Below are 72,089 nucleotides of genomic sequence, written 5' to 3'. Positions count from 1 at the left end.
ACCCATTATCAGTTAAGAGTCAAGAACCAGCTTCCTGTTTTAAACTAAAGATGTTTTCAAAATGGAGATGGAGGTTTTAGCAGTTTGGTTCTCATACTACTACCTGTAGGAGAGAGAAAAAAAAAAAGGAAATAATCTAAATAGCAAATAATAGAGGAATTGTTAAGTATACAGTGTTACATCCATTTATTGGAGTGTTATCCCAGGGTTGCTCTCAGACACCCAGACTTGTGGGGGAAGTTCCTTAGACATACTCCTCAGGGGGAAACTGCCGGGGGAAGTTCCTTAGATATAATCCTCAGCACCACCTGTTTCACACTACACTCATGTGGGTGCCACGGTTGTTTGGTGTGAGATATGTGCCGTATGTGTAGAGGCAATGCTGCACAGACTCCATGCCAATTAGGAGAGAATGGGAGCCAGGAGACAACCCCTATAGGAACATTACAGGGAGCATCTCATGCCTGACAGAATCTTCACTTTGACTAGCATCATACATAGATTTAGATTTCTACGGGGTGCCCTAGATGAACTTGGACGACATTGCACTTTCTGGGAATATGCTATTTTAGCTCCTACATTAGATAGCCAAATACTCAACTTCTCTATCTTTCGTCATTATGGAATCTGACTTTGTCTGGAGTCTGTAACCTCATTATTCCATTTTGACATAGCACAATTTTGATGTCATTAAAAATTCTATTTATATAGACAATGTAATATAATATTAATACTTATTCCATAATGCTAAGCAGAAAATGGTAGAAGGCAAACATGAATGTATAATATTTAAAAAAAGGAAAAATTAATCGTAAAAAAATAAGAGATTGAAAAATACTTTCATATGCTAATAGTATAAAAAAGAGTGTTTTCTTCCTCTTATTTAGCATCTATAATGAACATAGAAAACATAAATAGAAATATTTTTTAATTAATTTACCTCAATTCTATTCCATTTTTTTTAAATTAAAGTTCATTGGAGTGACAATTGTTAGTAAAGTTACATAAGTTTCAGGTGTACAATTCTGTATTACATCATCTATATATCACATTGTGTGTTCACCATCCAGAGTCAGTTCTCCTTCCATCACCATATATTTGACCCCTTTACCCTCATCTACCACTCCTCTCCCCTTTACCCTCTGGTAACCACTAAACTATTGTCTGTGTCTATGAGTTTTTGTTTCTTCATTTGTTTGTCTTGTTCCTTTGTGGTTTTCAGTTTTATATCCCACATATCAGTGAAATCATATGGCTCTCTACTTTTTCTGTCTGACTTATTTCGCTTAGCATAATAATCTCAAGATCTATCCATGTTGTCCCAAGTGACATTATTTCATCTTTTCTTATGGCAGAATAGTATCCATCATGTCATATACCACATTATCTTTATCCAATCATCTATCGAAGGACACTTGGTTGTTTCCATGTCTTGGCCACCATAAATAAAGCTGCAATGAACATAGGATCACATATATCTTTATAAATAAATGTTTTCAGTTTTTTGGGTAGATACCCAGGAGAGGGATTGCTGGATCAAATGGTAATTCTATTCTCAATTTTTTGAGGAACCTCCATTCTGCCTTCCATAGCCGCTGCACCAATCTGCATTCCCATCAATCAACATTTTATGAGGGTTCCTTTTTCTCCACAGCCTATCCAACATTTGTTATTTGTCTTGTTGATGATAGCTATTCTAACTGATGTGAAGTGATATTTCATTGTGGTTTTTGTTTGCATTTCTCTGATGATCAGTGATTTTGAATACTTTTTCATATGTCTATTGGCCCTTTATATGTCCTCTTTGGAGAAATGTCTATTCAGGTCCCCTGCCCATTTTTTAATTGGATTGCTTGGGGTTTTGTTTGTTGTTTGTTTGTTTGTTTGTTTGTTGTTAAGTTGTAAGAGTTCCTTAAATATTTTGGATATTAGACCCTTGTCGGAAATGTTGTTTGCAAATATCTTCTCCCATTATGTTGATTGCCTCTTCATTTTGTTGAAGGTTTCTTATGCTGTGCAGAAGCTTTTTAGTTTGATATAGTCGCATTCATTTATTTTAGCTTTTACTTCCCTTGCCATTGAAGTAAAATTCATAAAATCCTCTTTGACACACAGACCAATGGAATAGAATTGAGAACCCAGAAATAAATCCACATGAATATAGACAGATAATTTTTGACAAAGAAGCCAAAAACATACAATGGAGAAAAGAAAGCCTCTTCAATAAATGGTGCTGGGAGAATTGTAAAGTCATGTGCAAAAGAATGAAACTAGACTATCTGTCACTGTGTACAAAAATTAATTCAAAATGGATCAAAGACCTAAACATAAGACCCAAAATAGTAAACTGCATAGAAGAAAACATAGGTACTAAACTTATGGACCTTGGGTTCAAAGAGAATTCTATTCCACTTTTAAATAAAAGATTTTTTTTTTTTTAATTTAAAGATCTATCCTGGTTGATCAGAGTAAATAATTAAGAATATATTAAATACTGATATATTTAAATCAGAGATTAAAGGTGAAAATAAGATTATAGCTAGTTCCCCTATTTTTTATTGTCTGCAGCCTCTTGAAAAATATCTGTTTGTTACGTACAGACTTAAGATCTTCATTTCTAATTCATTCATTCCAAGAGAAGAACTTAGAGACGGCCTGTGAACAACACCATCCAATAGGTTTGAGATTTAATCATGGGTCATTACTCATGGATCGTGGATCATTAGGTGTGTCAAGAATGAATTCTACATTCTATAGTCTCAGATAGATTAAGTGCCTGGGAGTGTAAAAGACAGCTGGGACCTATAAGAATATAAAGGATGGGTTTTTCCAATGGAAAAGGATATCCTCATGATTTATGACAAATACAAATATAAGGGATATATTTGGTACTTTTGACTTGATCAAATTTGAAATATTTATAATTGTAAAATTCAAACAATAAAGAATATGAATATATCAATAATGATACCATAAAATATTGTTATCTGGATATTAAAAAAATCTGAAAATTTAATAAGGATAGACAACGATATAAAAATTACACAGAAAATGAACAATTTACTGAACAAAAATCACATGAAGCTATAATAAAATAATAGGTCATTTACAATTATTTAAAGGTAAATTAAAAATCAGTAGCTAAAATTTACATTTTAAAATTAAAGTAAAATTTAAATATCAAATAAATGTAAATTAAAAATTTGAATTTAAAAATGTCTTTATTAATACCTGGCAATAACACTGCTAGATATATATACCCAATTTTTTACATGAGAATCTGAGAATTATTTTGTATTTCTGGGTTGTTAATCAGAGCAAATAAAATGTAATTATGTAACCATATAAAAATCTAATACATGTATCTATACTGATATAAAATAAGTTAATTATGTAAAATATGTTACTACTTCTTTAAAAATATTATACATAAATACATACCACATGCATACATTAAATATTTCTTAAAGAGAAATATACTTCTACTGGTAGTGCTGGGACAGAGATTCCAACATCCAGCTTACAGCAATGACCATAGCATGCTTGATTAACCAGCCATTGTTGTCTGGCTGGGTGTTGTCCCTGACTACATTTACTGGTCATGTTTCATTCAAGCCTACTATTATGACCCTTTTAGAGATACTTCAAATCAATCAATATTTTAATAAACCATTTTTATCCTAAATTATCTAGAGTTTGTCTGCAACTAAGTACTATAAGCAATACAGAAACTAACACGTTATGTAATTATAAAACTATTTTTTTCACAAATTAATTATTTACAATGTACTATCCAATCTAGATAAATCAAATAAGTGGAAATCAGTGTCTTTTTCTACTCAAGCTTCCTATTTAAAATAATAGACATATTACAAATATGTAAGGCAAACATTGGGATACATAGCAGAGAGCCAGACAGACATAAGCATGCCAAGATCAAAATAAATCCAGACGATCAAAGATGCAACAATAGTCAGAAGCCCCTGGAAAGGAGATAGATATTTCTATTACTAATCACGTGAAATTAGTTTGTCACTTATTGTATACAAGCATATATAGTTAGCTTTATTAAGTACTTAGTTGGAAAATAATTATCACTTCAAAAATAGTTGTTCATTGTTATGAAGTCATATGTGATAGAATTTCTCAAAATATATGCTACTTTAATATCACTGATTTAGAGTAAACTTCTTGGAACAGTGGATAAAAGGCCAAATTGCAATGGGTTGCGATGTAGTAGATAGATAGGTAGTTTTATTTTTCTGGAAAGATAGATGATATGGAAATAAGACACAGATTATTAATATGGAGGAAATTTGTTCAAAACTACTGTTTTATTTATTTAACAAATGTCCTTTAAAAATTGGGTGCCTATGTGTTAATAAAGAAACCTGAATAGAGACTTAGACCACTCACAAAAATTAACTCAATGTGAATCTTAAGTCTAAATATAATTGCTAAAATATAAAATTTCTAGAAGGAAACATCAGACAAAACTTGGGATTGGTGACAAGATTTTAGATGCAACATTGAAAGCAATACCCATGAAATTAAAAAAAATAATAATTGATATGTTGAAATTTATTAAATAAAAACATATGATATGCAAAAGTCATTAAAGAAGAGTAGACAAGTCATAAACTGGAAGAAAATGTTCACAAAACACGTATCTAATAAAGAGCTAATATCCAAAATATGTAAAGAACTCATGAAAGTTAATGATTAAAATATACAACCCAATATAATAATGGACAAAAGATCTAAACAGACACATCATTAAATGACATTTGATGTATAAACATGTGAAAAGATTTTCCACATTATTTGTCATTTAGAATTGCAAATTAAAATTATATACCCCTACACATCTGTTAAAGTGGTTAAAGCCCAAAAATGACAATACCAATTGCTGACATAGATGTAAAACAACAGGAGCTCTTACTGAATGCTGGTGGAAATACGAAATGATAGAGAGACATTGGAAAACAGTTTGGCAGTTTCTTACAAAGGTAAACGTGTCTTACTATGTAATTCAGCAATTGTACCATTAGTATTTACCAAACTAACTTGAAAAATTATGCTTACACAAAACCCATCATGAAAATATTTATAGTAGCTTTTTAATCACTAATAACTAGAAGCAAATAAGATGGCCTTTGATAGGCAAATGGATAAACTATGGTACATCCATTCAATGGAATATTATTTTGCATTGATAAGAAACACGTTATCAAATCATGCAAAGGCAAAGATGCATTTTAAATACATACTGAAAAGTGAGAGAAACCAGTTTGAAAGGATATGTACCATAAGATTCTATTTATATGACCTCTGGAAAAGGCAAAACTATAGAGAGGATAAACAGATCAGTGAATACTAGTGGTTTATAGAACTGTTGTTAATGAGATTTTAGAGGTGGAGAAACTATTCAGTATAATACTGTTATGGTGTATACATGACACTATGCATTTATCAAAAGCTATTGAATTTCAGAGTACAAGGAGTAGATATTGACATTTGCCAATTAAAAAAAATAATTAATCAAGAGATCACAGGATGGAATGCAGATATGCCAAAGCATTCAACTGTATTACAAATACACAAACAACTACAATGAAGTGAGCAAAAAAGGTGCTGTTCTAAGTAACTTCAGAAACTAGTGGCCTATGAAACGAAAGAGAAAAGTAACTTCATAAGCAGAGTATTCTGGTTGATAAAATTGTTTCTCAAGGATGTATAGGTTAACAATTCTGAAACTACTATATGTAGGAGGTCTGACAAATAAGTTCACAAACTTGTTGCAACCATGTTGCTGACCTTTTTTGATATCAGAAAGATTATTCATTATGAATTTGTACCAACTGGACAGTTAACCAAGTTTACTATTTGGAAGTGCTGAAATGGCTGCGTGAAAAAGTTAAAAGAAAATGACCTGAACTTTTCACCAACAATTCATGGCTTTTGCATCATGACAATGCACCAGCTCACATGGCACTGTCTGTGAGGGAGTTTTTACCCAATAAACAAATAACTGTATTGGAACACTCTCCCTACTCACCTGATCTGGCCCCCAATGACTTCTTTCTTTACCCGAAGATAAAGGAAATATTGAAAAACATTTTGATGACATTCAGGACATTAAGGGTAATACGATGACAGCAGTAATGGCCATTCCAGAAAAAGAGTACTAAATTGCTTTGAAGGGTGGACTAGACACTGGTGTCATTGCAAAGCTTCCCAAGGGGAGTACTTCAAAGGTGACCATAGTGATATTCATCAATAAAGTATGTAACACCTTTTCTAGGATGACTTCACAAGATTAATTGTCTGACCTCCGCATAATGAAATACAACAATTAAGTAAAAAAAAAAAATGGTTGACTGTAGAAGCTAGGTTTCTCGACTGTTGGAGAGGGAGGCTATAGATAAATATGGGTGGAAACAAGGTCAAAATTACCCATGCAGTAATGAATTTGAGTTGGGGGCATCGGTATGAAGTCATTTTAACTTAATATACATATAGATAGTTACATATAGAAACATGGATTATATATAGTTTAACATACAATTCACATATTTCCTTGATATGTCAGCTAAGAGTAGTACATAGAATCAAACACCTCAGTTGCAATGAGCATACCTAATGCCCAAATACTAGTTTTAAATATCACCTAGCCACAGGGCAGTGAATATGCAAGATAAGCTTGGAGTATATCACAGGAAAATGAAAGAAAGGGCTTAAAACAAAAAGAAAAAGAAAACACCCACACACAGCTATGGAAGTATGTCAAGTAACCCAAGAGCCAATAAAAAGCTCCCAGTGGCCAAGACTGGCACAATATGATCAATAAAATAAGTAAAGTAGTATAATAAAAATCCCAAAGTATAATAAACATCCATGAGTTGATGCATTTATAAATAGATCGATAAATAAATAAGTAAATAAATGTGTTATAAATAAGAACACAAATCTCCCATGCAAAAGTTTTCCAAATAATTTATGTGTATACTCAGTTCTCAAGAAGGTGGAATGTAACTCTCCACTCCTTATGTGTGGGCTATCCCCACATAACTATCATGGAGAAACCTGGAAACACTACTTCAGCCAGGCGATCAAGGTTAACATAAAAAGTTAGGTCATGTTGATAGCAATTACACTTAATATTATGCCATGAGATGACAGCTTACCTCTGTGGTCTTCCTCATAAGTCTAATAACCTCAGTCTAATCATGAGAAAAACATTAGCCAAGTCCCAATTGAAGGGCAGTTCACAAAATATTTGTGTATATGTGTGTATACACGCATATATATACAACAGCCTCTAAAAAGAAATGCATATTTCAATATCAAAATTTGTATGTATGTGTGCATAAGTGTATCTCAAACATAGGGATAAAAGATGGGATTTTATTTTTGCTAAAAAATAGGTAGCTAAATGTTTAAGTGAGTATGAAAAAGAAGATGAATGAATTTTAGAGTCAGGATGATTTTTCCACTAACGAATAATTGGTGATTTTTAAATAATTGTAATTTCTGAAATTTTGTTACCTCCTTTGTGAAAAGTAGTTATACACCTTTGGATGATAAACTTTCTAAAACACCTATAATTTATTCTCTGGTAGAATAAAGTGTACATGTTTTACATTAACAACTTTGTACATAAAGATTAGAGTGGATTTTCACAATCACTAAACACATATTTTCCAAATAGTTATAAGCATACCCCTGTTATATAATATTTACAGTGAAAAATATAGCAGAATAAAATTAATATTAATATTATTTTCCTCAATAAAATAAAAAAATGGCATATATTCTCTAGTCAAACTACCCTTGAATCCAATCATAAAATTGCTAAAACATATGAAAAACATATCACAAATATACTGTCAACCTTTTATGTAAAACACTCATGTACATACATGTACACACATACAGAAACAAAACAAAAACTTAAATTGCTCTAATCATCTCTCTATGTGTCAAGGAGCCAAATAGAAGTAGAAAATGGTGCTATTTGTATCTTTTTAATTTTTATTATATTTACTGGAGTGACATTGGTTAGTAAAATTGTACGGGTTTCAAGGGTACATTTCTATAATACATCATCTATATATTGCACTGTGTGTTCACCACCCAGAGTCAGTTCTCCTTCCATCGCCATATATTTGACCCTTTTTACCCTCTTACACCATTCCCCCTCCCTGCTTACTCTCTGGTAACCACCTAACTGTTGTCTGTGTCTATGATTTTTTTGTTTGTTTGTCTTATTTGTTTGTTGCTTTCAGCTTTATTCTACATTTGAGTGAAGTCATATGATTCTCGACTTTTTCTGTTTTTCTTAGGGTTAATAATGTTTTATATTTTTATAGGTGTGGGTTAAAAGTACTATCTTTATACTGGTCAAGCAGTGCCCTGCCTCAGACTTCATACTTATCGGGCCGATACTTTGGAGTGTCATTTTAAAAATTCTCTCAATACCATTTGGTGCCTAGGTCCCATGAGCCCAAGAGTACAATCTGGGTAAGGTGACCCAAATCCATATCTGCATCTGTGTGGAGCCTGGTCTCTAGTTTGTTTTTGTTTATTTTTTGTATTAGGTGTAATAAGCCAGAAACAAAAGAGCTCATGCAGTATGTTTCCATTTATGTATAATGCTGAAAAAGGGAAAACAAATCAACTGTGGCAGAACATAGATTAGTACTTGCCTATACTGGTGGGAGTGGGATTGACTGCAGTGTGGCACAAATAATTAGATTTTTCTTAGGTGTATGGACATGTTCTATACAATGATTAAGGTGGTGACTGCATGAATGTTGTATATACTTGCCAATACCCCTCAAAATGCACAGGGAAACTCATGTCTTATTTGCATAACATATATGACTATAAAATAGATGTAAAAATTTAAAAAAATACCATGATATAGGCTAGAAATCAAAATAGATTGTATAGGTCATATGGAGTCGGTCATGAAAGTTCACATATTAAAAATCTGTAGCTTTACTTTTGTCTGTTTCTTGACAAGGGACTACATACAGGGATGTTTCAAGTTTAACTTTGCAGTTGTGAATTCCTGTTGGGTGCACAGTGTTCATCATATGTAGACCCCATTCTGGGGCTTAATCTTACTCATCAAACGTGATCATCTTTTCATCACTTGACATTAGTGTAAAGCTACAGAGGAAACCGTTTTGGAAAGTGGATAAATTTCCCTGTTAATGCAATCATGCACCTGATACTCATGTATAATTTGATAAAGAAACGAGATTACTTTTTTTTTCCCCCCCTCATTAGGACTTTGCTGCTTTCTCACAATCTGGTCAGGGCTCCTGCTAGTAATGAAAAACCTTCAGCAACAAAATTTATAGTAGGAGTATTTACATTTCCAGAAAGCTAGCCTAAGAGCATTTAGATGAAATTAATTTCCATCAGTGTGCATGCTGGAGCATTTATCCCCTTCAAATGAAAGTGAAAATGTGTCGAGATCTATTGGAAATTTGCCTTTTAGGGTTAGAAAAGCCAACATAAAAAAGGTAATGAATAATATTAGAAATGAAAACTGCATAGCAAAGGATTTGCTAGAACTCCTGCAGAGAAAGAGAAAGAAGCTATTGTATTTATTAAAACTTTTATTATTTTATACAACATCTCATTCAAGTCCTATAAAATTATATAGAAATGTTATTTGATATTTTTGGGGTTTTTGACTTGTATTTATTTTATTATTGTATTTTTCACTTAACAAAAATAAAGTAAGTTTCAAAAAGCATTGTGATCAGCTATGGTCTCTTTAGGAGGAACTTTTATTGTACAATGATTTTTTTTTTTTTTTTTAATATATAGCAACTGATACTTGTATTATTTGTTTCTCCTTTCAAAGCCTTCAAAGCAATTTCTCTTATTTCCTTTTTTTTTTTTTTTTCAAAAGGATGATTCCCTCTTGGTGGCTGAAAGTGAGACAGCTAGAGGCTCTTTTCACAGCCAACAGTTACCTCCGCTCTGCTTGGTTGAACAGCAGAGATTGGAATTGCAAGCAGCTATCTACGTTTTCCCTTTTTATAGATTGCCTATAACTGCTGTTTTACCAGAATGGAATCATTGCTTTCCCTGTCCTCACACACATCTCCTCTGACCTAGACACTGCAACCATATGTCTGACAGCATAACAAAGAAAGTAATAGTGAGACTTAGTCCCAAATGTTAACCAAATGTTAAAATCAAAAGGATGCAACACACAAGTTTCAAAAAAAAGCGAAAAGATACTCCTGTCAATCAGGAAAACTAATTTTTTAAAAAATGTTCTGTCTTGCAAATTCAGTTCCTAGACAGAGCTGCCACTCATTACTTTGAGTGTTGTCTCTCCCTGGGTGGGGAAAGGGACGGGTGGGAGAGGGAAAGAAGTCAGGATGAATAACATGGAACAATTACTGAATAAAATATAACAAAAAACAACTGATTTCATTTATTTGGAAGATTTTTAATAGCATGGTATTTTGAAAATAATAAATATAGCTTCAAAGTCACTCTATAGGATGAAAAAAACTCTATTTTTTTTTATATACTGCACATCCAGAAAAGCCTAATTTGAAATTCCGTGTTTCCCCTAAACTAAGACCTAGCCAGACAATCAGCTCTAATGCATCTTTTTGAGCAAAAATTAATATAAAACCCGGTCTCATTTTACTATAATATAAAACCCGGTCTTAGATAATATAATATAATATAATATAATATAATATAATATAATATCATATAATATCAGGTCTTATATTAATTTTTGCTCCAAAAGACGCATTAGAGCTGATTATCCTGCTAGGTCTTCTTTTCAGAGAAACATGGTAGTTATATATGTAATTTGCAAGAATGTACATGCAATGCATGTAACATGGATATAATGTGACCTTGGAGAAAACTACTGGGAGCATATCTGGATGACGATACAGGAAGTTCTGGCCGTATAGTTTCTTCCAAGTGGGAAAATTCATTTTCATCTGAGACCTAAAAGATATAGGAACAAAAAAATAAAATAAAATAAAATAACTTTTTTCTTCACTGCATACCAAGAAGAATGCAAAGTGACAAAACAATGATTATAAAGTGCACAGAATGCCTAATTTATAGACATCAGTTGTGGTATCTAGCAAGCAGAGAGTAATTGAAAGAAACATGAAAATGTCACCAGGCAACAAATTAATGTAAGAAATACTGCAGCACATAACAGAGAAGATCAACTTATAAGTTGAGCTTAAACCCTTCTACTTAAATACGAAGGCAGAGGTTAAGGGTTCTGTTGCAAATAAACATCATTGTAGAAGAGAACTCAGAGGATATAGTAGAACCTCAATAGCAATGAAATAAGAAATTCCATAGTAAACAAGAATCATGAATGCGTTTGCTTTCTAAATACTCTGCATTTTTATTGGTTCTTTTGTGAATATAAACTGGAAGCTTATGCCAGGAAAGTATTATTAAATATATTCCATTCATCTGTCTGACAGTTTTTTTTTGTTTGTTTTGTTTGTTTGTTTGTTTGTTTTGAGCCAGATACAGTGCTATGTCTTCTGGATGAAATCTTGCAAAACACAGATGAAATTCTTTTTACCAAGGAGCTTACTTTTTTTGTGAAAGCTAAGTTAATAATAATACAAAACAAGTGACCACGACAGCCTTAACATTTTTCTCAGCGTGATTAAACTTTAGATATGTTTCTTCCTGTCTGAAGGCCAAGATCTCCCTTTCTTTAAAGCATTTATTTTAGAAAAGTTATCATTATAAATTCTTTGTCTATCCTTTTGAGATGTAAATCTCACTAAAAGCCTCTTGCCAGTTTTACAACCGGTACTGTCTTTCTCAAAGACCTGGGCAGTCTCTTTGAAATGTAATCATCCAGGAAAATAGCACCCCTATTTCCTAGTTTCTGAGAGGGTATGTGGGGACAGAGCCAGGAGTGCAGTTTCCAGGCTCTCGGCCTCACGTTGGAAAGGTGCTGGCTCAGGTAATAAATAGCCATCAACTGTGATCGGATGGCAATCAGCAGTGGCTAGTTAGCCAGCAGCTGTAACCAGTGAGCTATTGGCAGTTGCTGTGGCTACGCTAGCAGAAAATGGGGGGTTAGCAAGAAGATGATGGCTGAGCTAGCCAGCGCGTATTGCAGTTAGCAAGTGGGGTTGGTTGGTTGGCAGAGAAGCGGAAGGCTGCGAATCATGTGGATCCTGCTTCCTGTGTCTCCAACCCAGCCTCCAGTGAAACTATAGTGGTATGACTCCCCTATCTATGACTCTGTGGGTGTTCCTTTTTGGCCTCACGATGTCCTGCGTTCTTATGTGGGAAACGGGACCAGAGACCCCGCATGACACCTTGCATGACAGAGTAGGAGCCTAACTTCTGTGGACAGCTATTCTTCATGTTATAAAACTTCCTCCTATCATGAAGATACCAGAAAGTTTACTTTTTGTTTGTGATAGTTTGTTATAGCAGCCATAGCATAATAGAATATAATAATATACACACAGAGCAAGGTTTTTGTGTGGAATAAATGAGAGCATAATGATATGATAAGCATATAGGCAATAGCTTTCTTAATTATCTTTCTCTCTGTACACTTCCTACCTGTGTAATTATACTAATCAATGTTATATCAAAAATTTTAATATTTTTAATGAAAATGATGAATATTTGTAAGAGAATATAAGAACAACAAGAATGAAAATAAGAAAAGGAAATGCACATATTTTAGTTATTATTATTTTTTTGATAAAATGAAATATTTAGCTTCAGCTAGAAGAGATTTGGAAGAAGTATTTTGACCTCCTTGGAAAAGAATTTATTGACTAATTCATCAGTCAGTGGCTCTTAGGTACTCTTAACTCTGTAACTCTTAGTTGATGATAATGATTGCAAAGTAATTAAAATCAATCAGACCTTTGGGCTTTAGGGAAAAAAAAAATGAAACAAAGTAGATAGAAGCTTTGATATAATTATGCTAATTTCAATTAAACAAACTTTCACTGAATAACATTAGAATATGTATAGTGAAATAGTGGATCTCAATAAGTATATGATGAAGTTAAATAAAATCATAATTACATTTAATTTGGAAGTGGAGAGAAATTTGCACATTTTTTATAAAAAAAGGATGCATTACAGTCAAATTTTCTTCTTTGCATTTTGTTCTTTGCAAAACCAAAACTCAGAGTGTTCAGGAAAAGTATATTAAAGTTAAATAGAGTGCACAAAAGGGTTACTTACAATTTAAATGCAAGCAATATAAGGATTTATTCTCTATGGCCAGTGAAAAGAATGGATATTGCAATGTACAAAATCACAAACCTCATAGAAGAAATACATTCATGATACCTCAGAAAATTGGCCTTGGTGCACTCCTGAAAGTAAATTCAAGATCAATATTAAGATGTATATTCACATTTCAAAATAAACAACAAACTTCTACATTCCTCTAGTAAACAATTTAGCGTCAGGATGTTCCATAGTAATGTTTTTGGCCTGTTTTATAGCAATTTATATTATTCGGACAATTTGAAAGGTAATATATTTTATTTATACTTTAAAGTAAAGCTAGCATATAAAGAAAGTTATGTGCCACCTATGTTCTGTAGACTGAATTGGAACACTGAGTTCTACACACTAACTGATGTGCTGTATAATGTATTACTTCACAAATTTATCAAGCATTTCCACTAATTATCAATCAGTGTCAAATTCCAATATGAGAGTACTTTGTTAGGTATTAATTAATCTCTCTTTAAGATGTGAAAACAACAACAAAAAAATGGTGTTCAGCTCCATGCAAAGAAAGAAAAAGTGGTAAATTGTTATCTGTGGTTGGGTGGGCTGCAATCATGGTGACTCAATGAATGAATGATGTCTCCAATGTCCTGTATTCAACAGCCCTGGTAAACTGTACCCATTCAAAAACAAAGGGATACTTTGTATGTTTCAAATAATGTGAAGTGGTTTGATTGCTCTGTATAATATATATTATCTATTTCAATATTATTAGTAAATCATCTGCACCAAAGACCTGAATCTTTAGAATATAAAAAGATTCATTTAGTTGAAGCCCAATAATGTCAAAAAGAAATAGTCTGTTACATATCTCCAAAGAACAATTTCCACTTTTTAAAAGCCAAAAGTTAAATATATTTGTCTTTTTTCAGCAGATCTACAGGCAGGTCTAGAAAATCAAGTGTAAGCTATCGATCCGAATCTGCATACTATGGGAAGAAAACAAAACTTCATAGTTTTTACATTTTTACTTTCAGGTGTACCTAAATTGATAAGCTGAGTTAATTAGCGCGCACACATACATACAAGTACGCAAAAACCAAATGCCAGAATCTGTGATCAGTTAACTGAAACTGAATATAAATCAAGGGACATCAGTTAAAATGATAACCTATTTAAAATTCAATAATTATTATGAAAATTGTCTAAATAGATCAGCACCATTGTGGATAAGTTATATTATACAATTTAATTACTTTTAGCTTTCTATATACACATTCTGAAGCCAAGCATTCAAATAAGTTTTACGTTTTTAGTTGTTCGTAAATGTCATATATAAAAAGAAAAACAGATTTTTTTCCCCAAAGATTGGAACCAAATCAAATATTATGATAATAATAATTTTACCCAAATACAGAAAGATGTTTTTTCTTTTTGAAAATGAAATTTTTAAAGAAAAAGTACCTCAAAATAATTTTATTGGATATCGAAGTGAAAAACAAGAATTATACAATTTTTAAAAATTGTTCAATTTCTAATTCTACATTACTTATAAACCCCGGCTATCCCTATACAAACTTTGGCACTGCAAATAATATATTTTGGTCCAATTTAGGAATGTAAGTGAATGGATACTAAGATATCAAAAATTATAGTACTGTAGAATTCCAAATTATTCCTTTTCATGTCTTTGGTCTGCCATCTAATACAACATCCAGGTAATCTACATTATTGTTTAAAATAATCTTAAAAGAGAAATCAGGTGTATTTAACTTTACCATTGTCAAACTGAGGAAAATAAGTGACTGTGCAGAAATTAACCTTGCTTTTTGAGTCTGTGGAAGTTGAAGTAAAATTGTTGACTGCTGTAATTACGTTGGGTATTAGAAATGTGTTGCTCTATGCTGTTTACCTGAAACCAATAAGAAATAATATTGAATATCAACTGTGCTTGAAAAATAAAAACAATTTTTAAAAATCTGAGTATATAATTAAGCAAAAACAGAAATGTGTTGCTCAATTCAGAAGCTAAGCGTTGGATGGTCGGCTTCCCATCACTCAGTTTGTGCCATGTCAACTTCTCCCAAGAAAACACATCAGAACCCATCACATTAAAGTACTTTTTTACTTCTTCGCTCAAGGAAGAAAAGTTCCCTATGAGAATACCCAAGCCTCGAATCATTGAAATAAATCACTTCAAACCTCTTCCAGCTCATAGGCACTATGCAGAAACGATTCAGACTTTCATCAATGAGACCTGTTAATATTGAAGTACGTGCTGGCAGAAACACTATATATATTTTGTGAACTGCCCAGCTCCAGGGGATAACATTTACAATAGACTATGATGGGGATGGCATTCACTGAAGTTTAATGCAGTCGTCTCACATTTTCTATGTGAGACTTTTCAAGAAAGTATGATGATGGGACTCCCATTACTGATTAAGATGTACAAAATCACAGCCCATAGATATGTCACAACCCTATAATATGTTTTGCCACCACCCTCAGAAAAAAACATATGAACAAAAAATCAAGTTTACAAAATTTAGACAAAAAGAGATCTGTGGCTGATTTTATTCCTGGTAGGATATAAAAATGAGGAGGAACTCACCATATGTGAGATAAGGATAAACACGCCAAATGGTAATAAACTTTTAATGTCCCTGCATAGGCAGGAATGATTGATTTGAATCCCAATGAGTCCCAGTCAGAGAGCAAGTGTGCAACCATCTGTTAACATTCCCATGGGTTTTCCTCTTGAGCATGAGGGTGGGAGGCTAAAGCCTGGAAACATATGGAAAACAGTTTCCACACCCCAATGGCAGACAGAATTTTAATCAAGTGGAAGGCAGCTTCCTCCAAGGTGGGCAGCTACAGGGGGAAGGGAAGGGCAAGATATGGAAGGCACATGACTATTCCTCAAACTAAAGACAGACAGCTTTTTTTTTTTTTTTTTTGAGTACAAGGCAGCTGCCCATTGAATGCTGGAGGAAGGGGTAAGAGAGATGACAGAAATATCACCCTGAATAATTATAGAGGACATCCTCGAATTAAAAGGCAACAAGCAGATAAAAGATGGGGACAGAACAAAAGGGCTGAAAGAAATTCCTCCAAATCTTTACAGGTCGGTGATGAGTGGCGAGCAGCAACTCTCTGATGGAAGAGTGTGTGACACCAAAGCTGAGTGTTATGACTTAAATTGTGCCTCCCACTAAACTCATATATTGAAGTTCTAATCCCCTCCAAGCACCTCAGCACGTACATATATTTTGGACTAGAGTCACTGCAGATGTAATTAGTTAAGATGATGAGCTCATCCTGCAGTAGAATGATCCCCTATTGCAGTATGACTAGCATCCTTATAAAAAGGGGAAAATTACACACACACACACACACACACACACACACACACACACATGCATGCACAGAATACCATGTGAACATGAAGAAGATAATGGGTTGATATATCTACAAGATAAGGAATGTTAAAGATTGGCAGTAATCCACAGGAAGCTGGGAGAGAGATGGAACATATTCTTCTTCATAGTCCTCAGAAGGATCCAAATTTGCTGCCACCTTAATTTCAGATTTCTAGCCTCCAGAACTGTGAATCAATAATTTTCTTTTGTTTAAGTCACCCAGTTTGTGGTACTCTGTTATGGCAGCCCTAGTAAACTAATACACTGAGATGTATACTTTTGAGCAACACTAGGTCTTCATTCATTGCATTGCAACCGTCCTCCAAAATATGAGATAAATCTCCTAATGTGCAGGAATCCAGTGTTAAAGAGCAAACCTCAGCAATTCAAAATGCATATGGCCAGACAGTTAAGGAGAGAGAGAGAGAGAGAGAGAGAGAGAGAGAGAGAGAGAGAGAGACAAGGAGAGATCTTCCATTGTTCAGAAAGCAAATGGCTGGTCTCTACATCAGAAGGATATCTCTGGCATCTTGCTATTTCTCAGATCCCAATACATGTGTGAGGCATACTTCTGTTTTGTCCCCCCAAATATATGAAATTGCTGGTGAACTAAATATTAGCTGAAATGAAGTACATTTTTCTCAATTTCAGAATAGCTTGACTCAGCTCTCCACACTAGTGGATGAACAGAATAAGAAAAATTATATTTCTGAGAATAGCTATTTTAGTTTAAAAATAAGCTGAACTTGATTTCTACTATTCTTTCCAACACAATGTCCAATGTGTAATTCTAAAAATATATGAAATACTTGTGGATGTCTGATTATGGATGACCAATACTCAAGAAAGGATACATTAAACAGAGAAGATCCAAAGAAAACACAGATGTCAGAATTACTTGATAGGAATTTTAAAATAACTAAACAAATAGGTTACTAAAAGAACTAGAAACATTGGACAGCAAACATGAAGAGATTGTGATTCTCAGTAGAGATTGAAAATATACAGATATTTTTAAAAACCTAATAAAAATATTACAAATGAAGAAAATACTTTAAAGATTTGACAGCAGAATTGACAGAAAAGTATTAACAAACTGCACAAAAATTCAACAGAAATTACCTAAACTGAAGCACAAAGAAAAAATTGAGAATGAAAGAAATGAAAGTAATAGAATGATGATCTGAAGGAAATTATCAATTGATCTAGTGCTGGTGTAATGGAGTGCCAGAAGAGAAGAAAGAGAATGTGACAAAAGAAATATTTCAAGAAAAATTTATCAAGATTTTTTCCAAAATGAATATATATTATTAACCAAGAGACCCAAAATTATAGCAAACACAAGCAGGAAAAATACAAAGAAATGTAACGAGACCATTAAAACACTGGATAAAAAGGTCGACAAAAACAATAATATTTTCATAATTGAAAGCAAATTAAGACAATTTTAGGCCCTTAAACCTGAGAAGCAAATAATATTTAAAGAATTTATGCAGGTAAAAGTAAATGGTACCAGATGGAAATTGAAATCTTCATAAGTGATTGAAGAGCATGACAAAGAATAATTATGTAAAATTATGTGATATATGCATGTGTGCTTGTGTGATACATTAATTCATGACAATATGTACATATACACAATATTATACTAATATCTTTATATATACACATATACAGATGTGTATACATACACATATATTTATATTAGTGTAATATTATGCACGTCTATATAATACATGTAAGTGCATACGCATACACATATGTGTATGTATAATGTATTCATGTGTATAGGTATGTATGATTACTGATTGCTTAAAGCAAAAATAATAGCAATGCATTACAGGTTGTATCACAAGTTAAAGTAAATTATATAATAATAAAAAAAACGAGAGTTCATGGAAGTAATATAATATTTCCTATTATAAGGTTTCTACTTTGTTGTGAAATAACATACTATCATTTGAGTGTAAATTGTGATAAGTAACAGTCACATAGTTTAATCTCTAGAGGAATTACTAAAAGTAACACACAGCAAAAAAGGAAAAAAGTCATGCATAAAACGGAATCAGAAATTTTGAAGAGTTATCTCATTAGGTGCCAAAATGAATTTGACAAAATTCAACATATATTTAAGATAGAAACCCTCAGCGAATTTGGAATCAAATGGCATTTTCTTAATTTTATAAAGGACATCTATTTAAAAACCTCAGGTAGCATCATATTTAAGAGGGAAGTACTGAACAGTCTCCCGAAGATTGAACACAGTAAAAGGATGGTCACTATTATCCTTCCTATTCAACATTGCACTGGATTCCTAGCCTTGCATGAGAACAAAGAAATGAAATCACAAGCATATCATTTGAGAAGGAAGCAGTGAAACTAACATTATTATGTCGGGCAGTGTTTTATTGTTGCCTCACAGAGGGCAGGATCAACACCCGACCCAGAATTTTGTTAGGATGTGGAGACCGATGATGGCATGCCCACTGGCTTTGGTTTTTATTATGGTTACTGAGTGGGGATAGGGGAAGGAATTCCATGCTCTGGCAGGGGCTTACGTGGCTTCAACTCTCAAGATCACTGACAGAGGAATCCGGAATTTTCTTATTAGCTTGCCCAGATGTGGTAAAGGAGGGAAGTAGGGGTGGGAGGCTTGAAAGTTGTCAACAACCATGAAAAATTGAATAAGGCTTTTTTAGACAATTAACCACTCATAGACTAGTGTTACAATCTCTCTCTCCTTCCCATTAAATGATATTCTAGTATGAAATTTGTTTATTGTGTTTCTTCTTGTTTGCTTGTCTTTGTTCTATTTATTTATTTTTTCATTCATTCATTTATTTATTCATTTATTCATTTATTTTTGGAGCCAATGTCATTTGATGTACTTCATCCTCCTCAAAATACAACAGAATTGATTATATAACCTTCACCCACAGCAACCTGGGTTAATTTCAACACCTATTAGTTTCCTGAGGGATAGTATCCTCTGTAATTCTGAAGTGAACTTTCTAATATAAATTAAATAATTGAAACAATTTCAAGATTTTCTATTCCCATTCGTATATTTTTAAGGGAAAGCTCTGCAATACAGTAATTGAAAATGAAGGAATTTGATTTTCTAGAAGATTAAAAAGTTAAAATTTAATCTCTAGTGGGGTATTTTTTTATTGTTGTTGTTAGGCATTCAATTGCAATGACAAAACTTTTCAAGGTATATAAAACGTGTACTTTAATATTGACAGTTGCCATTATTTTAAAAGCTTTTCTTAGATACATAACATATCATTTAAGCCTTAGTCATAACACAACACAGATTGGGATTGGAAGGAAATAAAAACTGAATCATATAATAAAATAACCTAGTCTTGTTCAGGGAAGCCTTTACACTCTCTATGTCTCCAATTCATTTTCTTCTCCCCTGCCTTAAAGCTCCAGTAATATTAATAGAAATAATATTCTTTGTTGGGAAATTATGTGCAGATCCCATAGTATAAAAATGAACACATAATACAAAAGTAATATAATACTTATAATTAGTATTTAATAGTCTTGATATATAATCAGACAAATTTAAATATTATGCTTTTGGCTGTCTAAAATTCTAAAATAAAAAAGTTGGCATTACATTAAGAAAGTCAAACCATCTGGGGAAGCATTATTGTCTTTTCTCGTGGCTAAGCCTTAATATTAGTTTTCTTTTTGCCCAGTGACCAAAATAGACTGTAGTGTGGCAAACTCCACTCAGGCCAGTGGGTAAAATTGATTAGGCAAAAGAGTATTGCAAATTGCACACTGGAAACCCTCTTAAGAAGTTTCATGGTGATAAAAGCTTAAGGACCTTTGTGATTTTCCTTGGAGCTCAGCAACTTACTCAAAATTCTGAAAATTTAGATGAATAAAGCAAACATATTTTTACCTATAGTAAATTCTACATTCTCTCAGAAACTGTCCCTCGTTAATGATCTTTCTTGTTGTTTTTCGTTATGTTTGTGCGTCCTAACTTTCCTTTAATGTGAACTTAATCTTTCATCAGTCATAATATATGGGCTACTCCTCTTGAATTGTCTCAATTTACTTCCATAAGGAGTTATATGCTGCTGAATCTTCTGTGTCTCACACAGCAACAGCAACGACAACAAAATAAATAAATACAAATAATAACTAAATAAATAAAACAAAACAAACCAAAGCAAAATTCCCATGGTTATTTCTGCTTATGTATCATCAAAAGAATAGTTATCATTTGATTATTACCTTCACTAAGAAATATTATTATTGTTGATATTAAAATACATGCTATTTAATAAAGTGCTTTGTAATTTTGACTAGCTCTATGCCATATGAATTACAACAATTTAAAAACAGTGCTCTAGAAAGTAGCTGTCCCAGGATTACCTATGAAGCAACAAACGGCTAAGAATTTGAACATGGGAAAATTGCTAAACGGCTTACTTTAAATCAATGCCTTGTGGCAGTACAGTGAAATACCAAAATCTAAAGGCTTGGGAAAGGTAATTATGGATTCAGAATATTCATGGGTTTGTAATGTCTAATAAAACAGAAAATAGTGGAATAAAAAGAGCAGAAGCAGGAACAACACATATTTCACCCATTTCTTCTCTGGGAAATAATACCGAGTATCAATTCATGAAACACATATGAGGTGTGATTAAAAAAAAATATGGTGAATGTTTAAATTAAAAAAAAAAATCATTACAGCAAAAGACAAATTAATCCCCTTCAAAATACTCCCCCTCACTTCGAACACACTTATCGCATCATTTTTGCCTCTTTCTGAAGCAGTTCTGGAAGTCCTCTTTCGTGAATGTCTTTAGTTGCACTTTCCTGGCTGCTTCAATGTCCTGAATCATCTTGACTTTGGGGAAGAGCCAGAAGTCACATGGTGCCAGATCTAGTGAATAAGGTGGATGAGGACACACCATATGTTTTTTTATTGGACAGAAATTGCCTTACCATAAGCAATGTGTGACACGGAGCATTGTCATGATGGAGGATGAAATAAAGACACTCATGAAAGAGGACTTCCAGACTGCTTCAGAAAGTGGCAAAAATGATAGAATAAGTGTGTTCGAAGTGAGGGGGAGTACTTTGAGGGAATTACTGACATCACTTTTACTGTATTTTTAAAATTTATTTAAACATTCACCGTGTCTTTTGATCACACCTTGTATAATAACTGATCAAGAAATAAGTACGTTTATACACAGATTTTCCAATGGCATTTTGTTATCAAAAATTATATACAGTGCAATAGCCACTAATTTATAGAATTTTTATCTCAGAACACAAACAAACCTAGATGCCTCAAAGTCTTTCAGAAATCTTGGTTCAAATAAGTAGCTTAAAGATATTTGTGGATTTGAATATTTGAGAATAGATAACTAATGCACTGCCAAAGATGTCTATGGCTTGATTACAGAAAGTTGTGAATATGATACTTTATATGGCAAAGTGACTTGGCAGATGTAATTTAGGTTAAGAACCTTACAATAGGAAGAATATATATATATATATATATATATATGTATATATATATATATATATATATATATATATATACAGTCTAATCACATAAACTTTAAATTAAGGCTATTATCAAAAAGACGAAAAATGGCAACTGTTAGCAAGGTTGTAGAGAAAATGGAAAACTTGTACACTATTGGTGGAAATGTAAAATGGTATAGCCACTATGGAAAACAGTATGGAGTTTTCCCAAAAAATTAAAAATATAACAACCATATAATCCAGCAATTCAATTTCTGGGTATTTAGCCAAAGAAAATGAAAACTCTATTTTGAAGAAATATATGTACCCCTATGTTTATTTAAGCATTTTTTTACAGTAGCCATAACATGGAAACAACCTAAATATCCTTTGGCAGATGATTGGAAAAAGAAGATGTGGTACATATACTCAATGAAATATTAGCCATAAAAAGAAAGGAATCTTGCCTTTTGTGACAACATAGATGGACCTAGATATGCTAAGTGAAATAAGTCAGACAGAGACTGTCAAATACCAATGATTTCACTTATATATGGATCTAAAAATCAAAACAAACAAACAAAACAAAAGAGAGACAGATTCATAGACAGAGGAACCAAAGTGGTGTTTACCAGAGAGGGGAGGGATGGCGACAGGCAAAATAGGTGAAGGGAATTAAGAGATACAAATGTCCAGTTATAAAATAAATCACGAGGATGCAATGTACGGCATAAGGAATATAGTCAATAATGTTGCAATAACTTTGTATGGTGACAGATGATAACTAGACTTACTAAGGGGATCATTTTGTTATGTATGTAAATATCAAATCACTGTAATGTACACCTAAAACTAATAGCATTCTGTATGTCAACTAAAAATAAAAAGTGGCTGGAAAAAGAAAGGAATCTGTAAAATGAGACAGAAGAGGAGTCTGATGAAATGCAGTAAACAGAAAAGTCAAGGAGATACGCCACTCATGAAATGACTTCCAAGTCCATTGCTTTTGTCTGAAAAGGAGAGGGCCATGTGCAAAGAACTGGGTGGGTTCTCCAAGAGTTCAAGTCAGCCCCTGGTTGAGAATCAGAAAGAAAATTGGGATCTATGACTTTTACCTTCAAGGATCTGAGTTCTGTCAAAATCTGAATGGCCTTTTGAATCTTGAGGAAAGAAATGCAGCCTAGCCAACACCTTGATTTTGGTCCAGCAAGAATCAGAGCAGAGCAACAAGCTGAGTGAGGCCCACTGCGCTAAGACTCTTGATCCTTATAAACTATGAGATAATACAGGGGTTCCTTTTAATCCTTTAAGTTTGTGTCAAGTTGTTATGGCAGTACTAGAAAACTAACATAGGCATAGAGATATTTTAAGTATGTTACCTAAGGTGTTACACTAGACCTAAAGATAGCAAATGAAACATAATATGTATTTATCGTGCATTGAAAAAAGTTGAAAATAACTCACAAAAGTAAAAAACAAAATACAACAATGCCATAGAAGATTTATTTCAGTATAGTATTTTAGCTACATTCCCTCGAATGTACACTATTTTATGAATATGTATCAGATATTTGTTGTTTATATCACTATTTGAACAATGTGGTCACAACATGGAAAGGGGGTATAAACAGGATAAAGTAATTCACTGTAACCTCTGTGTGGGAGGAAGAAGCTTTCCTTCAAGGTTCTTTTGACTGGTCTAATAATTAAATCTACATGTGTAACCAAATTTAATTATTTTTATTCATTTTACAGCATCACATTTTAATTATTTCTATCATTTTCTTTTGTGTTACCTTTACCATACTTTTCTTATACTTCTTTTTAGAATCCATTGTATCTTTTGTATTGATGTTTTTTTTCTTTTCCATTCTATATCCTGTTACTGCTTTGAAAGTTAAATATGCTCTGAATTGTTATCCTCAAAAATTTAACCTCTATACTTAATTTTATTTAAAATTAATTAATATATCTTTAAATAACTTCTCTGCAAAATACACAGATATTAGAAATAGCTGTTATCTTCCATGTTTTACAGGTAAAGAAGCTTAGGCCGAAAGAGTTTGAGTAGTTTGCTTACAGCTTATAGATGGCAGTTAGAGTTTGAGGCCAAACTTGTTCCAATTCCAAAGCATATATATTTTTTCATCTGTGTGTGTGTGTGTGTGTGTGTGTGTGTGTGTGTGTGTGTGTGTGTGTGTTGTTTGTTTTACTTCCCAGGCATTAAACTTTAGTAGTACTTTTAAGACTGATGCTGAAAATGATAGCTGTCTGTCCCATATACTTCACACTTGGGTACAGAAAAAAATTAGATAATACAAAATAAAAACTGTGTGAAATTTAAGATGTACATTATCATATATTGTACTCAGATTATCAGTGTTGCATTTCTCATGATGATTATTGTACAACTTCTAAATTTAGTGGTTCTGTACCTAAATTTCGTTGGGAAGCTAACTTGTATATTTTACTCCCATGAGGATGTCAAAGGATAGAGGGCCTAACTGAAATTTAAAACACTCCCCCAGCGATTACAGAAGAATGTTTTCCAATATTTTATAGAAATCATTGGGGTACTCACTGAATAGTAGCCACCAAAAGCACAAGCTCAAGAGTGACTGTCATTGCTTTTATTCTTTGTTAGACAAAGCCACTCCTCATAAGGGACCAGGCTTATTTGTAATTCATTTGCTTGACCCAGATGGTGAAGTCTAAATGTAATTGCAATATCAGCCTAAATTACCCCATGCTGTTATGGGTGACTCACATGTACTGTACTATACACAGTTAACAAGAATAAAGCAATACTTAGTTCAAACATTTCCCAAAGAAGTGAGCACATGGGGCACAACTTGGATCTGGATTCACAGAGAATGCTTATTAAAACCACTGAACATTTTGCACGAGTAAGGATTTTGGTATTGGGCCTGTGGTATCCATGTTACTATGGCAATAACTGTTATCACTAGAGCTAATGCGTTTCTGACCTACAGTGTTTAGGAGAACCACCCACCTCAAATGGATGTAATTAAATTTATTAATTTTTGGAAAACATTGTCAATTTAAAAATGCAATTTTAGAGCCAAGTATTATTTTTTTTTTCCCTGAGAGTACCTTAAAAAATATGGATGTGACAAAATCCCATATACCCCACGGCTTCATTTATAACATCTTTGATATTAGTCCTTTTTTGGCCTACCTTTTAAGCAAGGATTTTAAAAAGAGATCTCTGCAATTTATGGTCCTTTACTTCTTTCACTTTGCATCAATACAAGTTTTGTCCCCTGCTTCTCTTTATTATAAGAAAAAAGAATAATCTTTTGAAGAATATAGAGGTTTAGTCCATTTTTAAATAGCAAGATAGAAAAATTAACACTTTTGTCATTAAACATCACAGTTTTGATGTAATATATAAGTGCAATTCTTTATCCCAGAAAAAGTAAATTATCTTTTTAAATTACTGGTGACACTGATAAGTCATAGATTAAAAACAGAATGTTTGGAACTTAAATGAAATGGCACTTTAACTGACTAATAGGAATAAATGTAGAGTAAATTAAACTGCTACGGAATCTAGCATTTGGTTAAGCTCTATGAGGTTTACTATACTTATATTTATACTTGTAACTTGACACAGTTAACTTTTGAATATATGTTTATGGATTAGATATATTAGCAATGATTTTAGAAGTTTTCCTTATTGTCTATTGCTAGGTATCAAAGATATCAGCACTAGTTTCCAAATTTTTGTCCCGAAACCCAGAATAAAGTCCTGGGTAGTCTATAGCAGTGAAAACATTAGGACATCCTAAAAGATTGACACACTGTGAATAAGAATATCTCGATTATTAGCATTAACTCTATGTATATATTCAACCAACATAATGTCTTTGGGAAGTGACTTTGGATCTGTTTCCACAACCGTATAATGAAGTTCACTTTAGAAGGTACTGAATTGTACCGTCTAGCTCTAAATTCAAGGGTTCCTGTTCATTATGTAAAGGAGAACAGTGGGAAAACCCAGAGCTTGAAAGACAGAGGATGGAAAAAAAAGAGTCTAAGTACAAAGTAACATTCATTCTTGACTATGTGACCTAGCCACTAGATCATTTGCAAGTGCTGCTGGCAATCTAGTTCCATTTGTTCAAGAGACTGACAGTGCTACTGCTGCAGATGTTCTAGATCTCATGAGATGCAAGAGTGGGGAGTGAAGACTTATTTCAGTGGCATAATAAGAACCAATCGGAAGGTTGGAGGTGTCAGCATCCTCAAAAAGAGTAAACTGGGTAATCTAACATTTTCTGCAACTGTGGTTTACCAAACTATAATTTTACATTAGGAAATGAATCATTAACAATTAATAACATTTTTTGGTTTGTTTTAACATGTTAGGTCCACTCACTTTAAATAAAAGAATGTAAATATATGATGGATTGTTATGCTTTATCATATAGTATATGTATATAAGTACATGAGTGTGTATATAAACCTGCCACAATATGGTTATGTAACAATCACAAAATCTCAGCAATATTTGAGATTTAATATCAAATAATGTGCTTGCATACGAGTTCATAGTTGGTTCAGTTTACAGATTGGCTTATCTATACCATTCTTGACCTATTCTTGCTCCTGGGCAAGGCTGGATGTTATCAGACCTAACTGGGCTCAGCTAAGAGTGGCTCTGCTCCACAAATCTCTCATCTCTGTTCTTAGAACCAGTGGGCTAGTCCAGCCACGTACTTCTCATGGTATTGGCAGAATTCATGGTTCTTAATAGGTAGTATAGGTCTTCAAAATTCATTTTTTCAAGGTTGGCTTTACTTTCTATAACTTTATATTTTTAAATACAAATTTAAGAATGGGCTTGTTTATGTCCAAAAAAAAAAATCCTCCTTGGGTTTATTTGAATTTTATTGAATCTATATAGCAATATTGAGATATATAGTGCATGAAAATAGTATATATTTCTTCTTCTGCATGTTTTCATTAATTTCTCTAAGTAATACTTAGTAGTTTTAAAGCATTTAATAATTATGTAATATTCCTAATATTTTGTTAATAGTATATAAAAATGATTACTTTGTAACCAATTCATGAGTGTATATATTCTTTTGATTTTTGTGTGAACACCTATATTATCTTCTAATAATCACCTTTTAATTTCTTTTTCTCCACTTATTTTATGTTTCATTTTTTACCTCTTGCTGTTTTACGTTGGCTAGGATCTCCACCCATAGTAATAGAAATAGTAAGTTCCATTCTCTTGTTTTAAATCTCTAGGGGGCAAATCCATTTAGTTAAAATTAAGTATAATGTTTGTGACGGATTTTTAGGAAATGTTTTATAACTGTACGTAATTATAAATATATATAGTAGAGTGTACAAACATTAGGTGTACATTATAATGAATATTTACAAAGTGAACAAATTTGCGTAGCAACCTAATACTTCAAGATATAGAATATTTCTAGATCCTCAAAAGACCTTCTTCAAGCTACCTTTCAATATTGACACCTCTCTAAATAGAACATATTTTTTGAGTTTTATCAAAAAGTGTTTATTTTGTCTGTTACTGACACACACACACACACACACACACACACACACACACACACACATACCGGGGATGCCAAAAAAATTTATACACACTTTAAGAAAGGGAAAAAAAAACTACTAAAATTGTAATACTCAATACATACGGTTGACAATTAAGTTCGCGAATTCATCCTAGAAAAAGTGCTACATACCTCATTGCTGAATGTAACTACGGTCACCTTTGAAGTACTTCCCTTGGGAAGCTATGCACCTTTGCCAGCACCCAGTCCACGCTTCAAAGGAATTTTGGAACTCTTTTTCTGCAATGGCCATCAGAGCTGTCGTCATATTACACTTGATGTCCTGAATGTCATCCAAATGTCTTCCTTTCAATATTTCCTTTATCATCAGGTAAAGAGAGAAGTCACTTGGGGCCAGATCAGGTGAGTAGGGAGAGTGTTCCAAGACAGTTATTTGTTTACTGGCTAAAAACTCCCGTACAGACAGTGCCATGTGAGCTGGTGCATTGTCATGATGCAAGAGGCATGGATTGTTCACAAAAAGTTCAGGTCATTTAATTTTTTCAAGCAGTCTTTTCAGCTCTTCTAAATAGTAAATTCGGTTAGTTATCCGTCCAGTTGGTACAAATTTATAATGAATGATCCCTCTGATATAAAAAAAAGCTAGCGACATCGTTGCAACGAGTTTATGAACTTAATTGTCAGGCCTCACATACCAATAACAAAATATAAACACATGTCACATTTGACTTCTGCAATTACAAGAGGTGCTCAAAGTGGTTACCATCAGCATCCAGACACTTCTAATTAAAGCGAACTACTGCTTGAGCAACGTTGACTAAAATGTCTACTTGTATACTTTTTTTTGGCACCCCCGCTATATATAATCATTCACTATATATCCATTTATTTTTGTTTATTTTTATCAATATTATGTCTAAGTCACCCATGCTATTGCATAATTCATATTTCATTCTCCTCTACTTTAGTATAGTTTTCTATAATATAAATATACCATACTTTACCAATTCCACTATTAATTGTAATAGTCATTTAGGTTGTTTTCAATTTGAGGATACAGGAACAAAATAAAATGCTGTTATAGGACTTCCAATTCTGGAAAGATGGAGATGACATACTTGTTCCTATGCCTCCGACTAAGCACAGCTAAAGTCCCTGGATTGTTAGGTAAAACAAGCATAAGAAGAGGGAGGGAGGACAACAGATTAATGATCTCAGAATCCAAGGAACAATACAGTGGTGAGTTCCGTGGGATTTCTTTTTGTCTCATACATCCCAAAGTTGGAGAGGAAGAAGCTGGCAAACCAGAAACACTGCAGGGGGAAAAAAAAAATCCTCAACAAATGTACATTTTGTCTATCTAGGATGAAGCAGGGACAGCATAACAGGACAGAAAACCTTTAGTAAAACTTGCTAGTCTTCAGTATAATGAATATAAAGCATTTAAGACAGAAATAAGCTATTTAACACTTAATGAACTCATTAGTGTTCATGTTTGTTTTTTATAGTATATAAGGATACCTACCGTTCATTGTGAAATACAAATTGTTATTTCCATTTACATGTCAATGATCATACATTGCATAAAAATAATAAATTTTAATGATACTAAAAATACTCTCTTTACTGGGTACAGACTGATGATATATCCCAGTGCCTGGGATCTATGAAAGGCTAAATATCAGGTAAAAGATGGGGAAAATGTTAATAATATTTGCACAATACATTTAAATGACACGAACAGCAAGTGGAAGCCTACTGGGAGAAAAGCTTAGGTGTAGTTGCAGTGTAATCTGCATGTTCTTTTTGTGGACTTAAGCACAATACGTTTCCCTCCTGGCATGCATGCAGAGTGATTAGAGCAGAGTTTTTAATTGGACATTAAATTTTAGAAAAAAAAGTTTTTATAGAAACTATTTTGATACTGATAATTTCAATAGCAAGAAGTAGATGTATTTGGGAGGTAGATTTTATGATCATAATTAATTTCACCATTTTTCCCAGAAGTATTAGTCATCCTTACTCCTTAATTATGACCAAGTGAAAAATGGTTACTTGAACAATTAATATAATCAAATACATTTCCATTTCTGAGTCCTTAAAACCTGACTTGGATTCCCTGAATTAATGTTTGACCAGGTAACTCAAACCAGTCATTTATCAGTGGATGCCCTAAAGTATGTAATATGCTTATGGTATAATTGAAAGAATTCTGAATCTAGAGTCAGAAAAATGGGATTCATTTTGTTACATAAGATTTCCAAATTAGGAAAAGTCTTTTAACTTCTTGGAGGTTCTGTTTCTTTAATATTGGCAAAGTCATTTCTGGAACTTACAGAATTTTCATGGTGACAAAATAAAATGAATTAGAAGTCTGTTTTATACAAGAAAATGCTAAATAAGAGTACCATATTAATTAGGATGAAGACAATGTACTTCCAGTCACACATGAGATGTGAATTTAATGTTTTTTCATGTTACTGACAGAGTCACTTTTTGTCCTAAGCAATAATGTACACCAGAGATGGAGTAGGAATTCCAATTAATTTAGAAAAAAATCAGCATAACTACCACATGTTTTGTTGGACAATATAAAACATATTGCATCTATTTTGCATTTTTATGAACTCCAAAGAGTTAAATATTAGAACATTAACATGTCTTAGCACTGTGTTAGGCAGAGTTGCATACAAAAAAATATATAATTTGGTCAATCAGAAGACCTTTTTATTTTTATTTTTCATATTAACCCCAAATCTTTTCAATCATGAGATGTTCTCTGACAGAAATGAATACTAACAATCTTTAAACTAAAATTTAATCACCTAACCACATACATATAATTTTTTCTTAGAGATGAAAAAGCATTCTGCATAGTATTTTATTTTAAATATGCTTTAATTATTAGGATTATTCTTTTTTATATTTTTCTCTAAAAGAAAATGAATTTACACTTACAGTATCTCATACACATACTCAAAAAATGAAAATTATGGAAATTCCAGTCAGTCAACTATAACAGATATGACTTGTCATAGCCCTGAAATCCCTCATAAAATTTATCCTGAGCTGGCAAGATGCCTATAATGTGTCAGTATGTGCATCTGATTTTAGAAGCCCATCCCCCCTGGCTTTGAGCCTTATGACAGATATACAGAATCATGTTTTTCATATATGGCTTTAAGAAAGAAAGCAGACACAGAGTCTTAAATCCATCTTCCTAACAGGTTCATTCTTAATTGAAAATGCCTCTACATGGGAATTCAGAATTTCCATTGTTAACCTGGGTCAACAGGAGCACTAATGCTTTGTACTAGAATTTCCTCTGTTACTTTTATCCAAAACAGCTAACTCTACATCATGGTCCAGCACCGTGTCCTGTAATTTAAAACAGAATAAAAGTTTTGTACACGAGAATGTAACACACAAGTATTTTAATGACTACCACATAATGCAATAACTGTTATATTCTTATCTAGGTTATTAAAGATCAGGCTACCATAGCTATCATTTGCCTTTCAAGTAATGCTGATTTTGGCATTAGTAAAGTTGTATATTTCATTTTTTTAAATATTGGTTGAAAGTTAGATTTTAATAAACATGCATTTATTTATTTTATTCATTATGGGAGGGATAAAATGTCAGAAGACAAGCAAAAATAAAGTTATATTGGTAATCATAAATATTGTTTGCCAGGTATTTTTATTATTTCTCCCTCTCACTTATAGTGTAAAATTGCCTTTATCAATTCCTTTTTATTTTGATGTAGTTGTAAGATTTGTTCTGGGTCATGGTTTGTGAGTAGAGTGGTTTATGTCATTTTCACGTTGGATACTGTAATTGTCAGTGTGAGACTCTCTAGAACTCTCTTTTCTTTTGCCATATGGTAGCTGCAGAGTAAGAAGATGTGTACATGAGTCCCCATCCAACCCAAATGGACATGTAGTGTAATCATTAAAGAAAACTCTGCTTTAAAACAAGACTTTGTGATTGTTCTTATTTCAACATAACCCAGCCTATCTCAGCTGAATACTACTAGAATTGTGGCACTGACATAACAAAAACAATATGTAGCATTGGCTGTCAGGTTGACAGTGAGCAGTAAAGGATATTTTTGTTGTTATTGTTAGAAAACAGAAGGATAGTCTTCTATGTCATGAATTTATAAAAAATTCCACCTGGGATAACATGGAAGGCATTTAATATGGTCCATGAATTTCTACCTCCAAGAGAAGAGAATAGAAAACAGAAAGCTAATTGTATATATCGAATGCTGTTCACTGAACCTTAAAAGGAATTGCAAACTTTAGATGAGTTCTCCAGAGTTTAATGAAGAAAAAGTCCCAATCTAAGAAATGTAAAGGTAATAAAAGGAGTCTAGAAATTATGGTACATTTCAAGTTGTGAGAAGAGTATTAAACTTGTAAAACCTTTGAGAAGCATCAAGTCAAGGATGTAATGTCACTTACATCGTTGAAAGCTCAGCATATATTAAGGAGGACTATATATGGACGAATATGATGAACTAGATAGCTTTAATGTTCTTTTTAGCTTGATTAAACTTTACACAGATGTCTTCCTCACTCTGGGTCCCTGACCTTCCTCTTTTTAGAGTATTTACTTTAAAAACTTCCCATTATAATTTTTTTTCTGCCCCTTTGAGATATATATCTTCTCCCAGCATCTTACCAGCTTTAGAACCTCTGATTGTCTTTCTCAAAGACCTGAGATCATCTCTTTGAAATGTAACATTCTCCTTAAGTAAATGCACTTTTTACTTGTCAAATATGCTTCAAAGCTGGGGGCAAAATAAATATAGGGCCCCTATCTCCCAGTATCTGTTGGAGAATAGAATCCTAACTCCAGTAAGCACCTATCGGTTAACACAGGTGGCCTAATTTCACTGACAGACTGCTAAGCTAACACCTTCCAATAGTTTTCCACTAACTCAACCCAGTGCTATATGACTCTTCTCACCTTTTGTTTCAACAGAGTTGAATTCAATCTCTCTTCCCTCATTGCAGTAATTTTAAATAAAGTCTTCTTTGCCTATTTAACAAGTCCAGTGTATTTTTCTTTTACAACTAGACAAAATGAAGAAAGAAATCTGAGAAATTCACGTTGAAAGATAAAATTTGAATAAAAACAGTTCTCAAATAACTTCAGAATTTACGCTGAAAAATAAACAGGCACTGAATCTATTTATACAGCTTGACTTTCAGTGTCAATCTTAAGAGAACCACTATGATACAGACACTATTTATAAGTAGCCATTCAGGTATTTGGAATGGCTGTCATTCAACCAAAATCATGAGTGGTGCAATTACACCAATAAATATCAATTGTATCTGCATAATGAAAAGCTTTCTTTTAGACATAATTTTGTATCTTGTTCAGTCTCATAAAAAATGTATATATTTAAACAACAGAAATGTAAACAAATTCCATTTTGCAATTTCTTTATTTACTCTAAAACAGGATTTTTCAAGATGAGTTCTAATGAATGCCAGGATTCTAGGAGATGTCCTTAGGTATTACAGATGATCCTGACGTGGAAACCATATCATATTTGAACTTCATGTCCTATGTGATATTAGTATTTACTGTGTTGGACAGTGACTGAGTAGACCTACTTGCAATTTTGTTAGTTTTTCATCCTCATGTGGCAGTGCACGGTAAGACCATATTTTTGTATTTGAGTCTATTTTGAATTTTTGACATGAATGAGGTAGGCCAGCAATAATTGGTGAATACTGAAAAGAGGGAAAAATGGTAGGGTGATAACATAGCTTCTTCCTTCTAAATAAACTTCCTTCTTACACCCTACAGTGTGACTACAGCGTGTAATATACTGTACCCTACAGTGTATACCACAGCAAACAAGCTCTGGTGTAATAGAAAAATGGAGGGAATGTTTATTATAGAAAAGAAACATTTATGCATTGCGTACAACTCAGTTTCTCCGATGTAACAGTGCTTTTTTGCAGATATGGCAAATCGTGGATTGGGTAGGTTAGAAGTTATATTGTAAGGTTTTTATATGTATTGTCATTTTTTTCATTTGTGTTTCACTTCTGTTATATCACATATGATATTAGAGTTTATGTTTAATATATCCAACCATTCATTGTGGAAATTTCTGAAGCAGAGTTCCAAGATGGAAGAGGAGAATTCTAATCCTAGAAACTGAACAATTCTGGTACGGTGAATGATAGGTAAATATGAAGAATTAAAACTTACTTGCTGGCATACAAAGTTATGAAGAATGAAATGCTAGAAAAAGCACAGTATGCGAAATTCAAAGCATTTTTACATACAATAAAAGGAATCATTGTGTGAATAATATGTCACATGCTAAAGAGATTTTGTATATTAAACTGAAAAAACAATAGCTTCTTTATCTGGCTTGATTAATCAACACATTTCACCAGTAAATATTATGCTGTAACATTAACATTTGTAAATCATGGTGAAATAAAAGAAAACTTCTGTTACAAAGAGATAACTAACATGAGCAAAGACTAAGATATATTTAAAGATTTGTCTTTGTATCTGAAAATAAATGTTCTGTTTTGGAAGACATATGTTGGCATTTATACTGATATTGCTCTATCAATGATTGTTTCCATGAGAGTTTTTACATCTATTATTAAAAAAAAAAAGGAATCTTGGTGCATTACAAATACACTGTTTTCTTCACGGAGAAGTGTTGGTGGATAAGTTCTGTAGATAAAATGAAACATCATTCTGGAAAATGCTACAAATATGATCATCTTTATTAAACCAAAATCCATTTGACTATTTTTAAAAATTGGTGCTAAAACCTAAAAGAAGACCCAATAAATTTCCTAGTACGTAAAGAAATCTAGTGGTTTAAAAGGAAAAACTCGGGAATGAGTGTATTTTATTTAAAAAAAAAAAAGTGATTGCAGGAGCACTTTCAAGAAAATAGAAAGCAATAATGGACAGATAGCATAAGTGAGAAATGAACCCTTTCATTCTAAGCTGGCAAGATTTGGAAGTTTTTCATTACAACAGCCTAATTAGCTCACATGGATCTAAGCATCATGCACTATGAGAAAGTGAGAATAGCAAATATAGGCAGATCATGTTCCTAGCAGAGTAGCCCGATGGACACATGCTTTCAAACACAGGGTAGCATATTATTTTAGATAGAGAAATAACAAACATGTTCTGAATAAAACCAAGGATTTCACAACTAGTGACACCTATAGTTGTCACGTTTATTCTTAGGCAAATGTAATAAAAAGATTAACAAGAAGATTAACATACTAATAAGAAAATTCTCATCATGACCTTTAGAATGACTTTGAAATGTCTCACATCATTGCTTTTTTTTAATGTTTTTCTTTGAAGTAAGGAAATTACACTGAATTACAACATGCATGTCATATTTCAAGCTACAGAAACTGTTTCAGATAAATATATGTTTGGAACCAAAAGGCAGAGTGCTATCACCTAATATAATTCCTGTTTTAGAAAAAAAAATTCCCAAGTTAAAAAGCACAGATCTCTTTATTGAAATTTATAGGAATGCATAAAGGGGATATTGAGCAATAGATCAGAACATAAAAAGTCAAAACAGAGAAAAAGGTGTGGATATATTCAAATCTGTTTGCAAGGTAAAATATGTTACTTTCAAAAATGAAGTATTACCTAGCTGCCGTTAGCTCCATAAACTCATCCTGCTTATCGGGGTTTTGTAAATTCGAAAATGGACCCACGCCATTAAAAAAAAAAAAAAAAAAAACGGTTTTATTTTTTTTCATCATTACTCCCCACCTACACAATATATTCTTGGAGCTCATGATTTTAATTAAAAAATTGAATTGTGTGTGTATCTAAGAGAACTCTGGGACATTAAAAATGAAGTATACCCTTCATAGATGGTGATAGAAATTTAGAAGTATTCCCAAGTGCTTTGATTACCTGAATACAGACACTGCTGAGAAGATGTTTCTAATGCAACGTATAGATAGATTGAGAATGTAATGGTCATTTGTTAATTTTTCTCATTGCCTGTATCCAAACATCCTTCTTGGTTTTTAGGAATGTTCCATTTGATGATGTCCATCTTAGAAAATTGAAGAAAGGGAGGCAAGGCAGGCTCTCTTTGCTATACCATCTGAGAGTGTTGTAAAATGGGACCATTACTTAGACTTGACCAAGTAAATACTCAAGTGGGATTTTGTGAAACAATTGAAAAAAAAGTGATTTCTTTATAAATGGTGGATATTTTTATATTAGATTCTCATTTATGGTATTATCATCACAATAACTGTTCCTAGTCAAGTATTTGTGCTTTTTATCCTCTTTGGTTTCTACTCAGTGGTAGGCCCTGGTCCAGTTAACCAGTCAGATTTTGTTGGTAACAACAAAAAATCCAAACAAAACAGAAGATATTAAAAATATCCCTAAGAAAAAGTAATGCTAGATCTGTGCACAATATAAAGAAATTCAGAAAGACATTAAAAAATAGCTTTGAATGTTCACACAAGCAAAATTTCTTAACTTCACCAAACAGCTTTTAAAAAAATCTCTAATAACTAGCCTATAAAAGTAAAGTAAAAGCATATACTTTACTATATATAACAGCTAGTTTCATCCAGTTGCATAAATACCCAGAGCTGACTGTGGAACGCTTACACAAAGACTGAAAACTCTTTAACTCCTTTCAGGATGCCAGCATATGCTGTCTGACAATTAAGTCCAGGAACTCATCCTAGAAGAACTGCTACATACCTCATTGCTGAATGTCACTATGGTCACCTTTGAAGTACTCCCCTTGGGAAGCTATGCACAGATGCTAGAGTCTAGTCCAAAGCAATTTTGGAACTCTTTCTGAAATGGCCATCAGAGCTATCATCATATTACACTTGATGTACTGAATGTCATCAAAATGTCTTCCTTTCAATATTTCCTTTATTTTCATGTAAAGAAAGTTATTGGGGGCCAGATCAGGTGAGTAGGGAGGGTGTTCCAATACAGTTATTTGCTTACTGGCTCAAAACTCCTTTACAGACAGTGCCGTGTGAGCTGGTGCATTGTCGTGATGCGAGAGCCATGAATTGTTAGTGAAAAGTTCAGGTCATCTAACTTTTTCACACAGCCTTTTCAGTATTTCCAAATAGTAAACATGGTTAACTGTTTTTTCAATTAGTACAAATTCAAAATGAGTAATACCTCTGATATCAAATAAGGTTAGCAACATTGCAGCAACAAGTTCATGAACTTAATTGTCAGACTCCTACTTTGGTTTATTTTTAATTATTATATCAGGCACTCTATCTGAAATTACATGTATTAGTTAGGATAATGCTAGCTGCTGTAACAAACAAACCCAAAAATCCAATATGGCTCAAACATGATAGAACTTTATATTTTATGGTATTATCATCACAATAACTGATGATAGAACATATGTGCTAAAATATGTTCCTGATGAGGGTGGGGCTATCTTCCAAACAGTGATTCAGGGACCAGACTCTTTCCTTCTTGGGGCTCTCTCTTTTTCAACACCCAAGAGAAGGAAAAATAAATCATTACTTGTGGAAAGCTTTTATGCTCAGGCCTGGAAACGGCTCAGAGTCATATTGTACTAGCCAGAATTCATTCACATGTTCACATCTAACTGCGAACAAGCTGGAAAATACAGTTTAGTTGTGTTCCCGGGACAGGGGCTGGAGGGGGGTGGGAGGTGGAACACAGAAAATTGGTTTGATGAACAGTCTCCCATTATATATCACATGATATTCCATTACAATCAACTATTCACCATGTAGTCAGAATAGCATTTTATAAATGTAAATCCACACACAGCCCTCTCTAACTTTAAAATCTTTAGAGCCGTTCTTATCTTCCACATAAAGTCTAAACTTGATATAGTTTAACTTGATTATATAGAAAGCCTAAGAAGCCACATTCTTCTGAATTCTTTATCCTCATTTCCTATGCACACTAACTCCAGCCATACTAAACTAATGAAATCAGCTAATTAATCCACATCTTTGCAGTCTACATCCTCCAATCTGGATTGTTGCATATATTTTAATTACTATCTGAACTGACTCCACCTCACCTGTCTTCGATTTTCCCTTTTTATCTTAATTCAGAATCACTTAATATAGTGAACAAGTATAGATTACATTCCTTTCCTATGCACTCTCATATACTTTATGTTTACACTATATCACACAATCGCCTCTGCAATGAGACAAAAATGATCACTTTATGAGTATATCCAAACTCTCTTCTTCCTGCTCAGCAAAGAAGTTTCCAGGCTTATCTCGTCACTAACTCTCCCTTGCTTACCCTTGGGGATAGAATTTCACCAACCAAGAATGGGTTTAAGGCTTTTTTGAATAAAATCAGGAATATGTTGGGCAGGAAAAATGTCAATTAGGCAGTCTCCCAAGAATACCAGAGAGAAAGGAAGATAACCCCATTGACCAGGTACTAGGAATTGATAGAAGACATTGCACCTGATGGACGTATCAAATTTGGAGGGGTGAGGACGTAGGGTGGAATGATAGCAGTAAAGAATCTGATGCACGAGGAAAGAGAAATCCTGAAGAGAGTAGGACATTAGAAAAAAAGAGATTGTTGTTTCCCATGTTCTTGGAAGTTGCTTCAACAGTAGGAATGGGGGTAAATATCAGAATTCATGTTCATAGGATGCTCTTTTGAAAGGGAAACTATTATGCAACTGATCTCCACAGGTCACAGCATCATTTAAGTTGGATTTATTCATTTGACTTTCCCACTAAACTCCAGGGAAGTTGAATTCTTAGTGTAGTGCCTATTTGTAATTCATAAATAATCATGTAAATTTAAAATATCAGTCTTTTAAGGAGAGCTAACAGCAAAGACTGAAAGAAGAATACAAATATAAACACAATAGTCTTAAAGCTAGGTAGAGCTAGAAGTACACATACAAAGAAAAACACAATATAAAGGCCAATTCTATGCAAGCATTATGTGGGAAGCTTATATTCCCCTCTCCCCTGCTTCACAGAGGAGAGGGAAATTGTGCCTTCTTTCCAGAATGAAGTATTGGAAGAATAGTATAGTATTCTACTGGAATACTAATGTAAGAATAGAAGAGTATTGGATAAACACTTCCAATCCAGCCCTTTCTGCTTAGGTATTGCTCTTCCCCACAGAATTACTGACACATAATTGTTGAAGTTGGAACAATGCATTCAGCTTGCTTAGCTCAGATATGTCTCAATTTTCTGACTGGGAAAATCTGTCTGCAAATAACTGGTTTCTTTCTGTCCTTGTTCTCCATGCAGTAAGCACTGGAGAAGGAAATCTCTAAAGGGTATTCTAAAATACCCTTCCATTTCACCTGGGATCATTAAGAAAGATTAGGCAGTTTATTTTTCTTTGGATTCAAGCAAGATTCTCCAATCTAGCTTTAAATGTAGTTTAGCTGATCCCTCGCTGTATAGTTTTCATTTGGATTAGAAATGGTGAAGAATAATTTATGATTCCTTATCATCCTCAAACTCGCCCAAAATGTTATAAATACAAACCCAGTGTTTTAAATCATAATATACAAATGGGGTGGGACTTCCTTCTTTCATCTGATTCTAAAGCCTCCTCTAGTTTTGAATGATATGGAGTTAATTTTATAATGCATCTTCAGTTGCTTAACACCTTTCATCTAAGAAACTAAAAATTTGTATGGAGGAAAAGTAATCTTAATGCAAGGCTGAGAAAATTGGATATGGCCTACTGGACTGAGAGAACAATGTGGCTGAATTATAATTCTGGTTCTTGCAGGCAAACTTCCTCTCTCTCATGTTAATAAATCTCTAATGAAAACTATTATTTACAATGTTTGTTGTGCTACATTCTAATATGTTAATTCTAATCTCCAGCAACTTTGTTTTATCATAAGGCAAAGTTAAATTTATATGATAGTGAATAATAAACATATTTTAAAATAATTAACATGACAGATTTGGCTTATGAAAGAAGATACCTATTTTACCCTTTTGCCTTGGAGACAGCCACACCCCCAAATCTCCAGAAGTTAAAGCATTAAAATTATGTTTTCATCTCATCTCTCACATAGAATGAAAAAATTGTCCAGCTACTCCCCATTCTTTCCAATTTCTGATTTTTCCATCTAATAATTGGAAAAAACATCTAGGGTGTGAATTGAAATAAAAATTGAAAAAGAAACAAGAGCTTTCTCTTCACACACAGAAGCTCTGAATTTTATATATAATATAATCTTATGTGATTTGCCCTACATCCAAAGTCAATATTCAAAACTCAAGATTTATTTATACAGCTTACTAAATAGTTATGATGATTAGTTAACAAAGAAATGAGAGAGATAACAGAATTTATTGATATTAACTATTGACTTGTCTGAAAAGCATTATGAGAAGATTACTTTGGCATCAATCACATTATCAAAGTTTGATCTAAGACTATAATGATAAAATAATTTGATGCTATTAACTAATAAAAGCAGAATTTCATATAGTTTTATTTTATTTTAAATAACCTCTCCAACATGAGATATTTGAAAATATTCAAAAATTGTTTATATTTCTATATATATATATATGTTGGGACATATATATTTGTATAATATAATCTAGTAAAATATTACTTTTTTATTAAATATATGTCCATTGAAAGTCACATATTGCCTCACTCTAATTGTTCCCACTTGTTATTCAAATTTTATCAAAACACATGAAACAACTAAAATTTTGGCTAAATAACTAAACTATTGGCTATAGTTTAACTCATAATTTTTCAAAGAAATTATACACACACACAAACACACACACACACACACACACACTCACACACACACACACACACACACACACACACACACCAGGGTGCCAGAAAAATGCATACACATGACTTGTATTCATCTTTTGTTATTGGTATATATTGAGTATTACAATTTTAATGCAGATTTTTCCTTTCTTAAAATGTGTACGCATTTTTTTGGCGCTCTCTCTCTCTCTCCATATATATATAAGCCACATCACAAAAAGAATTAGCCAAACGGGTCATGATGTATTTAATGGTATTTGAAATGTATTTGGAGAGAACTTAATAATATATGTCAGCATCACTAAGTGCAGTCCCGTTTTTAAAAGGAAAGACTACAAAAGTTTTATATCAACATCAAAGGAGAAACAGCATCAGAATAGTGAAATAGTCAATAAAATCCAAAGGTTAATTTAAAAATAAAAATAAAATGAAAGTGCCCTTTATTATTTATCTGTGAGAACATTGCTGATGTACAAAGAAGCTGCTGAATACAAAGCTGAGCACACCCGAGATTGATGTTTGCTAGAAAATACATAATGCACAAAATAAGGTTTAAAGCTACTTGATAGTTGTAATATGATCTCACATATGTAAGTACTATGCCCAATATTTGAGAGGGGACTTAGAATTTTGGATTATGTCCAGGATTTAGAATCAAACAAACATGAGATTGAATGATGTCTGTGCCCTATCACTTAATTTTTATTAATTCAACAAATATTTCCCAAGTACCACTATATATCATAAACTTATAATAGATGTCAGTCAAATAATGGTAAGTAAATCCAACCAGATTTCTTGTTATTTATGCTCTCTAAATGTAATTTCCTCATAAGTATATTATATATTTAAAATAGAATTCTTTAATACTTTAGCATAAAATAATAACAAAAAATAGCTGGAGCTTTCTATGTGACTACTCTATTAACATATACAAAATTTTGCAGGCAAGAATGATGCTACAGAGAAGGATTTCATACACCCTGGATATCAAATGCTTACACGGGGTCAACCATATAACATAGATTATATGTGAACTGTGCCAGCTTCAGTTAACACTGTTAAAAATGAGCTGTTCAAATTGACTAGTAATCCCTTTACCCTCTCCCCCAATCCCACCCACTTCCATCTAGCAACCATCAGTTTTTCTTTTTATCTCTGAGAATATTTCTCTTTAGTTTGCTCATTTATTCTGTTCTTTAGATTCCACATATAAGTGAGATCATATGGTATTTGTCTTTTTCCATCTGACTTATTTCGCTTAGCATAATGAGTACAGCATAGGGAATAGAGTCAATGGCATTGAAACAGCTGTATACAAGGGCAGAGGTAGTAGATTGGGGAGAAGGGGATTATCACTTTGTGAGGGGTATAAATGTCTATTACATTGTGTTGTACACCTGAAACTAATAAAAAATAAATAATAAAAAAAGTGAATCGTAAAAGGAAAAAAAAAAAAAAAACTAACTCCTGAAGTCTCACAGTGAATTGACAAATAGCAGGAAAATAATAGCTTGATATATGTATGAATGTATTCATGTGTATATGCATGTATATGTGTATGTGTGCATACACACCTGTATGAACATGTACATAGACATATAACACTTTTACTCCATTTCTATTGTTTGGCATGAAACATTTGTTATGTATGGCAGGCCAGTACATAATATCCTCCTAAACCTCAGAGAAGTTAAGAAGTTTGATCAAGACTATATAATACATGCCTAGTAAATTGCCAGTAGTTGAAAATAAGAAAATAATTCTAATACAAAAAGTCCTAGACTATTTCTGCTATGCCACTCAAACACTAATGACAATTTTCATGTCAGTTGACCTTTCAACATTTGTTATCACATGGATACAACATTTTGGGATGGTTTTAAGTGGCTATAAGTAAAGTAAGCAACTGGAAATCAATAGGAAGATATAGGATCATATACATATGATCAGAAGATGTTGTAAAAAAATTTCTGTATGCATTTATTTAGTTAACTCTTTTCTTCTACTGCCAAACACTCCTTTCACCAAGGAATTACGCCACTAGTGGGCTGCCAACATTTTCCTAATCAGCATAGGTCTCTGAGATACTGGTTACGTTGTTTCTCTTTTCAAGATACACCTTCATATTTATGTTACACAGATATTAACAATGTGAGTTGCTTTTTTCTTTTCATTTTTTTCTTTCTTTCTTTCCTTTTTTTCTTTTTTTAGGATACTAGTAAAAGACATTTTATTTCATTACAACAAATAAGAATCTGGTATGTGCAAAGCACTGCAATACAACAGAGAACCATAGTCTAGAATTTATAGTGTGTGGGATGTTAGATATTACAATTAATTAAAAATAAAGTGTAATGACCATCACAAGAGTAGGAAATGTAATTAAATGAGGGCACTGAACAGAGAGATTTAACCTAGACTAAGTAAAGACTTCCCAGAATAAAGACAAAAGGTAATTAATTGTGAAAAAGAACAAGGGAAAGGAAGGAAATCTCCAGACAAAAAGATATGCATGTTCAAAGACCCTCAGCAAGGAGGAAGTTTGACACTACATAGGATCTGAGACTCTGAGCCAGAGCACTAAACAGGAGAAGTGTTTGTGTGCAGAAAAGGAAATAAGCTAGATTGTTCAGGGCGATGCTAAATATTTTCCTCTGAAAAGTAAAGTGATTTAAGGGTGGCAAGACTATTATTATACTTTTATTTTTGAAACATTACTCTGGGAAATAGTTTGCAGAAATTAGTGGTGATGTGATGAGATCATTTCAAAGATTTTTTCCTCAAATCTGGGGGAGAAATAAGTTTATGTGGTTTGAATTACAACAATGAACATGGAGAAGGCATTGTGTATTTGAAATGCAGGTAAAATTGACAGGACAGCTCATTGTTAACCTAGGGAGCGTGAACAAATGGGCAGCCTTGAGGGTGAGTCCCAAGTTTCTTCTTAAGATAACAGAATAAGTTACATGGCCATGGTCTGAATTTGAGAGTATGTTTAGTTTTAAGTATCCTGAGTTTGTATTTAGACATATTTGAGAAGTCTGAGATAGAGTTGCAAATTTAGTTCTAGGAAGCAAACAATAAAATGGAGATCAGTATGCAGATTTACATCTGGAATGTTCTTGGAATGATAATCTTTGAAGGGGAAGGAAGCAGGATTAAATAGAGGGAAAAACTGGCCTGTGGAAGTGCAATTTCAATAACACACAAAGCATTTGAAGATAGGATATAGATCTTCAGAGTTTTCCTGTGTTGGGAGGCAGTGGGAAGGCCTTTATATCATATCCACAGTATTCCATGACAATTCTGCCATTTTTCCTCACTTTGAGTTGGCATAATATCCTAGGATTATTTGGAAGTTCAACTTTCTTTGAATAGCTCTGGATTTTTGGGTTATGATCAAGCTCGAAACGTTGTTTTCAGCCTTCTTTACCTTCTGATCAGCCTCTTTATTAGCTACACAGGAAGCCTTCTGCCTTTCATATTTAGCTTTCAATTGCTGATTAATCACTCTCAGCCTTTATCTTTTCCAAAGCCTCAGCTATCAGTCAAACTTAGTAACAACCATCACATGCTTCTGTCTCCTAAGTATTAGTTCCCTGATATTTCTCAAACACTTGATCTATCACAGGAGATAGTGGCTTTTCCTTCATCAGAATATACAAGTTTATCATTAGGCAATGTTTCAGCAATTGCCCTGCTGTCTTGTGCCAGTCTTTCAGACCTTGCTGTGCTGGCAGTGAAAGTATCTTAGCTACCAGCCAGGTGAGGTGGGATCCAGCTCAGAATCTGATCTTAATATCTCTTTAATTGGACCATGCCTGGTACCAATTGCCACAGACTGTGCTCCACGGGAAGCAAGCTCTGAGATCAAGAACCACCTGCAGAAGGTAAAGAAATGAAGCAGGACTGGGCAGAGAGAGAAAAGTTGCCTTGTGATACATGAGTAATCTCAGCAGAAGTACTCAGCCAACCCCTCTGATGCCAGGAGAGGCTTTCACTGTTATCCCTGTAAAGACATACCTGAGAGATATTACAAGCTTCAGTTCCAGCCGGCTACCATAAAATGAGTCATATCTTTTTGTTGGTGATGATACAGGTTAGCTAGCATGTCCCTAGGTAGACAGGGAGGGCCCTGGTGGAATAAACAAAAGACAGCTATATCCTAAAACTTCAGGTTTTGAAATCACTCCTTTGCTCCAGGACATAATGTAACAAGGCCTTGAGATTAATCATAAAATTCGTTTTGGCCGACAAACAGAGCAGATCTGATAGATAAAGAGTAGGTTACTTTGCTAATTCCTTTAAGAACAAACCTGGTAGACGAATTTCATTAGAAGGCGCCAATTCCCTTCTTCAAACAAGTTCCCTTCTTCAAACAGCTCCCCTTACCCAAGCAGGCAAAAGTAAGAGTTTTGCCTCAGTCATGGGGCACCCCCATCCAGGACCCCTTCCTGCTTGGGAGCTGCAACCCTTTCTCCTGCCTCTAATAAACTATCCTCTTTTTAAAACTTTTTGCCTCTCCCTGGTCCGTGTTTCCATTCTTCGGCTTCACGAGACACGATCCCGGCCCACACTCAGAAACTGCCGGCAGATCCAACATCACCTACATCAGTGACGGGTCCTGCCTTCAATTTGAAAAAAAACAACACCAACAACAACAAAAAAAGCACACACACACACACACACAGTCGTGAAGTGCAATAAAACAAAGAGCAATAAAACGAGGTATATCTGTATGATGTGGGAACCTGGCCCCTATGCCCCATATAACATGTTTCATGGGAGCTACCCTATATAGATTGAATGGTCTTGGTAGTGATGACCCTCTTCAGCTGAATCCATTCTTAAAAGGACTGACAGCTGAGAGTGTTTTTCGGCAGGTTCCTGGGAACTAGATAAATAAGTCTCTCATTCCAGAAGGGGAAACTGGCAGGACATTAGCGTGTCCGTTGTAACAACTGCGCCAAGTTGGCTGAGACACTGTGGGGACAGAGCCCCAGAAAGCAGTTTCCAGGCTCTCGCCCTCACGTGGAAAGGTGCTGGCTCAGGTAGTAAATGGCCATCGACTGTGATCAAATGGCCATCAGCTGTGGCTAGTTGGCCGTCAGCTGTAACCAGTGAGCCATTGGCCACTAATATAACTGCCGTGGCTACGGTAGCAGCAAATGGGGGCTAGCAAGCAGATGGTGGCTGAGCCTGCAAGCGGTGCAGTGAGGGTTGCAAACAGTGTGGCTCCTGTTTCCTGTTTCTCCAACCCAGCCGCCAGCAAGAATATAGTGGTATGACTCCCCTATGTATGGCTCCGTGGGTGTTCCTTTTTGACCTCACCATATCCTGCGTTCTTGTGTGGGGAGCGGGACCGGAGACCCCGCATGACTCCCTGCATGACAGACACCTGCTTTATGGATTTGGAATCACCAGAGAGGAAGATGTGCTGGAGATCAATGTAAGTAAATTATCTGTGTACATGTGATCAGTGAAGCCAGGACCGTGCTAAAACTACCTAGAGAAGGAGTATATTCTTAGGAAGAAAGGGCCTCAGACTAGTACTCAGGGAAACCAATAAATCAAGGGCACATTTGCAAAGGAAAGCAAGAAGGAGATTACAAAAGAGTTTATAATTATTCTACCTGACTTCAGAGATTTTTCTTCTTAATAGTAGATCTCCATTTCCTTGTGCTGTTATTGTTCAACTCTTTTGAATTATGTGAGTGGGCACTTAATAATTTGGGACTCAGAACTTTAGAAACAGAAAAACAAAAGAAAGGAGTGTTATATTTACATCGGGATTGGGGGGGGCGTGAAATAAGGCTTCATTTGAAAAAACATGAATGAATTTAAAAGGGGAAGGATCATATAAACAGAGGATTAGCATAGTGCATTTGGTGACTTGGGACCAGAGTTAGTCCAGAAGATCTTTATCTGACGAGGTGAAAATGACAGAAAAAGAGGGTAATGATAATATAAAGTGGAGTCTATTTTTGTTTGTAAGAGTCGTCCTTAAAATTATAAGTAAATTCAAGCCTGACAAACTCATTTTGAATCTTCTTCTAGTATCTTTACAACAAGTGGATTCAGGTGTTAGGGAGTTCAGAATGAACTAGAATCACCATTGGTGCTACTTCAGAAGATTTCAATAAAAACACAAGTGAAGAATTTCAGTTTAAAGCTTGTAGATACATTCTTATTTCACAACCTAACGTAGCTAGTTTTAGAATTAAGGAAGGGATATGTTTACCAGATGAATGGGATAAAGGTTTGGTGTACAATGGAACGTTTTCTGTTTGTTTCTGCGATATCTATTATCTAATATCTGTATGTTGTATATAATATCTTGCATATAAAATTTCTTAACTTTTAATTTTAATGTATATTATCTTATGTGATGTACATAGCTTTTAGTTTGAGATAATTGTAGATTTGCATGCATTCGTATGGAATAATACAGATCTGATTTCTGAGAATACCTTTCACACAATATTCTTATACATATTTTTGTCATGTTAGGATCTTGCATAACTATAGAACAATATCAAGATTAGGAAACTGACATTGATATAATTCACTTACTTTTTTTGAGATATAACCAGTATCACCTGCACTCGTGTGTGTGCGCGCGCGCGCGCACGGACATACATTTAGTTCTATGCAATTTGATAACATGTTTTACACATTGACACTATATTTTTTACACGTAAGTGTAAATGGGATTTGTATATTGACCTTTGATGAAGCTCAAAAAAACAAAAATAAGCTCCATGTGAATTTGATATAATAATGATTTTAAAAGGTAATTTATAGATGCCATATCTAAAAATAAAGGAAATTGCCAATTTATAATATGCAGATATATTATTCCAGAATGAGTCCCTTCAACTAATATGAGAAATATAAACAAATTATAATCATTTTATAGAAAGAAAATATTTATAATAAATGTCTAATTTTAGTATCATTTTAGTTATTTTAGTAAATGCTACCAGGTAACAATACCATGATATTTTAGTTTTCCTAGACTTATGTCACTGTTTACATGAGGAGTACATATGAATCCATACTAGACGGCCACATTTATTTTGTTACAGTTTTCTCAAATAGGAAAAATGAAAATAATGTAAACTATATTTTCTTGACCCAATTCTCACTAAAAATTTTAAAGGACAGAAGTAAACACATCCACTTACATGTGTAAATTTCTATGTGTATGTATTTATGTACATGTATAAACATGCACATACATATATACATTTATATATCCATTCCCACAAACTTTAATAAGTTATTTCTTCTATTTCAAGAGAGAGTTACTATACATATCTAAGTACAAAGCATAATTTTCTCCTCAGAATGCAAAAAAGTTATGTGAGGGCATAGCTCTTCCCAAAAAGTAACATCCTAATGTGGCAACAATAGGAAACATGTTGAAGTTCATTATTTAGATTCTAATTAGCCATCCCTTCAGGAACTACAATATTTTGCATGTGTGCCACAATATATTCTTGTTTCCCTTCTTCATGTGTGATCAGTGCTTCTCTTCTTAATTCCTTGGACAAACACAATTTCAAAGATAAAATGTTTGTAGATTTTATTTCAACATAAAGCTTTGATTATTGAGAACTTACTTAGTTATACTAGGAGATTTATATTAAAATCCTTCACCATCTTACTGTTTTCTAAACACATAATTAAAAAACAAACACACTTTTGTGTTTATCTCACCTACCACCATGTAAAATCTAAGGCCAGAAGTAGAGAACAACAATATTGTTTCTAATGAATGTATTCAGGACTTAAAAATTAAATGAATTAAGAATGGGCATAGATCATTTGCAACAACATGGATAGATCTTGAGATTATTATGCTACGAAAAATAAATCAGACAGAAAAAAGTGAGAACCACATGACTTCACTCATATGTGGGATACAAAACAGAAAACAATAAACAAACAATACAAACAAAGAAACACAAACTCATAGACACAAACAATAGTGTAGTGGTTACTAGAGAGTAAGGGGGGATGGTAGAAGAAGGTAAAGGGGGTCATATATAAGGTGATGGAAGGAGAATTGACTCTGGGTGATGAGCACAAAATGTGATATATAGATGATGTATTATTGAAATGTATATGTGAAACTTATGTAATTTTTCTAACCATTGTCACCCTAATAAATTTAAAATTTAATTTAAAAAAAGAATGAGCCTAGATGAATAACACCAGTGTATAATCTCCATAATTAATAAGTAAGTAAATTTTAAAATTTTAAATGAAATCCTTAACTACATTTGATTTAAAATTTTATTTATTTGATACATTTAGAAAATATTTATAGTATTTTGTGTTTAATATTTTTAATGCTGTATTATATTGACACAATAAGTAGTTTATTGCATCTGAGATGACGAGGAAAAGGAACACATTCTGGAGGTAATTATTATACCTTTCTTTTGAAAAAGCATCCATATACATTATTGCCATTGGAAACCCAAAAGCATTTCATGTGTTGAGAATTTTCATACAGTATCAGGGTATCTAAATAAGCAGATTGTGCCTAACTTTAAATTATTCCCTACTTACATAAAGCTGCACATAGCTTAAAATGTCTAACAGGATATCTGTTAATTGAGTCCACAAAATTATTTAATACATAGATTAATGGTCTAATGATTGATGATACATATTTGGAGGGAATTTGAGCTACCATTCAAGCTTACATAATCTCCATAAATTTGAGCTCTGTTAGCTGTCAATGAACTAAAATCTTTTGCAGAACTATGACCTCATAGCAACTAAATATATTGAATGTAAGTGTTTTTTCTGCATTATTGATGCTATACTTGTTTATACATTGTTAGTATTTATGTGTTGCTCACATAGGAGATTATGTAGGATATAAATATAGATTTCCATTCAAAACAGATGGAGAAAAGCCATATGACTCACAAGGAAAAGCAGTTTAGACATCACTGAGTCATTTCAGAATTACAAATAAGACTTAAAAAACCCACAACAATATAAATCAGAATAAAGACATTATTCACTCCTACTTAAATTGTTATTTTTCATAACAGCTGATAAAATCTTTACTAAGTTTAATTATCTTATGGGAAAAGATTATTTCTTTTAAAAAAGCAGCAATAGGTCTGAGTCGCTTGTCCTATTGATTTTTGCAAAGGAATAGGTGTTTTTTCTACTATTTGGCTGAGGCTAAAAGTAGATATAAAAATGGTATGAAATTCCACTGTTCATTTAAGTGAAATCTAAATTTTGGGGTCTATTTTCACTTGAGTTAAAGGCCTGCTATTATGTAAATCATAATATTATTAGTTATTTTTAAGTTAATTTTCTTTTACTATTGCTGATTAATTGAGTTATAAGCTTTTAGGTGGAAAAGAAAAATAGCCTAAACTAAATGTGTTTATTTTAATTCTGGTGAATTCATAATAGTATTTTTGTTTTGATAGATAAATGGTTCAATAAATAGTATACCTTTGATTACAATTTAATTTTTATGAGACCTGAATTAATATATAATACTGTTAACTACAATTCTTTTTTTCAAAATTAACTGTACCTGCCAATTCTGTTATTTATTTTTTCCTGGGGGAAGGTGAAGCTACTGTTTACCCTAGCAGGTTAATAAAAATTGTTTAAATTTAATTGACCCTTAAATGGAAATATATTTCTTAAAATAAGCCAGAGAGGATGCACACAGACTGGGACTTTGACTGTTTAATGGCCGGGAACGTATCTTGCATAAGTTATATACCAAGTATGGTACATGACATAAAGTCATGTTTAATAAATATTTGTATAATTTTACTTTAAGTGCTCAAGAAATTTATTTAATAGATTTGTAAAATTAACTTTTGTATATAACATAATCTGGCCTGGATAAAAACTTTGCTACCAAAATGATAATGAATCCACAATCTCAGTGCTATATTTTCCACCTAACTCAAAAATTTGTGTTATGGCCAATACATCCATCAGCAACAGCAAACTGTTCTTTGTAATCTGTGAAAATGGATAAGATCTGAACTTTTCTTATGGGGCTTTAAATAAATAAAAAGAATTGTTGAAAATTGAAAGGAATTTTTGACCTTTTGCCCTAGACCTTGGTATAATTCCTATGCTCTCAATGAGATCATATGAATTGTCCTAAACTATTGATAGCAGAGAAACAAACATGGAAGCCAACAAACAAAAACATTATAGAGACCCTTCAGGAAAATCATATTTTCATTGGTGATAAACATATCCTGTAAACTCAGAAATGCATTTCATTTAATCTATGAGAGATAAGATCGAGAATCTCTCACCTAAATGTTGTTGAATGCTAGAAAACTAGATGAAAATTTAAATAGTATTTTTTTTTAAGTAAAATATTTGACAGTTCAAAAATAACATGATTTAATGGGGGTTAAGATTAGCAAAACAAAATCTCTGATAAACAGAGAAGGGCAATATTTAAGGATTAGCTATTATAAAACTGGTATCTGCTAGCTCTTACATTTATTACCTCATCCCTACAGTTAATGTCAGAACGATATAGATGCTCTTATTCTAGAATGAAAAGTAATAATTTGAGAGATGTTACTTGCTGCTGGTCATGTGGCTAGTGAGTGGTAGAGCCATAATTTTGATCCAAGTTCTTTCTTCAAACTCCAAATTATAATCCTGTACCATGAAGATAAAAGTAAAGAAAATGTAAACATATAGGTCAAAGAAGAGAGGTAGAGGAAGTGTGAATGGGCTCCTGGGATTTAAGTTGTATGAGTTACACACATACTTAACATTTCTTGTGTTCTTCTTGTATAGATCAAGATTTCCATCTGGTGCCATAGTCCTTACACCTAAAGGAATTCCTTTGACATTGCTTATACTGAAATACTCCTGGTGATAAATTATTTTAGCTTGTGTATGTCTGAAAACATCTTTATATTAACTTTTTAAAGCTTTTTGATGGTTTGTGCTCTTTTATTTAACTTAACATTTTATTTTGAGATAATTGTAGATTCACATTATTTGTAAGAAATAATACCAAGAGATCCCATGTCTCCTTGATCCAGATTCCCCCAATGATGACGTCTTACAGAACTATAATACATCATAACTAGGTTAGACTTCTGGGATTCATAGCATCAACAAATGATGGTCTTTGGCAAGCACTGTGGGGAGTCATCAGAGGCTGCAAGGGCTATGGGGATCCTCAGTAAAGCCTCAAGTTCTGACAACTAGGGACCAGGACAAGTTGTAGTAATGACCAGAGCTGATGGTGTGTCCACTTGGCTGCCGGGGCCAGCTGCGGGTGCCTGTGTAGTGTCAGAGGCTGGTTGCAAACACACACATAGTGGAGGGGGCAGAGACAAGCAGCAAGAGCTGGGGCCAACTGCTGGCACACTGGCAGCTGTGGGAGCCTTGGTACCAGCCTATAATACTGTGGCTGCTGGTTCTCACCACGGTGCACAGCAGGGGAGACTGGTGCTTGGTGTCATGCTGGAAGAGTGCAGGCATAGCTGAGCGACTAGCTGCAGCTGGTGGTCAGCCCTGGGATACTAGGCTGGCATCTTGCCCTCGCACAGCTTCAGAGGCCTGGGATGACTGCCTGTGTGGGCCCTGGTCTCCAGCAGAGAGGAAGAGGGAGCTAAGAGGAACTCAGGTAACTGGCAAGAGTAACCATAGATACCTGTGGGACAAAGTCTGATGGACTCTGCAGAATGCCTAGGGTGGCTGTGCTGGCTGCAGGTGTCTTCAGTGACAAAAGCGGCTTGAGTTGTCTGTAGAACAGATCTCTGGGAACTGTGACTATTACTGCTGTTTGGCTGATAGTGGTAGCCTCCGTTTTTTTGCCTCTTTCTTATCCATCTCTACAGTTCTCAGTTTTGCTGGTCTCTGGATGGGTGATAGTGAAGTGAGACAAGGGGAACTCTTTCTATCTGGGGAGTTCCCTCTTGACTTGGGTGATAGAATGACGGAGGCAAAAATAAAGCTATCTGCCCTTCCCTTTTTATGCAGTTATTCTCAAGTTTTTTTTTGTTCCACTGGGGTTTCTTAAGTGGACTCCGGAGCTCTCCCAGAGGTGTTTTTATCCTTAGCTGTCTAATTGTTGATTTTTGCAGGCATGGAGGCTAAAGTTTCCTATTTCACCATCTTGGTGATGTCAGTTCTCTAGTTTTGCACCTCCCTCCCATCCCCAATCCTTTATAAACCCTGACAATCACTAATCCGTTTTCAATTTCTGTATAATTTTCATTTCAAGTAAGTTATATAAATGGAATCATACAGTATGTAATATTTTGAGATGTTTTTTACACTCCACATAATTCCTTTGAGATTTATCCAACTTCTTGAGTACATTAATAGTTTGTTCCTTTCTGTTGCTGAGTAATATGATGTACCACAGTTTACTTAGCCATTCACTCATTTAATAATGTTTAGGGTGTTTACAGTTTGTGGCTATTATGAATAAAGCTTCTATGAACATTTGTGTACACACTTTTGTGTGAATGTAAATTTTCATTTCTCCGGAATATACACCCAAGACTGCAATTGTTTGGTTGTATAAAATGTGTCCTCGGGTGGCCGGTTGGCTCAGTTGGTTAGAGTGCAGTGCTCACAACACCAAGGTTGCTGGTTCGATTCCCACATGGGCCAGTGAGCTGCGCCCACGGCAACTAGATTGAAAACAATTTGACTTGGAGCTGACGGATCCTGGAAAAACACACTGTTCCCCAATATTCCCCAATTAAAGAAAGAAAGAAAAAGAGAAAAGAGAGAGAGAGAGAAAGAAAAGGGTAGTTAAAGGCAATAACGTTAAAAGAAAAAAGTGTCCTTAGCTTTATAAGAAATTGCCTGTTTTCCAGAACGCCAGTGCCATTTTACGTTCCCATCAGCAAGACACCAATGATCCAGTACCTCTATGTCCTTACCAGGATTTGGTATTATCACTAGTTTTTATTTTAGTCATTCTGATAGGTGTGTACTGATGTATCATTGTGCTATTATTTTGCATGTCTCTAATGGGTAATGATGTTAAACATCTTTTCATGTGCTTATTTGCAATCCTATATTCTCTCAGGTAAAATGTTTGTTCATGCCCTTTGCTCACGTTCTCTGTTATTTTATTATTCATTTTCTATTTGTTTCCTGTGTTTCCAATTCCTCTGTTTTTCTACCTGTTTTTCTCTGAATTACATGAGCAGTTTTTAGGATTCCATGATGGTTGAACTGCAGTATTTTTAAAACTCATTATATTGCTCTGCAGAAACCAGTGTGGGTTTGCCAAACCACTGTCTGCAGCAACCATCCCAGGAAGCCAAACCACAATCTCTAGCAGTCTGCCCCAAATAGTCAGGACTTCATCAGTAACTGACAGGATTTTGTTTTGTGTATTTTTTGGCCTGCTTCCGATGTAGGACCAAGTAGTGAAAGCCAAGTATGTTTTCCAAATCAATCCCTTTGGTTGCCTGTACTAGTTAGCTCACTTCCAGCTTCCCCAATTCAACAGCCTCCAATCAGGAAATATGTGAAGGCTTTTCTTTTTTCCATTTCCTCTGCTTGCCTTGGAGTCTCTACCAAATGTAAATGATGGTGTCTGACTCCCTTGCTGCCGCAAGCTCTGAACAAATAGCCTTTGCCTTTTTTCATTTGGGTGGTCTTCATTTATTTAAACACCTTCAGTCCTGAAGAACAATCTTGAAAAACTCAGAATTACAGTTGACTGGTCATTGCTTTCAGCAATTAAACAATAGTGTGACACCTCCTCTAAGGCTTCACATGAGAAATATCTTGTCTTGGTGTTAAAATTAAACTTCTGAAAACTAAAAATATATATATATATATACATATATTAGTCTTAGTATAGAATTATTTGGATTTACCCTATTTGTGTTTTTCTCACGTTCTTGAATTTGTAGGTTTATATATTTCACCAAATTTGGGAAGTTCAGGCATTATTTCAGCCACCCTATATTTGCTCCCCTTCTAGGATTCTAATGATATGAATGTTGGTATTTTGTATTGTCCTAGAGGTCCTCTATTTTCTTTTTCATTTTTTGTAATTCTCTAGTCTCTCTCATAATCCAGTTGAATCAATTCTGTTGGACACTTGTTCTGGTGTGATTCTGCTTGCCAACATCCCCCCCCCCCCCAACCTGGTATCTTAAGGTGAAGAAGGAAAGGATTATTAGGCCAGGAGGGGAAACAAAGCTCTTTCTCTGACCACTTAGAGTTGATTCCCCATTGACCCCTCTTGACAACACTGCTGGAGCCACCTAGTGTTATTTCCAGCATTCGTGTTTGAACCTGGGGTGCAATAAACCTACCTGGGCCACATTCTTTTGTTTAGTGCATGCATTTCCTGTAGAAGCCTACAGTAACTGCTTTCTGCTATTGGGTGGGAGCTTGTTAAACTCTCTTCTGTTATGCAGTTTCTTTAGTCCAGGGTCCATAAGCAATTGTTCCTCTTTTCACTTTTCACTGTCTTCCTTGCTGGCCTTTGTATTATTTTCAGGTTTTATAGTTGTACTTAGTGGAGAGGAGCAGGGAGAGATAGTTCATTCCATCTAGTCCATCATTTTCATTTTTGGGAAGCTACTTTTGCTGAATCATAGGCTAACTTTTTTTTTTTTTCCTTTCAGATCTTGAATGATTTTTCTCTACTGTCTTTATTTCATTTCTGTTGATGAATCTGCAGTTAAACCTTAACTTTGTGTGTGCATAAGGCGTCCTTTTTATCTTGCTGTTTTAAATGTATTATTTAAACAAATTTTTATGGCGTTATCGTGGTATAGTTTTCTTCATGGTTCTTGTGCTAAAGTTTGTTAATATATTTGAATTTATGAGTCATCATTTTCATCATATTTGGAAAATGTTCACCTATTTTTGGAATATTTTTCTATCTCTTCCCTTCTTCATACCAATGGTAAGCTCTATGAAATTGTTCTAAAACTGATGCTTTCCGTTTTACTTTTTTGTTAATATATTTCCCCTCTATGTTGAATTTTGGATAGTTTCTTTTACTATGTCTTTACATTCACTAAACTTTTCTTCTACATTGTCTAGTCTGCTGGTAATCCCATCCCATGTAATTTTCTCTCAAGCTATTTAGTTTTATTTTGTTGTTTTTCCTCTAGGCCAGGTTTCTTAACTTCAGCATTATTGATATTTGGGGCCAGTTAATTCTTTCTTGTGAGACATAGTCCCATACATTGTAAAGTATTTGGCAGCATCCCTGGTCTCTATTCACTAGATGCTAAGAGCATTTTCTAAGTTGTAATAACTAAAAATATCTCCAAACGTTGTTGAATACTACTGAGTAATGCGAGCAAAATCACTCCTGTTGAAAACCACTGCTCTAAACGTTAGCGTTGGAGTGTGTTTTTTTTTTATCTTCCATGTCCATGCTTAACATTCGAATCTCTCATCAATTCTGGATAAATTCTATTCTGACTTAGACAAAGCTTTATGCTCTTCCCAGGATTGTATGTCTAAGGACAGAGCTTCATCTGTCTTTTTTCCAGTGACTTACTGGAGTCTTGCCCTATAACACACAACTGATAATTCTGACCAAAAAAAATCCATAAACCCTCAAAATTGTGCCCATTTTAGCTGTAGAATACTTGAATCCCAATCACCATTGCCTATGTGCAGTTATATTGACATTCTATGCTTATGACTCATTTGCTTGTGCTGTAGTTTATAAATCACAACCAGGCATGAAGTAGTTGTGAATGTGGAATTTACCTTATGTACCTTTATTTTCTCAAGGATCATATCTCTATCTTTTTCCAGTATCTGAAATAATTTACTTTATATGTATTATTCCAGTTTTGTGTGTGTGTATATATATATATATATATATATATATATATATATATATATATATATAATTTTTACCCCAGGAGAGTACATCTACTATCAGATACTTTTATTATAATTGTAATTAGAAATCACTCCAATGGGACACATTTAAGCATATATGTGTGTGTGTGTATATATATATATATATATATATATATACACATTTGTGTGTATATATATATATATATATATATATATATATATATTTAGTTTAGCTATACCAAAACATGTCATCCAGAAAAGTTAAGTTTTAAAAAGTATCTTAATTATGTAAAGATCAAAATCAGATGTCAAAATATCCAATAGTTTTTAAACTTTATTTTTTTATTGACAATGTAGTTATTTCCTTTCATTTTTGTAATTTGATAAGTGTTTTAAAATCCTATGCAAAACCAAAAATTGAATTTGGGAAGTTGGTATTTGAAATCTCTGAATTTACTGTATTCTTGAAGGTTTTTTCTTCGTCACATAGAAAGTATTTTATATGTGATTTTTGTTGTTGTTCTCCATGTTTGGTCAACTTTAAAATATTGTTTGTTTTCATCTAAACTACCTGTTTACACCATTGTGGGCATGTATGAGATATTGATGCAGTGTTCTTTGTTGAGTAAAACTCCCAAAATATGGATATGTGTAAATTTCAAATGACCTTTAATTTGAGAGAGCTAATGGCCATTAATGTAATGGTCAAGTATCAGTTGTGATCTCACTTATATGTGAAATCTTTAAAAAAAATTTAAAAAGCTCAGAGATACAGAGAACAGATTGGTGGTTGCCAGAGGCAGAAGTGACTGATGAAGGAAATGGGTGAAAAGGGTCTAAAGGTAAAAATTTCCAGTTATAAAATATGTCATGAGGATATAATGTATGGCATGGTAACTATGGTTAATTATACTATATTGCATGTTTGAAAGTTGCTAAGAGAGTAGATCTTGAAAGTTCTCATGAGAAAAAAGTTTTGTAACTGTAGAGTGAAAGAAGTTAACTAGACTTAACTGCGATCATTTTGCAATATAATCAAACATTGAATTATTTTTTGTATGCCTGAAACTAATACAATGATATGTATCAATTTTACATCAATAAAAATTAATTTAAAAATATACTCAAGGGTATAGAAAATGTATTAAAACATATACTATAAAATTTTTAAAAATGGAATATATTCCATAGCTTAATTTACATTACTGTGTACTGTCTATTCTTTTCAATTACATTCTGTAGGTCTTCATCTTTTGTGTAGGAAAATTCACAGGGTAATTTTATTTAATCTAAGTAGAGAAATATGGTTATTAAAGTAGACGTTAAAACATAATAGTTTTCAAACTGATTTAAAACTATTTTGAGGAAGTAAATACTAAGAAAAATAGATTACAGAAAAAAATGACTTAATATACAATATAAAAATAACAGTAAATGTAAGGAGGAATGTCTTCATAACTACTAAATTAGTATGTTGATATTGGCTCTTGCAAACAAATACAGGAAAGAGATATTTAGTCTTCTTAAAATACAATTTTTGTGGTTTTTTTTCTTTAAAAACACTTTTTTATACTAAGAAGCATTTGTAGGAAAAATATGTTATAAGGGCTATGATTATCTTTATAATATTTGTAAGGTTCATAGCAAAGCATACCCACTGGTGCTTCCAGGCAAAAAGTATATACATTTGGAAGTTTAATATGTGAAAATGCTTACCTAAAGATTCTTCAAATACATACATGCATAATTATTTATTAGTTTATTTAACCATAGTGATTAGCATTCATTCTGTGCCAGGCACTGTACAAGGCATGGGGGGATACTTGGTAGTCAGACAGAATCCCTATCTTGGTTAAATATTAGGTTGGTGCAAAAGTAATTGCGGTTTAAAAGGTTAAAAACAATAGGAAAAACTGCAATTACTTTTACACCAATCTACTATATGGGCAAATGGCTGGGGAAAACAAAAGATAATAAGAGATAGTAAGAGGGATTTAAGTAGAGATATAAAAAGTTATAATAGAGTGTGATAACCTATTTTTTAGAGTCAGAGAAGATCTTCATTAGAAGTGATATTCAACCTAAGACCTGAAGAATGAGTAGTTATTGTATATTAGTGAGTAAAAAAGTGTCAAGCAAGAGAAAAAGGGATGCTTGAAAACATTGAGGGCAAGAAGAATGATGGGTATGAAGAGAATAAGTGTATGATTGTCAAATAGAGATGAGGAAAATATATCAACTGATTTAAAATAGCAAAAGCCATATGTTTTAGAACTTGTGAACCACATGACAACAAAATAAACATATTGAGAACGCCCTTCCGACACATTTGAATAGGTACATATTATAAAAATACTAAAAACTTAGAAAATGAGAAGAAAAGTTTATATTGCAGCAAACACTAAAGTAAGCTTGAATTTTATGTACCTGTTTATGTATTTGTTGATTTTATTATTTAAGAGTGTTTTTTTGTTTGTTTGGTTTTTGTGTGTGTGTGTGTGTGTGTATAGAGCAGTTTTAAGTTTACCAAAAAAAATTGACAGTGAGGTTCAGAGAATTTGTATAAGCCCTGTTCCCACACATGCACAGCCTCCCCCATTATCAACATCACTCACTAGAATGGCACATTTGTTACCAAAGATAAGCCTGTATTGACATATCAAAATCACCCAAAGTCCATAGTTTACCTTAAGGTTTACTTTTGGTTTTGTATATTCAATGAATTTAGACACATGTATAATAAAATGTAGCTATAATTATACTATCATACAGAGTATTTTCACTGCCCTAAATGTTAATAGTTGGAATCATACAACATGTAACCCTTTCAGATAGGTTTTTCTCACTTACCAATAGGCTTTTAGGGTCTCCATGTCTTGTCATGGCTTAATAACTCATTTCTTTTTAGTATTGAATAATAGCCTGTTTTCAGGATGTACTACAGTTTATTTATCAGTTCACTTCCCAAAGGACATCTGGTTAGATTGAATGTTTGGGCAATTATAAAGTTGTTGTAAACATTCATGTGCAATGCTTTGTGTGGACATAGTTTTCAATTTCTTTGGGTGAATGCCAAGTATAGTGATTGCGGAATCATATGGTAAGAGTATGTTTAGCCTTGCAAGAAGCTACCAAAATGTCTTACAAAGTGGCTGTACCATCTTGTATTTCCACCAGTAAGAGTTCCCGTTGTATCACATGCTCGCTAACATTTGGTATTGTCAGTGTTTTGGGTTTTAGCAATTCTAATAGTTGTATCTTATTCTTGTTTAAATTTTCATAACCTGATGATATATTATGTGGAGCATGTTTTCATATACATATTTGCCTTCTGTATATCTTCTTTGATGAGATGTCTGTTGAGATGTTTGACCCATTTTTTAATTGGGTTATTTCTTATTGTTGAGTCTTTGTTTAATTTGGTTACTTTATCAGATGTCTTTTGCAAATATTTTTCTCCCAGTCTGTGGCTAGTCTTCTCTTTACGTTGACAATTGTCATTTGTAGAAAAGGTTTTCTTTTTAATCAAGTCCAGTTTATTATTTATTTCATGGACTGTGTCTTTAGTGTTGTATGTAAAAAAAAGAAAAAAATCATCATATTCAATGTCATCTATGTTTTCTGGTACTCTCTAGGAGTTTATATTATACTTTTGCATTTTGCACATAACTCTACAGTTAATTTTGTGAAAGGTATAATGTCTATGTATAGTTTTTTGTTGTTTTCTTTTTGTTTTTGGCATGTGGATGTCCAGTTTTTCCAGGTGTTCCAACACCATTTCTTGAAAGCACAATTTTTGCTCCATTGTCTTGCCTTTGCTCCTTCATCAAAACTCAGTTGACTTTATAATGTGGGTGTATTTCTTGGAGCTCTTTCCCACCCATTGATATATTTGTCTGTTCTTTCACCAGTATTACATTGTCTTGATTACTGTAGTAGCAGTATGGTAAGACTTATGTCATGTAGTGGCAATCATTCACATTTGTTCTTCTTCACTATTGTGTTGGTTATGCTGGGACTTTTGCTGTGCCACATAAAATTTAGAATCAGTTTGTCAATATTCATAAAATAATTTTCTGGGATTTTGATTGGGATTGCATTGAATCTATAGATACATTTGGGGAAAAGTGACATTTGACAATATTGAGTCTTCCTATCCATGAATATTTATTTCGTTCTTTGTTTTAGCTCATCAAGAGTCCATAGTTTTCCTTATATAGACTTGTGTAGATTATGTTAGATTTACATCTAAGTATTTTATTTTTATTTTTTTAATTCTAATGTAAATGGTATTTTTTTTTTTCATTTCAAATTTTACTTGTATATCGCTGGTTATAGGAAAATAATAGACATATATTAACCTTGCATTTTGTAACCTTGTTATATCACTTTCGGTTCCTATTTTTTATATTATTATACTTATTTTGTATTTTCTGCATAGACAGCCATGTCATCTGGGACAAAAAGCACTTTTCTTTTTGCCTTCCCTGTCTATATACGTGTTTTTTTCCTTATTTTTGGCCTTATTGTATTAGCAAGAACTTCCAGTATGTTGTTGAATAGGAGTTGTGAGAGGGATCATCCTTTCCTATACCTGATTTTAGTGGGAAAGATTTGTGTTTCTCAACATCCAGTAGGATGTTACCTGTAGGTTTTTGTGGATAATCTATAAAGTTGAGAAAGTTTCCCTCTATTCCTAGTTTATTGAAAGTTATTCTCATGAATGGGGTTTGGATTTTTTCTGTTTTTTTCTACATTTGTTGATATGGTCATGTGCTTTTTCTTTTTTAGTCTTTTGATATGATGAATTACATTAATTAATTTTGGAATGTTGAACCAGCCTTCCATACTTGGGATAAATATAGCTTGGTCACATTGTATAATTCTTGTTTACATTTTTGATTAAATTAGCTAATATTTTATTGAACTGAATTTTCTTTTAATAGACAAATATAGTATTTTCTGGTTGGGTGATGTACATAATTAATAATAAGTATAAATCAAATAATAATTTTAATTTCCATTATACCATGGCTTAACAAAGATGATTAGTAATGGTAAATATATTCTCAATGAAGTTGAAATTGTTGATCCTTATGGAAAGACAGAATGGTTATTATTCAGAGATTTTACAACAATTCTCAAGACTATAGAGCTAAGTAAAATATATCAAGTTGTCAGAAATTTAAATCACATGTTTAAACTTCTCATATTAGCTACAATTCTGAAATAAATGTTGATTATATAAATGTGATTCTGAGAAAGAACTGGTTATAACATGCTAGTGTATATATAGTTTTTAATTTTATCCCTTTAGAATTATTTAGAGAATAACACCTCTAGTGGATTCAAAACCATTCAATTTGTGGGCTATGTAAGCTATAAGTAAACCATAAATAAATTAGTGTTAATTTTGAATTACTAATGAAAATAATAGAACATTGTGGATTAACTTTACTTTTAAATGATCTAGATTATATTAGTACTGACTCTGGTTTTTTGTTCAAATCTTTTGCTTAGGTTCCCAAGAATTAGAGCATTAGATTATCTTTAATGCCTTTCCCAACCTTCATTATTCTCCCTCTCTTTCTCTCCCTTCTTCTCTCCCTCTCTTGTTCTTCCCAGCCCCAACATGGAATGTAATTATTTAATATTTCCATATACTAATTTGCAATACCTGACCACAGTTCCTGGGAACCTTAGAAATCTGTGAATTACATATACATGTAGTACTTATCCCCATCTCCAAGGACAGCATATCTAACTCATAATAGTATTGTTCCAATCACACATCATCCTCTCACATCTGCTACAAAATTCACTCCTACCCTTAATATGAAATATTCAGTAGAGTTTTCTGAAAATTTCCAGCAAAATTTAGCAGCCAATAAAAATCTCTAAAAGTTATTATTAGAACATCTATAATTGTATCTGGCAATAGCATTGCAGGAAAACACAAACAAATACTATTCTGGGAAATTAAACCTTGAGTTGGCTGTCTATGCCTTTATTTCTAATTCAATAGTCCCTATTTAAATAACTCCAGTCCTCTATCCACATATTAATCTTTAAATGAATTCATGTTGAGAGTTTCTGTCCCACATATTTGAGTTGTTGTCACACATTTCCCAACATTGTAATTGATGAGGTTTTCTGAAAGTATATTTATGCATTAAGCTGAACATCACACTACACAGATTAAATGTGTTGTTAAAAGACACACGTCCTTAATAAGTGAAGTATAATATCCATGGCTATCGTGGTAAAGAAGAAAACATAAAAATCATGATTTGGTATTTACAAGTATTGCTGCTTCCATGTTTTGTAATTTGCTTTTAGTGGAACTATTACTAGAATAACAATTGTCCTGCTTTTCAGTTGTAAGAGTGACAAAGAAGGGAAAGAAGTAGATGAAATGTTTACCGAGGACTGATGTAATAATAACAAAAACAAAAAGGGTGTTTTCATTTAATAGCTTGAATGTTTGTTCTGCGCATCAAGTTAATGTCAGGGTTATATTTGTGATATAATTGTCTAAAATGCAAAAGGTAAGCATAATCTATTTATTTTTGGAAAACTTGGAGGAATTGGAGAAAATGTGTGACTTGGAGATTTAGGATTTATTTAAAAATAGGTATTTACACTCAGACTTCAATAGAAAGTATCATTATATTGTGATGGGGAAAACTGAAATAAATGAAAAATCATTCAGGTTAATGACATTTGTTATAGGAATGAATTGTTTACATCTAAAAATACAGTGTTATTTCTCACATACAATTGTCCTCCATTCACATTACTGTAGCCTGAGTTTGTATTAGTGAAACATGCCAGTGTTGAGTTTTTTTAACAGTGTTAGTAAGATACAGATTGTGTTTTACTCCTTCCAAAATTTTATTTTTATTATATCCAAATACTTTACAAAACATGAAAGTAGCAAAGCTCATTTCTTAAAGGGGATAACTCAGGAATCTAAAATAAGTGTGAGCAATGGTATATAAAATAAATTAAAATAATTTTTTGGCCTCATAAATTCACCAGAATCATTTACTTCTTTTGAATCCCTTTACTATTTCAACCTAACTTAATTACAAAGCCTTTGGAGATTTCACAGGTTTTCATGATATGGTTGCAAAGTTTATAATTCTTTGAAATTTGGAAGAATATGGAATAATTTTAAAACTAGAAAAGCAAAATGTTTGCTATGTTTAAAAAGCATTTTCTATGTGTTTTATGTCTCAAGCATGTATTTTAAAATTATTTGGCATATATGTTGAAAAAATACTCTGTACCTTAGATCACTGTTATTCATGTTTCCTGAGGAAAATTATCATGATCTACTGAACAAGAAAAATAATATTATTTATCCAACATATATATATGTTTCAGTTTAAGTCTTGAGAGTTTCTTCTCCCATGCCTCCCAATTCAGAGCAATTTTTGTTTAATTGGTCTATTTCTTCTGTGTTAACTTACTCCTTGGAGGGTAATAGAAATGGAATAATGCAACCAATGATAATAAGCAATTGGTTAACAATACAAACTGCTTTGGGTTGCAGACATGAATTTGATCTCATTTTTAGTGGACTTTGTATTAAAAAAAAATGAAATGCCACTTTCTTCTAGCCCTATACTGTGAATATATGCCATTTTGCATACAGAGAACAAGGAAAGCCAATTTATGACCATTTCATTTTTGTATTATGTTGAAACACAAATTTTCTGATATGTGCCTCATTTTGACCTTAAAATAACAATTTGCCCATCCACAAAGAAGAAAAAGATATCTTTAGGTGAAGAATAAATCTCTTATACTGACTTTATGCAAACTGAAGTAAAAAAAAAAAACAACATTGTTTATATTATCCATAATTAAATATATATGCACCCGATATCGGACCCAATTTAGGATCACCTAAATATACAAAGCAAATGTTAACAAATGTGAAAGAGAAATTGACAGCAAAACACCTATATTAGGAGACTAAGTATGCTGCTTTCAATAATAGATAGAACATCCAGACAGAAAATCCATAAACAAGCAGAATACTTGGGCAACACTATACCCCGAATGGACCTAACAAATAGAAACAGAACTTTCTACCCAACAACAAAAAACTACAGTCTTCTCAGTCACTCATGGAACATTCTCCAGGCTAGATCACATATTAGGTCACAAAACAAGTCTTAAGAAATATATTAATACATAAACCTTGATTGACATTTATCTACTTTAACCCTCCAAGCCTAAAATTTACTTGTCCCAATTTTCAGCTTATTTTAGGAAGCATATCTCTTCAAAAATTTCAAAATTCACTGGAAAGGTATAAATCATAATTTGGATAATTTAGTGATTTTTTGAACACATTTCACAGAATTTGATATTCAACATTTTATTTTATATCATGTTAATGATTATTTTTATTAGTAATCCTGTGAAAATGCTATACATTTGGCAATTTCTTTCATGATTGTTTTCATTATTTCTTATATTTCATAGCAGAAGATAAGTTGTGTTCACTAACGTCAAATTGATTATTGGATGTTATACTGAAAGATTGAACACATTCTGTTTTTACACATCTGTATTTGGGGAATTCTATTTTTTTCTATCTGTATAATGAAGTGCTGCCACTGTTACCATTGTAAAGAGTTCTTTACAACTATTGGAGCACACATGACAACTATAGCCAGGACTAAATCTGTCTTTTAGGACCTTTGTTTCAAATCTACAGAGAGACTAGTGATATAATTCAGAATGTCAACAAAGCTGCAAATGTTATACATAAAAATTACAAGGGAAGATGGAAACGGAATGCACATAATTCCCAGGTACTGTCAATCTAACCAGTTCAACTGACCAGCTTTTTCTCTTTGAAAACTAGATAGGTTGCTTAACAAACAAAGAAATAAAAACTCATAGACACAGACGACAGTTTAGTGGTTACCAGAGGGTAAGGGGAGATGTGAGTAGTATGAGAGGGAAAAGGGGATCAAAGATATGTTGATAAAAGGAAAATTGACTCTGGGTGGTGAATGTGACATATAGATGACGTATTATAGAAATACGTCAGAAAATGTGACATATAGATGACGTATTACAGAAAAAAACCTGGATAGTTTGCTCCACAGGGAAAGAAATGCTATATGACAGCCACTGTAGAAATATTTTACCTATCAGTTTGGTAATAATAACCACTTTTTTGTATAATCCTTCAAATTTGGGGAAATAGTATTAAAGTAGTAGTATTAAAGGAGTAGTATTAAAACTAGAAAATCAAAATTATGCTATGTAGCTATTAACAAACAGTGATTTTTATCTGTATTAAATATCTGAAGCACAGATTTTAAAATTAATTGGAATGCATGTAGAAACAAATATATTATGCATCTGTGCCCTTAGCTAATCTTGCCTCTCTGTTGTTTAAGTTTCCTGAGGAAATGTAGCATGATGTAATGAGTCAGAACTAATTCCATAAGCAAGATTAATTCTCTCATTTAACCTATATTATATAACTACAAAAATTAACTTCATGAGTTCATGTACTTCACAATTGTAATTTTTCTTAAAATGATTTTTACAGTATTTCAAGCCAATAGTGCAATATATACATTTAATAAAATATGTTTTAATATGAACAGTCAATGGGTAATATGATATTCTTGTAGATTCTTTGATTAACTTCATTACCTTTCATCTACAATGAACAAAAGCTGAATTCCTAACAGAATCTGAAAATGTATGCCTATTTGGAATATAACAGATTTTTAAAGTGTGTTATTAAAATTAATGAATATGCTTCATATACAATCGATCCTTTTATATTTAACTCTATTATGGTACATTTTGTTCTGGAGACAGATGTTCAAACTATTTTACAATTGTTCAAGTACCTTGGTTATCTAAATTACCTATAAATGTTTATAAAAGCAATTATTTTTATTACTTTTTATTAAATTTATTGGGGTGAGATTGGTTAATGCAATTATATAGGTTTCAAGTGTACAATTCTGTAACACATCATCTATATATTGCATTGTGTATTCACCATCCAAAGTCAAATCTCCTTCTATCACCATATTATTTGACCCCATTTACCCTCTTCTACCTCCCTTTCACCCCTTTTCCCTCTGGTAAGCGCTAAACTATTGTCTGTGTCTGTGAGTTTTTGCTTGTTTGTTTGCTGCTTTCAGTTTTATATCCCACGTATGAGTGAAATCATATGGTTCTCAACTTCTTCTATACAGGCAATTCAGTTAAATCACTACATGTTAAAAATCAGTGAGCAACACCCATTAAAGTTATGGCCCTTTCTCTGTTAAAGTGCTAGAATAGAGGTATTTTGATGGATAGGCCAGGTCCCTTTTAATTGTATAATTCACAAATAGAATTGCATGAAAAATAATAATTATTGAACAAATCCCATTATTATGTGCATTTAAAGTGGCATTTCTTTATGTTTAGTATGTTTTATTGAATAATGCTGGTAGATGGATTAAAAAGAAAAAAAATCATTTTTTTCTTAATGGAGAAATCATGCTGGTTCATTAACAAATAGAGTTTGAAAAATCTCTTTGTACAGATTTACTAACTTGGTTTAATAAGTTTTTCTATGTAAAAGAAAACCAATGAATTCTATTCTTGTGAACCAAAGATTACACTTTTTGATATTTATGGATGCATTTATGGTGAATCTCTAATTAATTTTCCTTTTATGGTGTTTTTTGGAGACTAATTATTAAACATCTTTGATGAAGGATTTTCTATTAAGTTATGATAAACTGAAGATTTACCATTTTGCTCTGACTAAAGGCTTTTCTTTTAGAATTTTTTTATACAGTTTTTTTCCTCTCTTTTATTTTTTTTTCTTCTAACCTATATTCATAAATCTCTATTAACAGGTAAGTAAATGACAACCTAAATATACTCCAGCATAGGTGTAATTTTATATGTTAACCCTAATTTCATAAGACATATTTTACTGAAACGTTATTTTTTTCAAGTGCTGACATGAAGCCAGCTTCTCTACATTAAATTAACAGAAATAATAGTAAAAACAGCTTGAGAGTTATATTTTACTGGATATTATTTGTTCATAAATTATAGACTGGTTATACTTTTTTTAATTTCTGAGAATACAGTTATGTTTGTTTGTTTATATTGAATTTTAAATTTGGGGCCCTCAAGGGTAAAAAAAAATAATTAAAAAAAAAACTAATCTTATTGTATCTCAATGTATATAGCTTTTTGTTAAATGTTTAGCAGTATGATTTCATTAAATCCCCACAAAACCACTTGAAGTAACTTATATATATAAAATAACTGACAACACAATCTAGTGAATATCAGACTTAATCAGCTGTGAAGAGTTTAATTTATTAAAATTCAGCCTTAGTTTTAGATTGATCATGAACTCTGAAAAAGACGTAACTAGGAGTGAGGATCAATATGTTGATAAAAGATAGACCTCATATGCTAAGAAACTCAGTTTCTGCATTTAAATAGAGAATCACATTAAATTACTATCATCATCATCATCATCATCATCATCTAGGGCTAGGTAAGTTTATATGAACTAGTAAAAACTACAATCATTGAGCCTCATGGGAAATGCATTTATTAATTGCTAAAGAGATATACTTTGAGAACCACAACAGGGAACAGTGTTCACTGGAATTTAGCATGAGTTTTCTTAATAGGAGTCAGATTGGACTAACCATATATTCTTCGCAAAGAATAGAAGGTGACGTAAATTCAATAGACTTATATGGTCTCTCGTCACAGCTTTGAGTAAAATAGAAAAAGAGAGAGGGGAGGGAGCTTATTACGAACATGACCTGGTTAATCACTTGAATGAATATGATTAAAGGATACTGACTAATAAATTATGGTCAACTTTTTGCTGTAGAGCTAGAAGGAATTCTGTCTTCAGTCCTGCCTTTTTCAAGTTTATCAAATAAGTTACATGGACAAAGAAATACACATATCGTTAAATAAATAAAAGTTATATAATGTGGAAGGAAACAAGTATATTGAACAGCATAATTAGGATTCAAGAAATATCATATAGTCTACATATAATCCATTAATAATAGTGATGAAACATAAATGATGAAGCTTACATAAAAGTTAATTTCTGAACTTTTTGCCTAAAAATATTTACATAAAAATAGACTTATGAATCTGCAGGCTTATTTCTCAATTTCTGAAACAGTTTGTGTAAAATTGTCATGATGTCTTCCTTAATAAATTAGTAGAACTCATTATTTAAGCTATCTGGGTCTGCAGTTTTCTTGGGGAAAATATTTTATATTACATATACAACTACTTTAGCTGGCAAAGGACTACACAAATATTTTATTCTCTATTTTTGATGTGGTTTCTTTCTTTCAGTATTTTAAAAATCTAACTCGTCAAATTGATGAATTGTTCATATATTGTTTATAATGTCTGAATTATCAGATAAATCCCCTTTTTATCTACTTTTATCAGGTCTGTAGGTGTTTAGCAATTTTACTTATTGATATCTATTAAATAAATTGAATTTACACTTAATCTTTCTGCATATGAATTCATTGATGAATGCTTTCATCTAAGAAAGAAAATTTTTGTGTTACACAAAATTACATTCATTTTACAATTATTTTCGTAATACAATGTCCATGTTAATATTATGAACACTGGAGCATATACTATTTTGTTACACCAAACATTACTATGTATTTCTTTATATGTATATAGTGCATTATTTTCTGAAAAAAATAATTACTTGAGATACATAATACTTCAAATTATATTAACATTACATGTTAATATCTTTAACACTTCTACCATTTCCAGTTAGATCACTGGTGTGTGTGTGTGTGTGTGTGTGTGTGTGTGTGTATGTAACATATTTTGATAATATCCTACATGCCTTTTAATCTTGGTTGTGAATCTTATTCTTTGTGCTTAAATTTCAATATTTTTCTATTATCTGGTTTTTAATTTTATTCTTTGCAATATCTAAGTTTAATTAAACCCACTCAATTAGATCATAATTTCAGGTATTGTTTTGCTATTCAAGAATACCAACTTATTTTTTATTCTAATTCGGTATTACAATTATCTTTAATAATTTGCTTATTTTTTCTTGTATTTGTAATAGTTATTTTAAATTTCCTTCCTATTTCTAATACCTGACCCACTTATCCCACTTATCATTCTATTTCTCCTGTTATTTCCCTTGGTTTGTTCGATTCTCACATTTAGCATGCCTCCTAATTTTAATTGGATTTCTGAAACCTTGAATAAATAAATTTAGATGCTTTAGAAGGTTTTTTTGTACTTATTTTTTTTGTGGCAGGCTGATAAAGTAACTGTAGATCACTTTTGTTGTTGCTTGAGAGATAATTTTTATCTTCGTAATTAATTCTGGATAATACTTAAGGGGTATGTGAAAACCTTATTTTTAATTACCCTATTTAAGTTTGAAGGACTGAAAATCTAAACACTATCTCTCTAGGACCACACAGCTCCTTAAATATCTCCTTAGCATTTTAGCCACCTACCTCCTTTCCACAGGAGGTTCCTTGAAATCTCCCTTTGAACATATTTAGGAGTTAGGGTTATTCACATAAAGCAAATGACTTCTATGCATATTTTTTTGGCTTTGCCAAGGTCTCTTCCCCTATCAAAGTCTTGTGCCCTCAATTTACATAAACTCCTCTTTTTCCTCATTCTAGTAGGTCTGTGCTTTCTGTTTCATCTTTATTCTCTGATGTTCCTATGAAGTGACTGAATTCTGCCTCCAAGCAAAAGCATCATTTTTTCAAGAATCATACATTCTTCAGTTTCTGTCTAATTTATTTGCTCTCTAGTACCTTCAAAATTTCTTTTAATTTTCAGCTTTTATTTGTTTCATCAGAAAGGTCAATTCAAAAGATAAGCTACACCATGACTGGAACTTGAATTTCCCAACAAACCCCACAATTTATTGTATTAGCATCCCACCCAAGTAGACAGAAACAATTCAAACTCCCCAAATGCGGTGGAATGTGAACTATTTTAGATAAGGAGACAACTATGAAAATTTTGAGGCTGGACATATATGTATGAGGCGAAACGTTGTTCCATGGCAAAGAAAAAATATAGGTTTGAATTAAGCTCATAAAATAATGCAGTTACATGACAAGCATCATTCTATGAAGAAAAAAATAAAATTCTTCAAGTTATGTCCATCCCAATTCTATCCAATAACCAATTATATTTTGTTTTTTTGTTTGATTTGTTTTGTTTTTTATTAAAATTAATCTAAACTTGGAAATTGATTTATCCGTGTTTGTAGTAGTCCAACCATAAGCATTTTAACCACTAGTTAGTAGTGTAATAGAAACAATCAAGCATTCAATGGCCGGTTTTATATGATGTTGCTATGTAGCCATTCAAAGACTTGCTGATTTTGTAACTAAAAGAAAAAAAGATAGTATATTATATAGTTGTTTTTAGTACCTGGAAATCAAGAACATAACTTTGAATTAGACATAATGGAAAAAATAGGACAGACAGACTTTTTAAGCCAAACTCAGTAAAAGTATTATTGGATGTGTAAAAAATAGATATTTTAAGGATAAATTAATTTATAGCTTATCTTAGAATTTTCACATTCTCTTACATTACAAAAAAGTTATATAAAAGGAAACGGGGAATGAATGATGCTTTTATTTTTGGGCAAGTACAATTAGGTGATTAAGAAAGATGAAATGTTTTTTCATAAAAATATCAAATGTGTAAAAATAGTTATTTTTCATGATCTCATTAATTGTGTGTGGAAAATTTTGGTAAATGAGTAATGATTCCCATCTAATTTCATAGAATTTGCATAAGCAATAGTTCCTCATGTTGAATATAACAAACATTTGTACTATTGGGAAAGGCCTAAATGATGCATTTATTTGTGTGTGCATGTGTAGGTTACCTAGAAAATACTAATATTATCATTTAAATCATGTAAACAGATTGTGATGGAATGAGGTGGTTTAATATTTGAAGATAGTTATTCTGAAATCTATTCAGTAGCTTGCCCAATGAAAAATAACTTATAAGTTGTACAGTTTATAAAGCACGTCAGGTTTGTCTTGCTGCAAAATCTTTCCTTCTTCTTTCAATACATTAGCATTAACCTTCCTGCTGTAAACTCATCATGCAATGAAAAAAAAAATGCCTAATTCAACTTCCCTGGTTCATAGTAAATGCTTTATTAATTTTATAAGATAAACTGAAATGCATTATCAAGCCATGCTAAACACCACCAAAATCAGAAGGATAAAAGACATCTTTCAAACCCATAAAAAATAAAATATTGCAATCTTTCCCTTGATTTAGAGTTGCAATTCTTTCAATAATACTAAATTGTCTTCACCTGTCCTGGATTCCCAGCCTGAGATAATTTAGATTTCCATGTAAATTACTAGTATCCCTTTTGTAAAATGAGCAAATTAAAAATGAAACATTTGCCTTGATTACATGATGTGGTAGGATTTTGATTTGGGTCCAAGTCTCTCTGGATTCAATATATCGGTTTTTCTTGGAATATGTAATAAGCTGAAACTAAAAAAAACTAAGAATTGTGGACAAAATTAGGAAAAAAATGTTAGCTTGATGTGTTGAG

The sequence above is a fragment of the Rhinolophus ferrumequinum genome, chromosome 12 (genome assembly GCF_004115265.2).
Source record: "Rhinolophus ferrumequinum isolate MPI-CBG mRhiFer1 chromosome 12, mRhiFer1_v1.p, whole genome shotgun sequence".
Taxonomy (NCBI): Eukaryota; Metazoa; Chordata; class Mammalia; order Chiroptera; family Rhinolophidae; genus Rhinolophus; species Rhinolophus ferrumequinum.
This window is presented reverse-complemented; position numbering follows the sequence as displayed.